Here is a 72,089-nt window from a genome sequence, read left to right on the forward strand (position 1 = left end):
CTTCGACTAAATCGAGAAATCGAATTAATTAACGTTATAAGTTTTTCTTATAAGACAAACATTCTCGCAATAGCAATCTTTGAAACTGGCATAATCACGGAAAATAAAAAATAGGTAAAATTTACCTTTTTGCGAGGTGATTTTTTACCACCCCTCTTTCGAGGTAAATTTTACCTTTTTTTCATTCACCTAGCAAAAAGGTAAATTCTACCTTTTTTAAATTCAGATAGCAAAAATGTAAATTTTACCTTTTGTAGCATTATAATTAAGTTTGTCTAGCTATTTTGTTCTGAGCGTGTAGTGATTGAGTCAAAAATAGACCAAAGATGAGTGTATAGAAATAAGAGTGTAGCCGTCAAACGCGCACGTGGAGAAAACAACATAAACAAAGAGCAACGATCAACAACAATCATCAACAAGCAACCAGAACAAGAACACGGTTAAGCGGTTAGATTCGTCATCGCGGTGAATAAAAAGTGCCTGCTATCATTGGTGTACCGGAACCGAAGCCGATCAAGGACAATATCCCGGATTTGCTCAGTGAAAAGGTGAGACAGCACGACCACTTTATTCGGATCAGATAAACCAATTTAGATTCCTCCAGCTTCCAGACAACTGATTGTGGGTAACACGTAGCAGCATCGACCGAGCCAGCACTGACAAGATTCAACCTCTGCTGAAGCAACGGTAAAGCAGTAAGGATTCATTTTGTTTCTTATCTAAAAACTCGCCTCTCATCGTAGGTTGATGCTAGCGTTGTGCTGAGAGAAGGAAGTAGAGCTCGAAAGAATATTTTAAGCTGCGCAAACCAGGTAGTAGGGTGAGTGAAGCATATTGAAAATCCCCTCCCACAAAAGGTGTTTAGACACTTTCGCCTTTACAGAACACATACGGAACTGCTGCCCTGGTATTCACCCATCCGACGTTGGGAATTGGAGGTGCAGGAAGAAAGCGACCCCTAGCGGGTGAGTAGCCAAATTACTGTGCGAAAAAGGAGTTTATGTAAAGCCAAAATTAACAATCGGCAGGTCGTTTTTGGGAGCTGAGAAAATCGCTTTTCGGGACTCGATTTTCGCCATCTCGGTTTTGCGAGTCCCGTTTTTGCGAAATCAAGCTGCGGACGTTGCGAGAGCCAGCCGGAAGTAGGCGGAAGTGCTCCGGGCAGCTGTGGCACGCCCGTCGAAGCAGTGCAGCCTGGCAGGGTTGCCAGTTCTACAGATACGACTGTGATAAGAAGAAAGGAAGCTGTGATACCCCTGTGCCGTCCAAGCAGCTGTGATATGATTGTTGTTATTGTTTTGATGTTATGGTAGGAACGGGCCCGTGAGTAATAATGTAAGCTAGCTTAAGTTTTTAAAATGTCGTGTGTAAGTAAATAATTATAATTGCTACAGATTTGGGTTTTGCGTGTTTGTGTTTTGGGTAAAAGTTAGCCGAGCAGCACACACTGAAAGTCAGTGGTGCTCACCTGTTTCATTGGCGCCCAACACAAAAACCCATTAGTTTATACTACCGTATACGTTAATATTTGTTGTTTTGGTGATTTATGCTAAGTTTTGTGATTTTGTGGATTTGGTTTTTTTTAATTTTTTTCCATCTACCACATTTTAAATTAGTTTTACTGTAGATAAGCATAATTATTTTAAGTTCAGCATGGATTTCACTCATTTGTCAGATGAGGAGATCTCATATGAGCTTGCCTTGCGTCATGTGGTCAATGTTGGACTCACTACGCATAGAGCAAAGGTGCTCAAATTAAAATCAGTAGTACAAGAAGACACTCTGAGAAACATTCGACACCTAGATTCTAAACATGTTATGACTCCTACAAATAACTTGGAGAATTGTCAGCGAAACGTTACCGGTATCCAGCAACAGATTGAATCCGCAATTCAATCTTCAAATACGGAACTACTGAAAATCTTGCACTCGCGGTTACTACACTACAAATCACGGCTGTCAATAATTAGTCCTTCGGATTTTTTAGCTGAGGCTTTATCGTCACTCGGATTACTAGTGGATGTATTATTGGCTGATATTAATCGCGCACTGAATCCAGTGTTACCAGTGCAATCAAGTTCAGTGAGATCGGAAAATTTCGAAAATCGTTTGAACCCAGCAGAAGAGGTGCGAGCTTCGTCGTTATCAACAGGTTCAGGAAAAACACCCACCCCACCGGGATTCTTCTTCGATGACTCGGAATTACAACACAAGAAACAGCAACAAACAACCGGTGAGCGTCTTCAACAACAACAGTTTCAAATGATACTAGATCAGCAACGTGAGCAAATTCAAATGGAGCTAAAAAAACATGAGGAGTTAAGGCTTCAACAACAGGAAATACATTTACACAGGCAGACTCAAGAAACCCAAGCTTCAACATCAGTAGTTCAACAACAACAACAAGATTTACTGGAGCAACAACAACAACTTATCCGACAGCTGCAAAACAGGAATCACCATTTAGAGCAGGCAAACCAACAACTTCAGAGACAAACGTTACAACAACAGCAGCAGGTGCCGCACCGAGAAGAGCCGTATCGTCGCATTCCGAAAGGAATTCATAACTGGCCGTTCAGGTTCCGGGGGCAGCATGATACAACATCATTGAACGTCTTTCTGGACAGGGTCGAAGCATTTGCTTCCTCTGAGAACTTGGACCAAGAAACGCTCCTCGCCAACATAAAGCACCTGCTTGAAAAAACTGCCCAGGATTGGTACACCCGAGCCTTCGTCGAAGGTAAACTGACGTCGTGGGAAGAATTTAAACGAGAGATACGCAAGGAGTTCCTGCCGAGTAGTTACTCGCAAATTCTTCGTCTTGAAGCTTCCTATCGTTTTCAGGGACAAAACGAATCGTTTTCGGATTTTCATCGCGATATTTCGATGCTTTTTCGTTTCATCACTCCGCCGATTTCGGAAGAGGACAAAATTTTCATCATGAAGAAAAATATGTGTGTGGATTACGCAATCATCGTTGCAGCAGCAAACCCAGCGTCGGTAGATGACTTGGTGAAGATATGTTCTAGCTATGATGACACTCGTAGACTTTTAAACTGTCAACGGAAAATCCCTTTTCCACACACCAGTTTGTTAGAACCTAACTTTGCTACGCCGTCACAACAACAACGATCCGGAATATCAACGGCCAATCAACGATTTAGTCGTGTTAACGTGATAGAGGAAGAGGATGCAAGAAGCACAGCTAATTTGGAACCGTATTCGGATCAGGAAAATCTTTATGCAAAAATCGATGAGCTGGAACAACAAGTTTGCGCATTCAGGATGCAACTGGAAAGACAGCGGAGCGAGCCAACGAAAGATAGAAAAAGTTGGGAACCAACGAGAACGGTGCAACGACAGAACGACCAACACTTATTGTCTCAGCGTAGACAACAAGCAATCCAGATGCAGCTACCATCGCAGTCAGAAAGATCTTCAGCTTATCAAGAACAATCTCATTACTCAGGCTCAAGAAATCCAGATCTACAGAAACAAGCAACTGAAAGACCACTACAGGCAACTCAACAAGAAGGACAACTCAGGGTTCCAGAATTTCAACATCAATTGTTCCCTTCAACCTCAACCAATCATGAAGGCACAAGAGAAAACGATCGTCAATTATCAAAGGTTTGCTGGAATTGTGACGAGGAAGGTCACCGTTTCCAGGACTGCCCGAGACCTCAGGCAATTTTGTTTTGCTATCGATGTGGTAGGAAAGGTTATTCACTGCGCAGCTGTTTTACTTGCCGTACGGATTCGGGAAACCTGCCAGCGGAGAATCGTCAATAGAGGGAAACCATTCTTCGTCCTTTGAGAATCCCTCAAACATGTTAGATTTTGATTACTTACACTCAATTATTATCAAAACAGGAACTGATAATCGCCCGCACGCGGAAATTAAGATTGAAAATAGACTATTTACCGCACTTTTGGATAGTGGCGCTACCTGTTCATTGTTAGGTGGAAAAATGGTAGAAATTGTACGAGAACTGAACTTAGTAGAAGAGCACATAAACGGAGGAATACGAACGGCGGACGGAACAAAGCACGCTGTAAAAGGCTTTGCACGGTTGCCAATTGAATACAACAACCGAAAAGATATTTTACCGCTTCTAATTATTCCCAGTATACCGGACTGTATAATCCTCGGAATGAACTTTTGGGATAAGTTCGGTGTCAAGGCAATTTGCTGTATGGCTGACCAAATAAACGACGAAAACGAGAAAGAACCAATGAAGCCGCTGTCAGTAGAGGAGAAAACTCAACTGGATACCGTAGTACATCGCTTTCCTACAGCAACACGAGAGAAGTTAGGAAGAACAACCTTATACAACCATCGGATAGATGTGGGAAATGCAGTTCCTAAAAAACAGAGATATTACACGATGTCACCTTACGTTCTCAGCGAAATTAACAAAGAAATAGATAGAATGCTCGAATTAGATGTGATAGAAGATGCGAAATTTTCGCCATGGAACAATCCATTGGTTGCGGTCAAGAAGAAAACTGGAAGCTATAGAGTATGTCTGGATGCTCGATATCTAAACTCAATTATGGTGAATGAGGGATATCCTATTCCGCAAATTTCGGCAATCATAAATAATCTCGGCAACTGTAGTTTCATATCGTCGATAGATTTGAAAGACGCTTTCTGGCAATTACCCTTGGAGGAATCCTCTCGTCCATTAACAGCTTTCACGGTGCCACAGCGCGGACACTTCCAGTTCAAAGTGGTCCCATTTGGATTGTGCACGGCAAGTCAGGCATTAGCAAGACTAATGACCCATTTATTCGCAGACCTTGAACCGAAAGTGTTTTGCTATTTAGACGATATTATTATTTGTTCCCAAACCTTCAACGAACATCTACGAATGCTGGAAGAAGTCGCTGATCGCTTGAGAAGAGCAAATCTGACTATTTCAGCAGAAAAGTCAAAATTTTGCAGAGCGGAACTCAAATACCTTGGTTTCATACTGAACGAAGAAGGATGGAACGTAGACGGAGACAAGATCAGCTGTATTATCAATTTTCCAGAACCAACTTCAAGAAAAGAATTACAGCGCTTTTTGGGGCTCTGTAACTGGTATCGCCGTTTCATCGCAGATTTTTCCAGAATAGCAGCAGCTCTAACAGAGCTTACCAGAACAAAAGTTCGGTTCAAATGGAACGATAAGGCGGAGCAAGCATTCAACGAACTTAAGAAGGCACTCACATCGGCACCAGTTTTGGCGATGCCAGATTACGGCAAACCTTTCGCAATAGCTTGTGATGCCAGTGACATCGCTATTGGAGCAGTTCTAACGCAGGAGATAGATGGGCAAGAACACCCAATATGCTATTTCTCGCAGAAACTCTCTTCCTCAGAACGCAAGTACTCGGTCACCGAGCGAGAATGTTTAGCAGTTATTAGAGCCATAGAAAAGTTTAGAGGCTTCATTGAAGGAGTAAAGTTCTCTGTCTACTGCGACCATGCTGCATTAAGCTATCTAAGGTCGATGAAGAATCCTACCGCATTAATGAGTCGTTGGTTATTGCGTTTGAACGCATTTGATTTCGACATCAAATACCGCAAAGGAACGGTCAATGTGGTTCCTGATGCACTCTCCAGAATTGTCCCGGAATCAGTTTGCACAGTAACTTCAGTAGAAGACCTCTGGTACACACGTCTCAGCGAGCAGATAAAACAGAACTCGAGCAAGTTTCCTGACTTTAGGCTGATCAACAGTGTTCTATACAAGAACTGCAAGTGCAAGGATGAGATAGGCAACGTCACGCACAAATGGAAGAAAGTCATACCGAAGAACGAACGACTAGAAACGATCAGACGATTTCATGACTCATCATCATCAGCGCACTTGGGTTTCATAAAGACCTTCCACAAGCTGCAGACTTTCTTTTACTGGCCGAAGATGGCGGATGACGTAGCAGCATACATTAGAACATGCGACACATGCAAGGCATGCAAAGCACCGAACACGGCTACGATGCCAACGATGGGAGCTGCAAAGCCGGCACGGATACCGTGGGAATTAATCTCAGTTGATTTTGTTGGGCCCTTAACCAGATCCAAGGCAGGAAACACGGTCATGTTGGTCGTAGTGGACTGGGTGACCAAGTACATCGTAGTGCATCCTATGCGATCAGCAGATTCAATAAAAATGGTGGAATTTTTAGAGAAGCAGGTCTTTTTGAAATTTTCGAAGCCGCGCATCATCCTATCGGATAACGGTAAGCAATTCTTGTCATCAGCGTTTAAAGCCCTTTTAGTAAAACATCAGATCACACACATGACCACAGCTTACTACTGTCCGATGGTAAACAACGCCGAGCGAGTCAACAGAGTGCTGATAACATGCATCAGGGCTTTAATCGAAGAGGATCATCGGGAGTGGGACGTCAATCTTTCAGCCATTACTGCCGCCATAAACAGTGCCAAACATGAGGTTACCGGGATTAGTCCGCACTGCGCTAACTTCGGCAGAGACTTACTGCTGCACACGGATCTTTACACGCAGCAAGACATAAACACACCAAAGGATCCCAAAGTGGCACAAGATGTGCGACTATCTACAATTCGTCGCATACAGGAGTTCATTCAACAACGCATAAAAAACAACCACGCAAAATCGAAGAAGCGATACGACGTCAATAAGAAACCAGCTACATTTCTTGTGGGAGATCTAGTATGGCGTCGCAACTTCACTCTCTCATCGAAGGCAGATCACATCAACCGAAAACTGGATCCCAAGTTTGTACCGGCAATCGTGAGGAAAATACTGGGCACTAACCTATACAAATTGGAAGACGTCCAATCAGGAAAGCGGGGTCGGTATCATGCCAAGAACATGAAAGCCGACTAGAGAAATTCAAGCTATGTAAGCAGTTGCTGACAACACACACACAAAATACGACATTGAGACGGCTGATGGACCTACATACACACATTGAAACCTCGCCTCCAATCCTATCGGACCACGACAACACGTTCCTGACGCCGAACTAGCGTTGAATTGCGCTTGGGATATTGGAATGCTGGAAATCCTGGAAAGTACAGCAGCTCCAAACACCACGTCGCTGCAGTCAAAGGGATTGTCAGGACAACATCAAGAACCCCGCGGATTACAGTTTTGCGCAGAAGTTGTGCGGAGTAGACTTCATGACGGCCGCTACTACCATATCGACTCTCTGCCGCAAACTACCAATACCGCCATGTTCCAGCTATGACGCAGACCAACCACCGTCTGTAAACCACTACGCTCAATGCGCTCAAAACACCGTTAGCCGATCGGGAGAAATCGTGCCACCATCGAGGGCAGTTAGCAAGATCATCGCTCGCTATCTCCTCGAATTATCACAGCTATGACGACAGGCTAGGCCTGTGAACGACTGCGTTATCGCCGAAAACACCGTTGCCGATCGGGACAAATCGAGCCATCGTCAAGCGCAGCGAGCAACAACACCTTTCACTACCTCCTCGCTTGACGACTATACAGCTACGTCCATCACCAAGGGTGATCAACAAAGAGATCTTCTTAGACTCAGCAAACACGCACAGCGTCAATCACCACACTACACCGAACGTGACAGTATGCCCGACTAGAGCATTGGTTAACGCCTTCGCAAGCGGATAGAGCTCATCCGCAGCGACAGTGCGGAATTCACGCTGCAAATCTGCTCCCCGAGCGACAGCAGTAATTTCCTCGACATGGACAACACATACTGAAGCAGTACGGAGTGTGCAGGTATCGTCTGGACAGGCTCCTCAGTAAATGGAGGTCAAAAACAGGACCATGCAGACCGAGAATACCCGGAAATGACTCCTCAGCGCCAAGGCGCTTCCCGTTCACGAACCGAGAAAAATCGTACTCTGTGGGCTGGACGCAGTTCACAGAGAGTTTCGAATAGAGACAGCGTTGGTTTGTCAAAGCTAGGCGAATCAATGCATCACCGATATAGACACCTTTCTACCCGCAAGGCCTCCCGCGGGCTAGCCGTTAGTCAGGGCGAGAGAAACTGACCGTGTTCATGCTAAACGCAAACACGCCGTTACTGGAACGTGACAAACCAGCAAGAAGCTCTCTTGAGCGCGATCCGTTAGTCAGGGCGAGAGAAACTGACCGTGTACATGCCTCGCGCTGTCACGCCGTTACTGGAACGTGACAAACCAGCAAATCCAGCTATGCACGCAGAAACACGACTGCCAACAACGGATGACCACTCCACGAAAATCCGGACAGACAGACCGTTTGCCGATCGGAACAAATCGAGCCGCGGAGAGCAACATCTGGACAACAGCACCATTAAACCAGCTATGAGCTACACCAGCTACGAAGATAACACCAAAATACAACCTTGGAACAAAACAACAAACCGTACTAATCTGGAATGGTGTCACTACATACGAGGTGAATCCAGTGTTCGAACCACATGCTGAACTAGTCCTAATTTTAGGGGGAGTAGCATAAACGGGGTCGTCAAGAAAACCCTCCATTCAAAAGCAACGCGATCTGGAGGCGCGGTATAACCTCCATTCGGGCTCTTGGCGATCAGGGAACTAAATTCTCCCTTTCCACGGATTTGCTGCTTTTCCCTCCTTTTATATCACAATATTTTTTAACCTCTTTTTAATTTTTATATTTGTTCAATGTTTTGTGTTTTTGAGCAAATTCGTAATGTTTAAGCTACTGTTTTGTGTTTGTAACCGTAGCGGAGGCAAGAATTTGAAAGCTGGTACAGGAACGGTCAGAGACGATTTGCCAAGACTCGTTGGCGTTCGGTCAAGTCTTCCAGAAGTCGCTGGAGTAGTATTTTCGATTTGGGCCTTTAAGTTTCGATCTGGCAAGCATTGTTGTGGCTTGCGAAGTTTCGTGGTTGCCTTAGGGTGGCCAGACCGATGTCTCTGATCGTTGCCTAGGTATAGAGGTTTTTGAATTTTTCATGAATCGTTGTCTCCGATTCATGAAAAATTCTTCCGTTGCGGTAGTGTACACTCAGAAATGAAAAAAATATAAAAATGATTTAGTTTAATTTATCCCGCAATTATTAGGCGAATAATTTTTTTAGGTCATAAAAAATAAGTATCGCGATATTATTTTTTATGCATTGGAAACATTTCTCCTTGAGAAATAATTCTCTGCTTAAAATTTAATGACGCGAAACATTTCAATCTGTCATTTTTTACGGCTCATTTTGTTTACTATTGCATTGTTGTTGTTCTCTGGAAATTTCGCTACCTCACTTCATCGAATCGTCTCCGGTTCACGTGTTCAAGGAGCTGATTAGGATCAACTAGGAAGAGAAATTCCGGAGTTTATTCCTTCCGGAATAAACCAGTGAAAATTCAGCATTGCCTTTGACGGTAGGTAGTACTAATTGCTCGTATCTCTTGAGAAATGTAAAAATTTTTTTGCAATGAAGTCAGATAGAGTAAAGATTATATTTAACCTTCTATTTTTTTTTTCGTTTACAGGTAGTTCAGCAAAAGGATAGGATCAATCAGCAAACAACAATCTACCATCCTGTAGAAACCTGCATGCCTACAAGCGTATCCACCTTTGCAACATGGGCCAGCACTGCTCCTATTGGAACAACACAGGAAAATGCCTAGGAGAACAGTGGTTTGTTTCGTTTCGAATGATCCGGAAACGATTCCCTTGTTGGAACGGTATTCGTGTCAAAGTTTATGATTATTTTAGGAAAAAAAGTTTATGAGTAAGTGAAATTCCAAATTATATTATAAAATTAAATTACATATATGTAATAAACAATAAATTTAAAAAATCTCAAATTTCTTTTTTTTTTCTCGCTTTACCTCCAATATAATTTCATTAATTCAACCGTTGCCTTAAATTTAGTTCTGTTTACGACCACCAGATGTCACTGATGTCCATTCCTCAATGCATAAATTTTAATCGCAGAAAATATTTCTCAGAGAGAAATATCCCAGTCATTACTCCATGAGAAATATCCTTGTGCGTAAAGAGGAAGAAACGTGAAAATACCTAAAAAATAATTGTTTGATATTTTATTTATTTCTGAGTGTATGTAGCATTATAATTAAGTTTGTCTAGCTATTTTGTTCTGAGCGTGTAGTGATTGAGTCAAAAATAGACCAAAGATGAGTGTATAGAAATAAGAGTGTAGCCGTCAAACGCGCACGTGGAGAAAACAACATAAACAAAGAGCAACGATCAACAACAATCATCAACAAGCAACCAGAACAAGAACACGGTTAAGCGGTTAGATTCGTCATCGCGGTGAATAAAAAGTGCCTGCTATCATTGGTGTACCGGAACCGAAGCCGATCAAGGACAATATCCCGGATTTGCTCAGTGAAAAGGTGAGACAGCACGACCACTTTATTCGGATCAGATAAACCAATTTAGATTCCTCCAGCTTCCAGACAACTGATTGTGGGTAACACGTAGCAGCATCGACCGAGCCAGCACTGACAAGATTCAACCTCTGCTGAAGCAACGGTAAAGCAGTAAGGATTCATTTTGTTTCTTATCTAAAAACTCGCCTCTCATCGTAGGTTGATGCTAGCGTTGTGCTGAGAGAAGGAAGTAGAGCTCGAAAGAATATTTTAAGCTGCGCAAACCAGGTAGTAGGGTGAGTGAAGCATATTGAAAATCCCCTCCCACAAAAGGTGTTTAGACACTTTCGCCTTTACAGAACACATACGGAACTGCTGCCCTGGTATTCACCCATCCGACGTTGGGAATTGGAGGTGCAGGAAGAAAGCGACCCCTAGCGGGTGAGTAGCCAAATTACTGTGCGAAAAAGGAGTTTATGTAAAGCCAAAATTAACAATCGGCAGGTCGTTTTTGGGAGCTGAGAAAATCGCTTTTCGGGACTCGATTTTCGCCATCTCGGTTTTGCGAGTCCCGTTTTTGCGAAATCAAGCTGCGGACGTTGCGAGAGCCAGCCGGAAGTAGGCGGAAGTGCTCCGGGCAGCTGTGGCACGCCCGTCGAAGCAGTGCAGCCTGGCAGGGTTGCCAGTTCTACAGATACGACTGTGATAAGAAGAAAGGAAGCTGTGATACCCCTGTGCCGTCCAAGCAGCTGTGATATGATTGTTGTTATTGTTTTGATGTTATGGTAGGAACGGGCCCGTGAGTAATAATGTAAGCTAGCTTAAGTTTTTAAAATGTCGTGTGTAAGTAAATAATTATAATTGCTACAGATTTGGGTTTTGCGTGTTTGTGTTTTGGGTAAAAGTTAGCCGAGCAGCACACACTGAAAGTCAGTGGTGCTCACCTGTTTCACTTTTTCGCATTCACCTAGCAAAATAGTCAACAATACCGTTTTCCCATTCACTGATTTAAAAGGTAAATGCCAGTTCGTTTGATGGGTTTCCTCAATAAAAAATAAAATAAAATTCATTCAGAATTTGATATTTATTTTAAATAAATTGGGACTTTCACCTGATATTAGAATGTATCACCGTTTTTTAAAAAATGTTGAGGCAAGTCCTTTCTTTGCCAAGCTCGTGACAATTCGGCTTTCGTGTTCTCCCGAGCCACCATGGCCGCTGAATCCTTCTGCATTGCGTTAACACATTCATGTCCTTCTTCTCTCTGTGGGCCGGTCTGAAACAAAAGCAAAGTTTTTAACGAGAACCATCACAACTAAAAGATATCTAAGAAAACACTTACCATTCTGTTCCAATTTTCACATTTGGGTACGAAGCAAAACTTCCCTCCTGAACGACAAAACAGCTTAACCTCAATAAACGCGTTTGGCAAATAGTTATTTTTTTCGAGATGAATTGTACCGTTTTGTTTAGCTCAATCCAGGTCAACTCCACCTCGCTACGAGGTAAGTTTTACCTTATTTGGTTTTACCTTTTTTTCTAGGTGAATTATACTTTTTTATTCAGCTCAATTCAGGTGAACTTCACCTCGCTACGAGGTAAGATTTACCTTTTTTGGATTCACCTTTTTCCTCGGTGAATTGTACCTTTTTTCCAACCTCGATTCAGGTAAATTTTACCGCGCTGTGAGTGGTGAGTTTCACCACAGAGAACAGACATCGGGCCCCGAACAAAAATTTGTTGAAATCGTGTGTGAGAATACCCACCAAAGTTTCAAACCAAATTCGTAAGTGGACTAACATCCATAAGATGTCGCTACCAGTACACATATTTTTCCATTTTTTCGACACGCTTAGAAATTAATATTCATAGCTTATCTCAAATGAGGCCATTGCAATGTATGAGAGTAACACAACTTTTTGTGTAATAAATTTTAAGAACATCTTGATTTTAAAAAAATGCAAATCATATTTCAATCATACTTTAATCGCTGTCATATGTCCCAGCATATGTCCCATATTGTTCAATCAATATTGGCGCTGAATTGAAAGTTGAATTCCAAGTTTTAAAGTATGTCTGTCAGTAAATAATTTTCTAGAACAGAGAATATGAACATAAATGTTATAATTGTTAATTATGGGTCGGTATTCCGGTTGATGTTATTATGTAACTCATGTTTATTAATAACTTTAATCATTTCTACTGATTACTAACCCTGAGTTAGAAGTCCTCATCTATCGATCTCAGGTAACATCAACCAGAATATCGAGCCATAGTTTACAATTATAACATTTATGTTCACATTTTCTGTTCTAGAAAACTGTTAACTGATAGTAATATCCCAAAACATACTTTAACACTTGGAATTCAACTTTCAATTCAGCGCCAAAATTGTTTGAACAATATGGGGCATATGACAGCGTTCAATTGTGATTGAAATATGATTTGCATTTTTTTTAAATCATGATGTTTTAAAATTTATTACACCAAAATTTGTGTTACTGTCATACATTGCATTGGCCTCCTTTGAGATAAGCGATGAGCAGTAATTTCTAAGCGTGTCGAAAACATGAAAACAAAAATAGGTGTACCGGTAGCGACATCTTATGTATGTTAGTCCACTTACGAATTTGGTTTGAAACTTAGGTTGGTATTCAAACACACGTGTTGAGCTCCAGCTCGAACTCTGTTCTCTGTGGTTTCACCTCGAAGAGGTAGAAGCACAGAGAACAGAGTTCGAGCTGGAGCTCAACACGTGTGTTTGAATACCAACCTAAGTTTCAAACCAAATGCGTTATTGCCTGTCTGTTATTGCCTCGGGTTGTCCCTAACAGATATAATAGGCATATTTAATAATTTGCGCAATTGTGCGCGAGGAAAATAGATTTCATCCACCCACCAGTCCCCCTTAACTAAAGCTCACCTGTGATATCGCCACCTCGGATCACCACTCTTCCTGCGGCACTGCGAGCCGTTACTCCTATTTCCTTCGGCACTGCGAGCCGGCACACAAACACTTCCTCCTTCAGCTCGTTCCGCCGAGCAACGATTTTGCAGGTAGTCGCGCAGCCGGGAATTTGTTTCCTAGGCGCGCAAAATGGTAACGACACTCCTTCGACTCCTTTCTCAATGACTCTGCAGCAACACAACAGCAGTGACAGCCGACAATGGTAATTCGGCACTCGTGGCAGGAAACGCAGATGAATCGCGCCGCCGGGAATGATCCTGGGCGCACGTTTGTTCGGCCAATGTCGGCACGGCTCTTTTGGCCGAGGAAAACACGATCAGTCGCGCCGCCGGGATGATCCTGGGCACGGGTTGGTCGAGCTCAACTTCTTCGGCTCGTCCCTTTAAAAAACTAACAGCAACACAATGACGAAATCGCCTACAGCCGCAATTCGGCTCTCGTGGCCGGAAACAGTGATAAACCGCGCCGCCGGGACTGATCCTTGGCACGCGTATGTTCCGCCACCCTTCTTCCGCTCGATAATGCCCGCACAGCGTTCGAGGCCGAAACTAAATGCACGATACGTCGCGCCGCCGGGATTTCTCCTAGGCGCGCGAAATGTTCGGCTATATTGGCTCTCTGGTAGCCCACACTGCAGAGCGGCACTGTCGGGTGGATCTTTAGGGATCTTGATAAAAATTTTCCCTCCTGCCGAATAAAGACGAAAATTGACCGCACGGCAATCGGAGGCAGAAACTAAATGCGCGATACGTCGCGCCGCCGGGATTTCTCCTAGGCGCGCGAAATGTTCGGCTATATTGGCTCTCTGATAGCCCACACTGCAGAGCGGCACTGTCGGGTGGATCTTTAGTGATCTTGATACAAGTTTTCCCTCCTGCCGAATAAAAGATGAAAATTGACCGCACGGCAATCGGAGGCAGGCTGTTTTGCCTTTGTCACAGTCTGGCCCTTGGCCGGCTGCTGGTATCCGGTAAAACGGCCCTACAAGTAACCACATCATTAGTACCTAACCTATAAATTTAAAGTGCGCTACTCACTTCTTCACGAAGGCTTTTTCCGGCACAATCTGTCGTCGGGCAGCACGGCCTGCTCCGGCACTTTTTCGTCTCACTCCTGCGAAGGAATTTACAAAATTATGTCGCTTTTCGCGATAAATTTTAAATGAAAAGAGCATACCTTATTTCGATGCTTCTTTTCCTTGCACGCCGACTGCACTTTTCACGTGCGCTTTTTTGTTTGACAGCTCTACACGAGCTCTTAGCGCCAGGGTGTGTCCACCCTCAATCAGTGGTCTGCTTTTGTGTGGGTTTTTGTAACCCAGAATTGAGTGCATGTAATACAATCCACTTTTTACATTAAAATTTTGTGAATTTTTATGACAAATTCACAAAATTTTTAGGTTGCCGGTAATATCAGGAGAAGTCTTAGTTACTTAACTAATGCACTGTCGACAAATCTTTCTGCTAACTTGCAGCCACGACGAGTGTTCAATTTTCTTTTAATTGCAAGTTGTTTGCAATGAACTTAGGCCTAATTCTTGAATCTCGAACGAAAGTTTCACTGATGTCAGTATGATCAATCAGCATTCCAGCTGTGTTCTGGAAGATTTCTTACTGCTAATTCCGTTTCTTCTCCTGATTATGGTTTGACTGTGGTGTGGTTGGATGGTTTGATATGGGCTATGGTTTTGTGGTACTTGTTTGATGGCGGTTCTTGATTGTGGGGTTCTTAGGGAGAAGTTTCAATAGTTAAAATGGTGCACTCTCGATAAATCATTCTGCAATTTTGCAGCTACGATGAGTGTTTTGTTTTGTTTCAAAACTGCATAGCGCTTGCAGCTAAAGTAGGGCTAATACTCAAACTAAAGTTTGACTGATTGTTATAAGTTTCAATCAGCTCTCCAGCTAAGTTCTGGAAGATATGCTTACTGCTAATAGTTACTTCTCCCTATTGAACTATTGACGTGAATTTGTAATATGGCATTATGGTTATTGCTTTAGGTTTGGAAAGGTGGAACTTGTTGGTGGTGGATTTGTTGGTTCTTTTCTTAGATAATGGCGACTTATACTACAAACGAGGGCTTATTATTAAGGACATTATATGAATGGTTATAGTTTGACTTGGATTTTTTGATTTGTTTGACTTTTCTTTAGCGATATTGTAAGTTGACATCTTGACAGTTGTTTCTTGATATTCCATGCTGCAGGTATGGGTTTTTCTTGACAAATTGAACTTGTTTTTGTCAATTGGTCATGTTCGGTTGCTGGGATTCTATCTTTCACGAATGGCATGTTTTTGGCTTGAGTGTTGACTTTGGGCATAGTACGTTGACTGGTGTTTTCGTGCATAGCTGTGAAGTGTGCCGATGCTTCGCGTTCAGTGAATTGTGGTTTTTCTTACCGCTGTGCGTATTTTGTGTTTTAGTGTTGCTAAATGTTGTTCGTTGATCTTGTCGTCGTTCATAGCTGTGTTGATTGTTGATTTGTCATGTTTGATGAATGTGGTGTCCGCTGGGCGTGTTTTTATTCTGCTTGTTGGTTGACATTTGTCTTCGGACATAGCCTTTTGTATTACCGATGTTTCTCGTTCGGTTGACGGGTTGTTGTTTTTCTTACCGCTGTGCGTATTTTGGTGTTCTGGTGGTGCTAACGTAGTTCGTTGATCTTGTCGTCGTTCATAGCTGTGTTGATTGTAGCTTTGTCATGATTGGTGAATGTAGTGTCCGCTGGGCGTGTTTTTATTTTGCTTGTTGGTTGACGTTGGTCTTCGGACATAGCCTTTTGTGTTGCCGATGTTTCTCGTTCGGTGGACGGTTGTTGTTTTTCTTACCGCTGTGCGTATTTTGTGTTTTAGTGTTGCTAAATGTTGTTCGTTGATCTTGTCGTCGTTCATAGCTGTGTTGATTGTAGGTTTGTCATGTTTGGTGAATGTAGGGTCCGCTTGGCGTATTTTTATTCTGCTTGTTGGTTGACGTTTGTCTTCGGACATAGCTTTTGTGTTGCCGATGTTTCTCGTTCGGTGGACGGTTGTTGTTTTTCTTACCGCTGTGCGTATTTTGGTGTTTTTTGTTGGTTGATGGTTATTTTCTTGCATAGCTCTATGTAATGACTGTTTCTAATTGGCTTTTATATCTTTTGCATGATATATGCCCTGGTGATCACTGGACACGTCTTCTAGCCGGTAGTTGTTGGCGCCTATTCGCTCTCTGACGAAGCAAGGAATGAATTTGGGTCCTAACTTTTTTGTTTCCTGTTTAAGCTTCGACGACAGATGGAATGATCTTCTCCAGACTAGTTGGCCTATCTCAAAACTCCTGGTGCGGGCTCGAAGGTCATACCTTGCTCTACTTTTTTCGTGAGCATCTTGTATTCGTTGTCTGACGAAGTCGTGCACCTTCGCTAATGCTTTGATACGATTTTCTTGCTGTTCTTGAGGATTCATGGAAGAGTTAAGACCTTGCAGCTTGTAGTTCTCGGTAAAGACGATCATTTCTCGACCATAGTTCGCGAAGTGTGGCGAGATTCCAGATACTTCGTGTTTCGCTGTGTTGATTGCGCAAACAATTTGTTGTAGATGTTCGTCCCACGCTCGATGGTCCTCGTCAATGAGTGCTCGAACACAGGTGATGAGCGTGCGGTTCACCCGCTCGGCGTTATTACACATGGGCGTATAGTAGGCAGTTTTCATGTGTTCTATCTTGTATCTACGAAGTAATGAGACGAATGCGATTGCTTTAAACTGTGATCCATTGTCAGTTAATATAATTCGGGGTGTAGAAAATTTGAGAAAAACGTATTTTTCCAAGAAATTGATCATCTCCTGGGTTTCAGCGGATCTGAATGGTTGAGCAAGTACATACTTAGTAAACCAATCGACTATTACGAGGATAACAGTGTTTCCCTTTTTCGATCTCACCAGTGGGCCAACCCAATCCATTGATATCAACTCCCATGGTTGCGACGCGGGTTTTAAACCTCCCATAGTTGGAGTTAAACATCCGTTTGGAGCTTTAACTGCCTTGCATACAGAACAGTTTCGAACATACTTTTTTACATCTATCACCATGCGCGGCCAGTAGAACGATTTCTGAATCTTCTGTAGAGTGCGATCAACGCCTAAGTGTGCTGCAGTTGGTATGTCGTGATATTTCCTTAGAATTTCCAATCTGGCTTCTTGAGGGATGACTTGCTTCCAGATGAAGGTTTTAGCGCCTACTTCGTCCGTAGTGGAGCAATGTTTGAACAACTCATTTTGGATTATACGAAAATTCGGGAATTTATCAGGATCTTCGGTAATACCATGAACTAAGTTCGAATACCATGAATCATTTGTACCTTCTACGGAATTTATTTCGATTCTGCTTAAGCAGTCCGGCACTTTGTTTAAAGCTCCTTTTCGATATTTTATGTCGAATTGAAATGCGTTGAGCCGCAGAATCCACCGAGACATCAGTGAAGATGGATTTTTCATATTTCTAAGGTATTCGAGACTGGCGTGGTCACAAAAAACAGTGAATCGTGAGCCTTCGACATAGCCTCTGAATTTCTCAATGCATCGTATTACTGCCAGACATTCACGCTCAGTTGGTGAATATTTTCGTTCGGATGACGATAGTTTTTCAGAATGATAGCATATTGGTTTTTCCGCTGTCTCTTCTCCTTGAGTCAGTACGCCTCCAATGGCTGTTTCGCTTGCGTCACATGCTATCTGGAATGGCTTTGCGTAGTCTGGTGTGGTGAGAACTGGTGCAGTTGTGAGACACTGTTTCAAACGTTGGAATGCTAGTTCAGCAGCTTCACCCCATCGAAATTTTGTCTTCGCTTTTGTCAGTTCCGTCAGCGGCACAGCAATCTTGGCAAAGTTGTTGATGAAGCGCCTATACAAGCCCGCCATTCCTAGAAAACGTTGAACATCTTTTCGGTTTTTTGGTTGTGGGAAGTTTGTGATTGCGGAAGTTTTGTCAGGGTCTACATTCCAACCGTTCTCATCTAGGATATATCCTAAATATTTCAATTTGGGCAAACAGAAGCTTGATTTCTTTTTATTGATAGTGAATCCTGCGTTTCTTAACCGATATGCTACTTCTCTTAACAGGTGTGTGAATCTTTCGAAAGAATTAGCTGCGATGATAATATCATCTAGATAAGCGAAAACCTCGGGTTCCAGATCAATGAACAGGCTCGTCATGACTCTAGCAAGTGCTTGACTTGCGGTGCAAAGGCCGAATGGAACTACGCAATACTGGAAGTGACCTCGCTGTGGAATTGTGAATGCGGTTTTTGGTTTCGAGCTGTCTTCTAACGGTATCTGCCAAAAAGCTGCTTCTAGGTCGATTGATGCCAACCATTTACATCCACTGAGATTCTGCATTATGGCTGCTATTTGCGGAATGGGAAAAGCTTCAGGAACTACAATTTTGTTCAATCCTCTCGCGTCCAAACATAAGCGTATGGAGTTATCTTTCTTGCGAACTGCTACTACTGGCGAGTTCCACGGACAGCAGAAGGCTTCTTCTATCACGCCCATTTTTAACATCCTGTCAACTTCTTTGTTTACATCTTGTAGGATAAAACGAGACATTGTGTAAAACCGTTGCTTCACTGGCTTTGCTCCATTGGTGTCAATTGCGTGAGTGTACAGATGCGTTCTTCCTAGCTTGCCTGTCGATTCAGATGAAGGGAATTCTTCGACTGCTTCTTTCAACTGCTGTTTTTGTTGCTCAGATAGACTGTTTAGGCGAGCATTGTTTTCTTCAGAGATGCTGTTCACTAGTAATTTCATTTGAAATTTGTTAAAGAAATCCATTCCCAGAATAAAACTATCAGGCAAATTTTCTAAACATATTACTGGCATTACGTGCCGCTTACCCTTGAGTTCTATCGGTAACATGACGTAGTGTGATATTTTGTGTTTTGTGTTGTCGGCCGTAAATATTGATCCTCGACCTGGAATTTTCTGAAGTTTGAGGGTTTCTGCTATTTCAGTTTTACTACCTCCTAGGAGTGAGCACATTGCTCCTGTGTCTAGCATTCCTTTCATTGGGATTCCTCTACATGTCACATCAAGATACGGTCTATTGTCAAATGTGGAGATGTTGTGTACAGCTATGTTTGAATGTCCAAAGTTTTTTACTATAGATTCTGTGGGGTCGGTTTTTGTCTTGGGCAGCAAATTTGGACCCTCTAACAGTTGCCGCCTCTGGCGTTTCCCGGATGGTTGTGCATGAGATCTCTGGCCATCTGAATACAGTCGGTACAATTCCTCACAGTGTATCCTTGTTTTCCGCATCGATAACAAAACAGGTGTGTTTTGGGGTATGGGCACGTTAGGAAGAAATGATCGTCTCTGCCACATTGCCAGCATCTCAACATTGATGTCGTGTTTGCTGTTGTTTGGCGATTCGGCATTCTTTGGTTTCGCCCTTGATTATCCACCTGAACTGCGTTGAAACTTGCTCCAATGAATTCGTTCCCGTATCTGGGTTCGGAAGTCTGCCCTTCCGTTGAAAGATCATAGTTCTGCATCACTGGATTTAAACCTGCATTTGTGTTACTATACTGCTGTGACATATCCGGTACGTTTTGCTGAACTAATGGCGAATTCCATTGTGTTGTGTTTTCGGTTTCGATTGCGTTAATCCCTTGCTGTGTTGTTGGCCTGTTGTCCCTTTGTAGCTGTGGTCTTAACTGCCTGTAAACATTTGCACGTCCGAGCTCTTGTGGGCGATGTGAATTGCCCACGAAGCTGCTTCCATTAATATTTGCTTCATCCACCTCTTCGCAAACTTTAATTAGGCTTGCTAGCGATGATACTTGCGCGGCAATCGATACTAATCTGAAGTGTTGATTTAAATTTGTTCTCATAATGTGGAACTGGTCCATCTCCGAAAATGGAGGATCAGCTGCGCCGAACATTAATGTCAGCTCCCAATGAAAAGTCTCAAATGATTCATTAGGTTTTTGTACTCTGCAGTAGACTTGTTTTCTTATCCACTGTGCAAAGTCTCTAGGAATAAATTGTTGTTTTATTCTTGTTTTAAATTCATCCCAAGAGATGTACGCATTGCATGCTAAACAGAACCAGTCTGTCGGGGCCGTACCTTCAACTCCTTCGAAGTGGTTAAACGATATTCCTAACGGCCGATGACATCGAATTTCAAATTCCACAAGAAAGAATGAATTTTGCCGAAGTTCCTCCAATGCATGCAATTGATTTCAGCTCCTTAGAATTTCCGATTCCAAATAACTTCGACACTCACGATTTCACAAAATATAAACGCACATTTATTACGGGACTACGAATTTAATAAATAACTAGTTGAACTTAACAATTTTATTCTTAAGGACTAGAACTTGTTCTTAAACTAACATTGAACGTGCTAAAACGGATTCCGATACCGAGTGTGGAGTGATGAGAAGGCTAGATTCGACTGACTACTGGTTTCGAATGTTGACTTCATCAGGATTGTTGCATGCGATGTTTTCCGAGTTCGCTCTCGCAGATCTCGAAAACCTCCAACCGGCCTCTGACGAAAGTGAAAGCGAAACAATAGCAGATGGTGATGATTCCCTCGGAACAATACCGGCTGATGATCGTCGACTGATTGCTGGTGGCCTCGATGGGGTATTGTTTGGATCGATGGCTTGGTGATTCCGGGTAGAAAAAATCTAGTTGGTGCAGGCTATTTTTAGATCTCGGTTCGTTGCTCGCTAGTCCGGTCGAGTTGAAAACACCGGCTTGAGCGAGATCAGCTGGTTTGGGATTTTGGGTTGGTTGATTGCCTGCTATCAGTGGTGTCACTAGGGGCTACTGCGGTCGTAGACATCCTCACCCACCCAGAAATTGCCAGGATTTCTGAAAGAATATAAAAAAAAACTCCTCTTCGACTAGCGTGGGAAATTGGACAATTTGGGAGGATTCAGAGCTCAACTGTAGGTGTACTTAAGGGTTCTCTGGGTTCGATGGGAAGGATGCAGATTTTCTCAACAGGGCGATCGATGCATCCTTGTGCGGTTTTCAGCTTTACGACTCGTACCACTCCGTCACTGCCAGGGTATGTCTGTTGAACACGAGCCATTTTCCAACGTAGAGGTGGGAGGTTCTCGTCCTTCAATACAACTAGGGTTCCTTCGGTGATGCTAACTGGGGACTTCCATCGCTTGGTCCTAGCTTGCAGCTGGCACAAATACTCCCTCCGCCATCGCTTCCAAAATAGCTGGAACCGTTTTTGGACCTGCTGACATTTACCAAGTCGATTGAAGGGCACATTCGAAACGTTCTCGTCTGGTATTTCTTGGAGTGAGCTACCAATGATGAAATGAGCAGGCGTTAGGGGCTCCAAGTCGTTAGGGTCGTCTGAACAGGGTGTCAACGGTCGGGAGTTTAGACACGCTTCGACCTGAACCAATAAGGTGTTGAAATCTTCGGGCGAAACTGGCTCTTCTCCGAGCACTCTAAGCAAGTGATTCTTTGCTGATCGTACTGCAGCCTCCCAGAGACCACCGAAATGAGGGGCGCTGGGCGGACTAAACCTCCACTGTATTCCGGAGTTTGCGCATTCTCTGGCCACTTGATCACGATGGGAACGATCATTCAGAAGTTTTAAAAGTTCTCTCATCTTGTTACGGGCGCCAACGAAATTGGTCCCGTTGTCGGAAAGTATTTCTGCGCATTTTCCTCTGCGACCAACGAATCTGCGCAGCGCTTGAATGAACCGGTCAGTGGTCAAATCTGAGACCAGTTCCAGGTGAACCGCCTTTGTGCATAGACAGATGAAGACACAAACGTAGGCCTTGACTGCTGGGCGTCTGGGTGAAGGTCTGACATAAACAGGACCAAAATAATCCACACCACTTCGTCGGAAGGCTGGGGCGATGGTCACTCTAGAAGCAGGTAAATCGCCCATGAACTGTTGGACTGGAGATGGCTTGGCCCTAAAACATTTCAAACAACGGTGAACTATATTCCTCACAGTTTCTCTTCCTCCGAAAATCCAGTAACGCTGTCTCAAAACACTCAACAAAAGCTGTGGCCCGGCGTGTAATAGTTTCTCATGATGATACCTGATAAGCAACGTCGAAAGTTGATGCTTAGCAGGAAGTGCAACCGGATATTTGGCGTCATTAGGCTCATCAGAATTCCTCAGTCTTCCACCAAGTCGAATAACTCCTTCCGTTGATAAAAATGGGTTATACCACCGCATCGGCGAGCTCCTAGACACCGATTTCCCTGTCGTTAACATCTTCCATTCATCCGCAAACACTATCTTCTGAACCTGAGAAATAAGGTCGAATTCAGCACGTCTTAATTCCGACACAGAGAGAAAACTTCGATTTGGATCCGCTGTAGAGTTTCTCAGTCTATTATAAAGCGACGATTTCAGGCGTAGAAAATAAGCAGTTTTCCGAACAAGGTCAATATATGAAGAAAATTTCGAAATATACATAGAAACAAAATCCTCTGTTTCAGAGGCAAAAGCGATAACAGTAGTACGACGCAGTTCCTCATCTACTTCTTCTTGAACACGAAAAGCTGGCGCTTGAGGCCAACCATCCGGTAATTCACTCAACCAGGCTGGTCCATTCCACCAAAATTGGTTCTCTACGATATTTGCTGGCGACACTCCTCTCGATATTAAGTCCGCCGGGTTCTCAATGCCTGGTACATGGTTCCACTTGCATCCCTGAGTGATAGATTGAATCTTCGACACCCTGTTTGCCACATACGTCGTCCACACAGTCGGAATCGCTTGCAACCACCGCAAAACGCAGGTCGAATCGGTCCAGAAAAACGCCTTAGCCGCAATTTTCAAGGAATCCTTCACCTTTTCATATTGTTCTGCAATCAATAACGCTCCAGAGAGTTCGAGACGTGCTATCGATTGACATTTTAATGGGGCCACTTTGGATTTCGACGAAACCAATCTAGTCCAAACCAGACCGTGAGAATCTCTGCTACGAATATAGATGCAACCTCCAAACGCCTTCTCAGAAGCGTCCGAGAAACAATGAAGTTCGAGCTCAGTCGGGTTGGGGAGAATAACACAGCGATCAATTCTGATGGTGTTCAGCCAGTGCAACTCCTCGTGAAATTTTCGCCAACGCTCACCCACCGTGGAAGGTAGTTGCTCGTCCCAATCAAGTCTATCGCCTTCCGAGTTTTGAAGAGTCCACAATTGTTGCATATAGATTTTCGCCATGGTAATAGTGGCTCCCAGCAACCCTAGGGGGTCGAATAACATGGCGATAACAGAGAGAACGTTGCGTTTCGTTAACTTCAGGTCTTCGATTTTTGGCAAATTAAACTGGAACATGAAGGTATCCGGACCAGGCAACCAAGTCAGTCCTAAAGTTTTGACAGAGGGATCTGGATCCAAATCCACGAACCCAGGAATCGCTAAATTATCTTCCGGAATACCCTGAAGAACCTCCGACCGATTACAGGCAAACTTGCGTAGTCGAAAACCTCCACTTTCCGTTATCTGCTCCAACTGCTTCCTGAGCTCAATAGCTTCTTCGAGGATGTTCACTCCGGTAATGACGTCGTCCATGTAGGTGTCATCCGCCATCGCTTGCGCCGCTAATGGAAAACGAGCTGCCTCATCTGATGTGAGCTGTTGCAGAGTCCGGGTAGCCAAAAACGGTGCCGGCTTCGTGCCGTAGGTCACCGTGTTCAGCTCGTAAACACCTACTTCCTCGTTCGGATTGTTGCGCCATAACACACACTGGAGAGGTCTGTCTTCGGGTTGAATCTCAATTTGGCGAAACATCTTCTCCACGTCTGCCACCAGCATAATAGCCTTCGTCCGACACCGCATAATGATGGACCTGAGGTCATCCTGTACAACCGGCCCGGTCATCAAGACGTCGTTGAGCGAAACTCCCGAAGATGTCTTGCAAGAGGCATCGAAGACTACGCGCACCTTGGTAGTCGTACTCGCCTCCTTTATTACCGGATGATGTGGCAGAAAACACCTTCTGAAATTGCCAATATCCTCCGCCGGAACCTTCCGCATGTGACCAAGTTGATGATACTCTTCCATAAATTCCATGTATTGGCGCTTCAGTTCTGTATCTCGAGCAAATCGACGTTCGGTACCCAAGAGCCGTCGATAAGCAATGTCTCTGGAGCCACCGAGCCTTGACACCGCAATCTTTTTCGTTGGCAGAGCAACACTGTATCGCCCACTTGAATTCCGCTGAACCGTCTGCTCAAAAATCTCCTCACATAGACTTTCCTCCGGGGAATAGTTCCTCTTTGATCCAATCTCCTCGGATTCCCAAAACCGTGACACCAGCATGTCAAGTGTCTCGTTCGCCGAGACGTTGCAGCTGACTCTTAGTGAGCTATCCGGTTGAGAAACACCTCCACATACGATCCATCCGAAGACTGATTCATTGAGTGCTGGCAAATTTGCTCCAAGCGATATTCTTCGACCAGTTTCGAAGAACTCGAAGAAGCACTCAATTCCCAAGACGAGGTCCACGCTATTGGACTGGAAAAAGGCTGGATCAGCTAGCGAAATTCCCTGAGGAATATTCCATCCACCAGTGTTGACATCTGCTGTCGGAAGAGTTGCCGTAACCTTGTGTAAAACCAAGAAACTAAGTTCACGAGCATATTCAGATGTACGAGACTTCACCACAGCGGTGACCTTCTGCTTCACCTTCGTTGCAACTTGCCCAATGCCGAGAATCGAAACATTCACCTTGTTTCGAGAAACCGTTATCCGTTGACTAAGCCGTTGAGTCATAAAATTACTCTCAGATCCGGAATCCAACAGCGCCCTTGCCGGAAGCTGATTACCCATATCGTCTTCAATAATGACCACCGCTGTCGCTAGTAAAACACGAGATCGAAATTGCGAAGCTGAATTCACTGTTGAACCAATTGGAGCTGCCATGTTCGCCACACGTGTCGATGATTCTGCTTCCTGATCGTCGGAGAGAGAATCATTCCTCGATGCGTTTGCTGAAACCTGGCCGTTACTGTTGTTTTCAGAGCGGAAGCACACCAGCGAATGATGACGACCACTACACTGCTTGCAGGAGAATTTCGATGGACAATTCCGAGCCTGATGTCCCGTTCTTAGGCAATTTCGGCACAACCCATGTGTTCGAAGTAGATTCACCCTTTCCGAAACAGTGGAGCGCTTGAATTTTGGGCATTGATGAACACCATGCTGTTCCCGTTTGCAGACGATGCATGTCCCTGGTTTCTGCTGCTGTTGGTTCTGCTGCTGCTGATACTGTTGCTGCTGATACTGCTGCTGCTGCTGCTGATACTGCTGTTGCTGCTGCTGTGAAGCGTTGTTGCTGACCCGAACGTATGGTTTCTGCTTCTGTCCCGCTGTCTGCTGATAACCACCCTTCAATTCCAATGCCTTGGATGGAAGCGCCTCTAGAACCGCAATCCGCCGCCGAATAAACTCCGTCAAATCTCCGAGAGTATCCGCCTCCTTGCTAGCTGATAATTCCTCCCACCCCCTACGTGTGACGGGATCCAAACGTGTTGAGAGAAGATGCACCAAGAGAAGCTCCTTGTAGTTCTCTGGCTGCACAACTTGATCGAGGATTTGAACGTTCTTTTCGAAACCTTCCAGCAGGAAGTGAAGATCCACTGTCGACTCCTTGTTCAGATGGGGAAGAGAAAATAAGGCTTGGATTTGTCGTTTCTTTAGCTGCTTGCTATTGTTGTAGCGTTTGAGCAATGTTTCCCACGCTACTGTGTAATTGGCCTGCGTAATTTGAAGTGAATCTATCAGGGTTTTTGGCTCCCCTTCAAGACAACCCTTCAAATAATGAAATTTTTCAACTTCGCTAAGATCTGTCTTCCAATGGATTAACGAGGTAAACAGATCTCGGAATCCAAGCCAATCTTCAATGTCACCATTAAAAGATTGTAATTTTATCTGAGGCAACCGCACATGATCCATCCCACTATGGCCTGACGATTCGTTCATTCGAACAGTGTGATTGATCGAATCCGGCACCGCAAATTCTCTAGCTCGATCAACCAAAAATGCTTTGCAAAAGTAGTACTGGTTGCTCAAATCTTGCCGTTCCTTGTCAAATAAATCATCGGTCTCCTTAAAGTCATCGTGCGCTTTGATCTGAACTAAAGTGTCGCAAAAGTTTTCCCACAGCTCATCAATTTTACCCAATCGAACCTCAATTTGACCCTGAGTTGAATCCTCTCTGTACCCGTCGACAAACATCCAAATGTCGGAAAAGCTGGTTTGGATTTCCTTCAATTTCACCCGTAAAACCTTCAGCGACGGCGGGGCCTTCTCTGCAGCAGTTGACTTCGGCATTATGATGACGTCAGAACCGGAAAGGATGAAATGTGGGTGTAGATTTCCAAAAGGTGTCCAAAATTCGGCTGAACATATACTGTCCAGCAAATTACCTTAGAAACCCTTTCGTTGCACCGATGGTAATTTGTGGACCGTCTCCCAGAAACCGAGTTTGTTCACCAGCTCAAACGCTCGAAGAATTCATCAACAGGCAAAACGAAGAGGAGAAGGATGCGGTGTAATATTCCGAAAAATTGCAACGGCTGAACATATACTGTTCACTTTACCTATGAACCCAGTAATGGCGCCAAATCCAAACCAAACGACCAGTGAATACCAAAGAAGGTGACTTGCTCTAACGAGCAGTTCCAGAATTGTTCTGATCACGAACAGTTGTTGCTCAAGGATGTGTAGCACGTTGAGTGAAGAGGATAATTTTTCATTTACAAAAGTGTATTATCTAACCTAGCTATCGTGGACATATACTGTTCATATAAATCTCACCCGACAGAACTTTTAATAGCGCAGCCTCTTCCTTCACGCTCGATGAACGTTGTTGGTTTCCGTTGTTGAACACGTGTAGCTTCACCAGGGCACCAATACCTAGTTGAAAACCGACGACCTTCACCGGTTCAAAAAGCACCAACACCGAGACCTCGATGCGGCCCAGTGCCACTTCCGGCCGAGATAGGATGAGTAGCAGCTCCCTTGCTACTATGATAAGCGATGTTGAGCAGCAGCCACACCGAAACCTTCTCGATGCAGACCAGTGCCACCTGCAGACCAAGAGGGATGGCCAGCTTTCCTACGACGATGAATTGAAGCGCAGCAGCTCCCTTCCACTACGATACCGAATCCGAGTCACAAACCACACCGAAACCTTCTCGATGCGGCCCTGAGCTTCGAACCAGAATGGTACGAGATGGTTTTTGAAGAAACGCAGCAGCTCCCTTGCCACAACGATAACCACCTACGACCAGCACCTACTCCGAGACCTCCTCGATGCGGCCCAGTGCAACTTCCGGACCAGGACCGGATGAGCAGCTCGACTGCGACGGTGAGTTGAGGCGCAGCAGCTCCCTTGCCACTACGATATTGATTCCGAGTCGCACCCACACCGAGACCTCCGAAATGCGGCCCAGTTTCACTCGCGAACCAGGTAGGGATCACCGTTTTCCCTGCGACGGTAGCTAGAGGCCACGCAGCAGCTCGCTTGCCACTACGAAACCGAATCCAAGGAGCACCCCGATGCGGCCCTGTGCTGCCTTTCACCACAATGCGATGAGCACCGTTGTCACCACCGATAGTTTCTGTCGAATTAGCCCTGGGAAAGCGATCCAATATCGCCTGAACCGACTCCAAGCGGTTACGTCACTTGCCACGTCACTCCGGATTATGATGATCGCAATAGGGATCGAAGAATGGTGTTAGAATCACGAATATCTAGACAACGGCTGAACATATACTGCACTTATAATTACCTGAGAGAACAGTTAATTCCGCACGTGCAGCAATGTGGCTCCAATCAGCCGAGGAAAATGTTGCCTGACCACCGTTGATCACCGATAAATGTTCCAGGCCCGCCCAAATGCCACCGAAAAGCATGCAATATAATGGCAGGTGTTCAGCATGCAACACCCAAGCCAAGCCGTCCCGATGCAATGGCGCGCTGATGATTGAGGTGTAGAACAATGCACCCTTTTTCGCGGGGTGTAACAATAGGGGATTGTTCACCGCTGATGATGGCGCTTCCTTTGGTTGAAATGGCGCCAACAAGCCTTATTGTGCGTAACCAATGTGCGTTTCGGATTCCTGGTTATCCTCATCCGGTTCGAAGGACCACAATGTCGGGGCCGTACCTTCAACTCCTTCGAAGTGGTTAAACGATATTCCTAACGGCCGATGACATCGAATTTCAAATTCCACAAGAAAGAATGAATTTTGCCGAAGTTCCTCCAATGCATGCAATTGATTTCAGCTCCTTAGAATTTCCGATTCCAAATAACTTCGACACTCACGATTTCACAAAATATAAACGCACATTTATTACGGGACTACGAATTTAATAAATAACTAGTTGAACTTAACAATTTTATTCTTAAGGACTAGAACTTGTTCTTAAACTAACATTGAACGTGCTAAAACGGATTCCGATACCGAGTGTGGAGTGATGAGAAGGCTAGATTCGACTGACTACTAGTTTCGAATGTTGACTTCATCAGGATTGTTGCATGCGATGTTTTCCGAGTTCGCTCTCGCAGATCTCGAAAACCTCCAACCGGCCTCTGACGAAAGTGAAAGCGAAACAATAGCAGATGGTGATGATTCCCTCGGAACAATACCGGCTGATGATCGTCGACTGATTGCTGGTGGCCTCGATGGGGTATTGTTTGGATCGATGGCTTGGTGATTCCGGGTAGAAAAAATCTAGTTGGTGCAGGCTATTTTTAGATCTCGGTTCGTTGCTCGCTAGTCCGGTCGAGTTGAAAACACCGGCTTGAGCGAGATCAGCTGGTTTGGGATTTTGGGTTGGTTGATTGCCTGCTATCAGTGGTGTCACTAGGGGCTACTGCGGTCGTAGACACAGTCTAAGGCTTTTCCAACCAGAAGAAATTTTATTTGTGACATCAATTCGTCACCATTCATGTCGTCGGTCATTGCAAATTTTTCTACTTTCTTGATGAACACGATCAGGTCTAGCGGACTTCCTTTTCCGTCGTATTTGAAAGGCCATGCGTGAATTGGTTTTCCTCTTGGTCCTCTCTGGTGCCTGTTCTGCTCTCTCAGGATCGAAAGCAATACTTCGTCGCGAAGCTCCTGCGACATTTCGTTGTTCTGGTTTTCTCGATGCACTCCTCGATCGCGCTGTGAATTTCCACGTTCAGGAAGATGATGCACTTGTTGCATTCCCGATTGCTGAAGAGCTGCATTAATGTTTTGTTGAGGTGCTTGATGAATTTGAGTTGCCTGTTGTGGTTGCGAGATAGGTAACTGCCTAAGCCTCTCCAAAATCTCTTCCAACAGTTCAAGTTGATTCCTTTTATTAGATTCGACGTCGTTCCTTGTTCCGGTGTTGTTCTGCCCCTGGTTGCCTTCCCTCGTGTTGTTGCTGGCTTTGGGAATGGCTCCAGTTCGATGCATGGTTTCTGATTGACGGCTTAAATTGACCGGATTTGTCGATGGTACAGATGCACCCCTGGTTCGTCGATCGTTCAACCTCAGTTCCTCTTCGTCGAATCCTCTAAATGGGCTGGAGGTTCTCGGCATCCTGTCCAAAACCGTTAGATTTGCTGCTGCTTCTAGCTGAATATTGTCTACTCTACCTGCATCATCATTCGATGTCAACGCTGCATTTAACTGTTTCACCTCACTCATCAGTTGCACTAACAATTCACTTCGCGGTTGATCTTTCGGAATAAGATCTAATCTGTTACGGTAATGCTCAAGACGCGAGAATAGTTGCCGTTTAGCATTCGTATCATTTTCATTGACAGCTTTACGCACGTTTGTTTTTATCGCTTCTAAATTAGTCAAACATAAATTGAGATTATCTTCAATGTTCATCACGTGTGTTGAGGATCTAGCATAAGAATTTGCTTTTTTCTCCTCCGTGATCAAATTTCGCAACGCGCTAAGTTTCGTTCTGCGATTACTAAAACCAAGATCAAACTTGTTTCTGAGCCGAAGCTCGTAATCAATTTCCTCATCATTCAAGTCAATAATGTCCATTTTTAATTTTTGTAGTATGTTAAAAGGTTCTATTAAATTCGGGCGCCAATATCGCCTGTCTGTTATTGCCTCGGGTTGTCCCTAACAGATATAATAGGCATATTTAATAATTTGCGCAATTGTGCGCGAGGAAAATAGATTTCATCCACCCACCAGTCCCCCTTAACTAAAGCTCACCTGTGATATCGCCACCTCGGATCACCACTCTTCCTGCGGCACTGCGAGCCGTTACTCCTATTTCCTTCGGCACTGCGAGCCGGCACACAAACACTTCCTCCTTCAGCTCGTTCCGCCGAGCAACGATTTTGCAGGTAGTCGCGCAGCCGGGAATTTGTTTCCTAGGCGCGCAAAATGGTAACGACACTCCTTCGACTCCTTTCTCAATGACTCTGCAGCAACACAACAGCAGTGACAGCCGACAATGGTAATTCGGCACTCGTGGCAGGAAACGCAGATGAATCGCGCCGCCGGGAATGATCCTGGGCGCACGTTTGTTCGGCCAATGTCGGCACGGCTCTTTTGGCCGAGGAAAACACGATCAGTCGCGCCGCCGGGATGATCCTGGGCACGGGTTGGTCGAGCTCAACTTCTTCGGCTCGTCCCTTTAAAAAACTAACAGCAACACAATGACGAAATCGCCTACAGCCGCAATTCGGCTCTCGTGGCCGGAAACAGTGATAAACCGCGCCGCCGGGACTGATCCTTGGCACGCGTATGTTCCGCCACCCTTCTTCCGCTCGATAATGCCCGCACAGCGTTCGAGGCCGAAACTAAATGCACGATACGTCGCGCCGCCGGGATTTCTCCTAGGCGCGCGAAATGTTCGGCTATATTGGCTCTCTGGTAGCCCACACTGCAGAGCGGCACTGTCGGGTGGATCTTTAGGGATCTTGATAAAAATTTTCCCTCCTGCCGAATAAAGACGAAAATTGACCGCACGGCAATCGGAGGCAGAAACTAAATGCGCGATACGTCGCGCCGCCGGGATTTCTCCTAGGCGCGCGAAATGTTCGGCTATATTGGCTCTCTGATAGCCCACACTGCAGAGCGGCACTGTCGGGTGGATCTTTAGTGATCTTGATACAAGTTTTCCCTCCTGCCGAATAAAAGATGAAAATTGACCGCACGGCAATCGGAGGCAGGCTGTTTTGCCTTTGTCACAGTCTGGCCCTTGGCCGGCTGCTGGTATCCGGTAAAACGGCCCTACAAGTAACCACATCATTAGTACCTAACCTATAAATTTAAAGTGCGCTACTCACTTCTTCACGAAGGCTTTTTCCGGCACAATCTGTCGTCGGGCAGCACGGCCTGCTCCGGCACTTTTTCGTCTCACTCCTGCGAAGGAATTTACAAAATTATGTCGCTTTTCGCGATAAATTTTAAATGAAAAGAGCATACCTTATTTCGATGCTTCTTTTCCTTGCACGCCGACTGCACTTTTCACGTGCGCTTTTTTGTTTGACAGCTCTACACGAGCTCTTAGCGCCAGGGTGTGTCCACCCTCAATCAGTGGTCTGCTTTTGTGTGGGTTTTTGTAACCCAGAATTGAGTGCATGTAATAGCGTAAGTGGACTAACATACATAAGATGTCGCTACCGGTACACCTATTTTTGTTTTCATGTTTTCGACACGCTTAGAAATTACTGCTCATCGCTTATCTCAAAGGAGGCCAATGCAATGTATGACAGTAACACAAATTTTGGTGTAATAAATTTTAAAACATCATGATTTAAAAAAAATGCAAATCATATTTCAATCACAATTGAACGCTGTCATATGCCCCATATTGTTCAAACAATTTTGGCGCTGAATTGAAAGTTGAATTCCAAGTGTTAAAGTATGTTTTGGGATATTACTATCAGTTAACAGTTTTCTAGAACAGAAAATGTGAACATAAATGTTATAATTGTAAACTATGGCTCGATATTCTGGTTGATGTTACCTGAGATCGATAGATGAGGACTTCTAACTCAGGGTTAGTAATCAGTAGAAATGATTAAAGTTATTAATAAACATGAGTTACATAATAACATCAACCGGAATACCGACCCATAATTAACAATTATAACATTTATGTTCACATTCTCTGTTCTAGAAAATTATTTACTGACAGACATACTTTAAAACTTGGAATTCAACTTTCAATTCAGCGCCAATATTGATTGAACAATATGGGACATATGCTGGGACATATGACAGCGATTAAAGTATGATTGAAATATTTTTTTTTTTTTTTTTTAACAAGTAGCTTTATTAAGGCATTTAACTCATAAAGTTTTTTTTTGCCGAGTATTCACTTTCACTTTTATGTGGTGTTAGTAAGAGGGGGGCCGTAATCGTCGCGGCTACTCAACTGTTAATTAATTAACTAAGAGGGAAGGAAAAAGGATTGTGTAGGGTCACTCTCGAGAACAGATTTCCGTCTTTGGTCGGTGGTGGCTTCCTGTAGCGTGGTTTCGTAAGCTACCGCAGGTATTGTGTTCCTGGCCAGCCTTCATTCCGGTGTTATCGAACCGGTCGGACGAGAGGTTGTTCTAATGAATAGACAAAAGAGCATTAGATAGAGTAAAGACAGAGAGGAAAAGGACTAAACGACCAAGTCAGACATTTTAAGATATTTGTATATAGGGTACAAATATTCAAAATCTAAGTTTGCCAAGATGTCTCGAATTGGAACCCCAGGTAGTTTACTTCGGGCCCTAAGGGTATCCAGTAGCCAAGCCCTCGATCGATCAAACCGTTCACACGTCCACACAACATGATCAATGTCGTGGTAGCCATCCCCACAAACACAAACATTGCTTGTAACTAGTTGTATACGAAACAAATGCGCGTCAAGCCGGCAGTGATTTGACATGAGCCGAGAAACCACGCGAATGAAATCGCGACTCATGTTAAAATGCTTAAACCATGCCTTCGTCGGAACCTTAGGGATAATCGTATGGAGCCAACGTCCCTTTGTGCCATTATCCCAGCTAGACTGCCAAGCGTTAATCGCTAAAGTGCGAGGTATCGAAAAATATTCATTGTAAGTTATTATCCTCTCAAAAATTTCACCTTGTAACGCGCCCACCTTAGCCAATGAGTCCGCATTCTCATTGCCTTGAATAAGACAATGAGACGGGATCCAAGCTAAGGTAATCCTGTACGAATTTTCGATCAAAGCGCCCAATATCCCTGAAATTTCCAGCAAAAAATGGGAAGAGCGCTTCATCAGTTTCATCGATCGAATCGCCTCAACGGAGCTGAGACTATCCGAATAGATGAAATAGTGGTCTACGGGCAGTGTGCGAATGTGTTCCAAGCTACAATAAATTGCGGCTAATTCAGCAACGTAAACGGAGCATGGCTCTCGAAGCTTGAACGAAGCTTCAAAGCGCTCATTGTACACTGCGAAACCAGTCGCGCCGTCGATTCTAGAACCATCAGTAAAGAACATTTTTGTAGGGTCAATTTCACGTACTTTTGATGCAAAGATTGAAGGAATGACGTTGGGTCGGACGTGATCTGGTATTCCACGGATGTCAGCGGTCATGGACAGATCGAATTTTATCAAGGAACTGCTACTCGGGTAAAAGTGACTCGTGTCCGAATTTAATAAAGAAGGATTTATTTCTAATTGACTAAAAGTTTTATAATTATTTACATATTTTAATTGCGGATTAATATTCATAAGCCTTTGAAAATTTTCTATCACCAAAGGATTCATAGTTACACTTCGAATTAGGAAACGTAGCGATAAATCGAAGAACCGATTTTTCAACGGCATGATTCCCGCCAGTACTTCGAGACCCATCGTATGTGTCGATTGCATACAACCCATGGCAATACGCAAACAACGATACTGTATTCGTTCTAGTTTGATCAAGTGAGTTTTCGCGGCGGTCTCAAAGCAAAAGTTTCCGTATTCTATGACCGACAGTATCGTTGTTTGGTACAACCTGATGAGGTCCTGTGGATGAGCACCCCACCAGGTTCCAGTAATCGTTCGAAGAAAATTGATTCTCTTTTGGCATTTTTGTGTCAAGTACCTAATATGTTTTCCCCAGAGGCATTTAGAGTCGAACCAGACACCCAAATATTTAAAACTAAGAGATTGAGTTAGAGTTCTACCCATCATAAGGAGCTCTATTTGAGGAGGGGAATGCTTCCTTGAAAAAACTACTAACTCGGTTTTACTAGGCGAAAACTCGATGCCTAGATTCCTGGCCCAATATGATAAATTATTTAGAGTTTCTTGTAACGGAGGTTGAATTTGAGTGCCTTTTTTACCTGTGATATGAACAACACAGTCATCCGCAAGCTGTCTTAGCGTGCAATTTTGTGCCATACAAGCATCGATTTCTCGGACATAAAAGTTGTATAGCAGGGGGCTTAAACATGAGCCTTGGGGTAGACCCATGTAACTTATTCGTTCAACGTCGGTTTCTCCATGACTAAAATGCATGATTTTTTCAGACAACAGGTTATAAAGAAAATTATTCAATATTGGTGAAAGTCCGCAAGAGTTAAGATTACTAGATAGCACTTCTATGGACACCGAATCAAATGCCCCTTTGATGTCCAGAAATACTGCCCCCATTTGCTCTTTTTGGGCAAACGCCAATTGAATGTCTGATGAAAGTAATGCTAGACAGTCGTTCGTACCCTTGCCTCTACGAAATCCATATTGTGTACTTGACAAGAGATTGTTTGATTCAACCCATTTATCCAGCCGAAAGAGAATCATTTTTTCGAGCAATTTCCGGAGACACGAGAGCATTGCGATCGGCCTATACGAATTGTAATCAGAAACTGGTTTTCCCGCTTTTTGGATGGCGATAACTTTCACCTGTCTCCATTCATGCGGCACAATGTTCATCTCTAAACACTTATTGAATAAATTCAACAAGCGTTTTTTAGCGGTATCTGGCAGATTCTTCAACAAGTTGAATTTGATTCTGTCCAATCCGGGAGCTGAATTGTTACATGACCAGAGCGCAAGTGAAAGTTCGACCATCGAGAATTGATCCTCCGTTTCGGAACTATTCTCTGTATCCCGATAGTTTTTCTGAGCAGGTACTGCGTCCGGACAGACCTTTTTCGCGAATTGTGTCAGCCATCGACTCGAGCTTTCCTCACTTTCGTTCGAAGGTGTGTGATTTCGCATGTTTCGAGCTGTTTTCCAAAGCGTGTGCAGAGACGTTTCTCGAGATAACCCATCCACGAATCGCCGCCAGTACCCACGTTTCTTGCCCCTGATCAAGTTCTTGAACTTGCGTTCCAAGGCCAAGTAACGTTGGAATTTTTCTGGCAATCCGGTTCTGCGAAACTCAACAAATGCCTTGCACTTTTCTCCTCGCGCACGTGAGCAGTCACCATCCCACCACGGAGTGGGAGGCTGTTTCTGTATCGTCGAATTGTCATTCCGTCTGACCTGTGCCCCGATTGCACAGTCCACAATTGTCCCGGAAATAAAACTATACTCTGCCTCCGGAGGCAGTTCGTCCGTTGACTCGATGGCATCAATGACACCCGATGCGTACTTTTTCCAATCTATATTCTTTGTGAGGTCATAAGGAATATTGATCTCTTCGGGTGGACTACGACCACTGATGATAGAAATATTGATAGGCAAATGATCGCTTCCCTGAGGGTCTTGGATTACCTTCCATGTACAATCCAAACTCAGAGAGGAAGAAGCTAAAGAAATATCTAAAATACTATGCTGTGTTTGGGATCCATTAATTCGAGTCACTTCCCCATTGTTTAAGACAGTCATGTTGAAGTCGTCGCACAGCTCATAAATAATGTTAGCACGATCATCATCACGTGAGCTACCCCAGCCCACGCCATGGGAGTTGAAGTCTCCAAGAACTAGCCGGGGTTCTGGGAGAAGTGAAATAATATTCGCCAATTGGTTCCGGCTCACGCTTGAATTTGGCGGAATATATACCGAGGCTAGGCAAAGGTCTTGACCTTTAATTCTAGCTTGGCAACTGACGACTTCAATACCTGGAGATGGTTGTAGTGGAATACGATAGAAAGAGTGGCATTTCTTGATCCCCAAAAGAACGCCACCCCCTCGTTGACCATCACGATCCAGGCGAATAATATTGTGGCTATGGAAGTTGAAATCTGTGTTAGGAGAGAGCCAAGTTTCGCATAAGGCGAACACATCACAATTCAAATTGTGTACCAATACTTTAAAGGAGTCTAATTTTGGTAAAATACTTCTGCAGTTCCATTGCAATATAGAAACAATTTCTCTTACCTCAATGGACGAGTTATTCATCAAAAGAAATTGCTTCTGCGATGAGGGTCATAGTACAAGCTTTCTTTTTCAAGACTTCTCTCAAAAGAGGTACAAACATATTAATCATAGTCCTCCAACCTGCTGGTACACTGAAAAAGTCCAAGATGAACGCAACAATTTCCGAAAATTTCATCTTACCATCAGATGAAAAGCTGGGCAAACTGCTCGACGATGGATCAGATGCAGTTTCTCTGGGAATTGTTGCATTCCTGTTTGCTACTGATGGTCCTGAATTCTGAAGGAAAGTCTGGGGTTTTGACTTACCAGAAAGTGGAGGGAAGTCCTTCGGGGACGGATTAAAACCCGGAGGTCTCTGAATAGGAGGGGTAGAATAACTATTTCCACTTTGAGGATTTTTTGTTTTATTAACTTTGCTGGCAGCTGATCGGGGTTGTGTGTTAGTTGTGCGTTTCCTTTTTGGAGCCTGTGAAACATTTTTTTTAACAAATGGCCCAGCTGATGTTCCTTCACATGGATCCTCCCCTTCGGATTCATACTCACTTAGAAGGCCAAACTGGTTCTCTGAGACGATTGGCAAAGACTTTATCAGCATGTCTCTATATGATTTTTTAGAGCGAGTTTTCAAAGAAGTCTTGATTTTTTCCCGGCGCGATATATACTTCGGACACGCCGAGAGAGCATGAGATTCCTCGCCTGTGCAATACAAACACTTGCTTACTGCTTGTATTTCACACGAAGCTTCCGCATGCTTCTCCCCGCACTTAGAGCAGCGTGCCTGATTGCAACAGTAGGCGGCCGTATGATCCAACTGCTTGCAATTCTGGCAGAACATGACCGAAGGCACATAAAGTCTCACAGGTAGACGAACCTTCCCGATCGCAACGAAATCAGGAAGTGCAGTGCCGGAAAAGGTAACACGGTAGGAGTTCGACAGGGAAAACTTTCGTTCTTCCCCCTCGCCTGATGCTGATTTCAACTGACGCGCGTCCAGCACCTTGACCGTGGGGAGACCAGGGTCTTTGAATCGGCCAACCCCGGACTCCACAAGATCATCGACGGTCAAACCCTCCTCAGTTACCACTCCGTCGATTTCCACGTCACGAGCGGGAACGTAAACACGGTATTCGATCGTAAACTTCGGGTCACAAGCAATGGCATTTGCTTCCTTCAGGCTACCAACAACAATGCGCATCTTGTGCGGTCTCATCGGCTGGTAGCTGATTACGGAAGGGTAAGATCGATCAAGGTCCCGGGCGATTGAAATCACATTGGGTGATTTCCCATTACTTTTGGACCGGATGTAAACTACCCAAGGTCCCGTCGATTCAGGTTGGTAAACCCGACGGCGAGGGGGTAGTTCAGGCAACGCGTTGTCTTTTTGAGATGAGGGGTTCATTGTAGGAGTTGATGTTGATGGAGTGTTGCCAAACACATAGGGAATTTGAGTGAAAGGGGTTTGTGGGAGGGGAGAAGGAGTATCTCCCGTTTCCGAGAGGTACACAGGGAGGGGAGACGGAGTATCTTCCGTGTCCGAGAGGTACATCGGAGGGCCAACTACTTCCTCGGAAATTATTTCCTCGGAATTATCCTGCCGAAATGGAGGATCTTCACCCGTCTCGCCGTCGTCATCCATTAGATGGGAGTTTTCCAATCTAATGGGTAGCGGAGAACAAAACCCAGACTTAGAAAATTATATGTAGAAAAAAAAAATATTATAATAAAAAAAAATATATATATATATATAATAAAAAAACTTATAAGTAAGTAAAAAATCAAAAGTAAAAATAACTGAAGTATTTAAGAAGAAAGAAGCAACAAAAGGAAAAAAAACCAAAAAGAAAACTTTTTGGAAAAAAACTCAAAAACAAAGTTTTTGAACCACCCTAGGTGGACGAACCACCCTACGCCAAATTGCTGTCGATTCAAAAACGTGGTCTTTTGTTGTTGACCGACTATATACAGCAGCCGGGCCCTACCGGGCCTATTGTCTCTGCTGTAGAACGACCGATGATGCTAACGATCGATTGTTTCGACTAGCTGAGTTTTCGAAACAGCGCGCGGCACTTAACTGCGATTAAAACACTGTCGCACAAAACCGATTGATTGGGTTGTCCCAACGGTATGAAAATCCGGATAATATACAACCTTTTATGTTTTTCCACTCACTGCTGTTAAGCGATAGCACTAGAGCAAAAAAAATACAACCGTCTCGATGGAGAGTTACGAAACGAATGATGATGATTGAAATATGATTTGCATTTTTTTAAAATCAAGATGTTCTTAAAATTTATTACACAAAAAGTTGTGTTACTCTCATACATTGCAATGGCCTCATTTGAGATAAGCTATGAATATTAATTTCTAAGCGTGTCGAAAAAATGGAAAAATATGTGTACTGGTAGCGACATCTTATGGATGTTAGTCCACTTACGAATTTGGTTTGAAACTTTGGTGGGTATTCTCACACACGATTTCAACAAATTTTTGTTCGGGGCCCGATGTCTGTTCTCTGTGGTAGAAGTTACCTTTTTGGCTTTCACGAGCGTTCACCTCGGCTATCTCGGTAAATTTTACCTTTTTATTATTTTCCGTGTGGATTTCTGATCGCGCATAAGAGCACCTGTATCCGTGGTCTAAACAGCCGGTTTAGACCCAAATTCCGACCCGAGCAACCGCACTGGTGATCCATTATATCAGTTTCAACTCAACTTTTTTTAGAGCTGGTTTAAGGATTGATCCAAAACTGATGAGATTTGGATCCAATTTGACGCAGTTCTAAACCGTTTGACAGTTAATGGAACACGAGTGCATTTGCCAGTTTTATCATTGAATCGGATCTCATTTCTTTGGTTCAATTCTTGTATAAATAAGACCCAAGAATAAACCACGAATACAGATGTCCTAAAGTGACATGAGATTCAATTTAGGTAAGTTTTTTTTTTTTAATTTCTCATGGCTTTTGACAAGTAAGGCAGGTTAATTTCAAAACATTCAAAAAATTTCCACCTTTGCAGCATTTAAAATTATTGGTAAACTTGGTGTGTTTTTAACATTGCTACAAACGAAAACATTCATTTCTTTTTCCAATAACTCTGAAATAAAAATAAATAGATTCGACCAAGGTCTTTTGATACACTAGGTTCTCCGACTTTCACAGTAAGTAGGCGAGAAGTGAGCGGGGCTCTCAATGAGTTTGTTTATTTTTTGCTCAGCTTTTCGGTGGTTTTTTGGTAAACAAACTTCATGAGCTCCGTATAGTTGCATAGCCTACATAGCCAAAATGGCTGAATCGGCAATTCGATATTCGGTAACACCTCCTGAATATATACACACCTTGGATTCGACGTTCTTTCATTCATGTGCGCTTTGAAGGAATTTTTCCCCGTTTACTGGGCCTTTTTTTGGATACATCGAATTCAACCCTGGGCCCTGGGCGCCGCGATGCGAAACTCGCGAACACAACAACCGCAGGGCGGAGTAAAAAGAAGGTGAAAACTCGCACGCCGTCTGTCAGTTGGCGAAAAAAAAAATTATCGTCCGTCGCCGCGGCAGATCCATCAAAATCTAGATTGCGTACGTACGCGGAAAGTTCGCTGCTTCGATTTGGTTTCTTCCGGTGTGAAAGGGAAATTTAATCCATCCGGTAGCGAAGATACTGGAGTTTGATTTGAGTGGTTTCGGCACCGACGGGAAAACTACCGGTCAGTGAAGGTGCTAATTCCGGTTTCCATTTTGCCCCAGTATATGCAGAGTGTATTTAGGTGCGTGAAATCTCTATCACTTTTTTTCGCTGCCAATAGCGTAAAAATAAATGGATTTGATGATAATCATTTGGAATTCGGTCTTTTTATCATTTTAACTGATTGGAAATATTATCTACAGCTAAGCGAAGACGACAAACGTCTAGTTCCAGTTCGAGCTTTTGGAAACAACCTAAAAATGGCAGAAGGATATCTAACCAAGGAACACCTGAAAGGATTCGATAATTACAAGGTTGGTGGAAGGAGTCATTATTCTCGACTATTATCGAAATATTAACATGGACAAAATAATGAATTATATAACGAACGTGGTTTCAGCCAACTAAACATTTGCCTGGTTCTCTGGAATTAGATTTGGACTCACATATAGATTAAAGTCTTATCTAGTCGGTCGGCATGATTTCGATTAAACAAACTAGGTGACGAAAAATCGCTTATGTGTTATAAACATTATTGGATGTTAAGTTTTTTGAGATACCTGGAATCAATCTGATAACACATTTTAAATTGTTTAATTTAACTCCGCAATCACACATTTTTCTTAAATTATTGTTTTAGTAAAATATCCGTGTTACAAATCTAAACAAAATTCTATCTTACAAACCTTCCTTTTTATTTTATTTTAACACGAGACCTAAAAGTATCTGTATGGCAATAAAATTAACATTCATTAAACATCTTGGCTTGTGATATAGCTCAGTTGGCAAGTCTGTTGCCTCCTGAGCCGATGTCCGCGAGTTCAAGCCCAAGAGTAAACATCGAACGCAGTTGTACCGGATAGTTTTTCAATAACGATCCGCCAACTGCAACGTTGATAAAGTCGCGAATGCCATAATGATGGTAAAACGACTATAATCGAAACAAAAAAAAATTAAACATCAAGGACCGAAAAACACCGAAATTCGGCATTCTATATCCAAAAATACGATGGACCAGGTTTAATAGTTTGATTTTCCAAATAAAGTGATTAAATCCGGCCACAATCCGGGCTTTTTCAATGAAATCCGGGCCACAGGGCCGGGCCGGACTGTTCTTTTATTTTTTAATTAAATATCCGGAATACTATGTAAATAAATAAATAATATCCGGGCAAGATGGATGGAATCATGCTAAAGTTGATGTACAAGTATTTTACAAATAACAGCGTAAACGACACGTAACATAAACTAAACGTTAAGTTGTAAACTGATCTCAACAACGTGGCGATGGCCATCAATTCAAGGGAAATATATCTTTTTTTCCTAGTCAAAACATAGCCACTAGCACTGCAGTTACTTATCAATCATTAATTTTATTCCATATCTAATCAATACATAAATATTTTCTCACTTCCAGTACAATGCTCGTGATACTTCACCGCTCAGTATTTACGTGATGCACCCGTTCTGGAATTGGTTGGTTGAGGTAAGTGGAGTGTTTCGATTTCCCGCAGCCTTTTGAGCATTTGTTTTTGAAACTTTGTTGATTGTTATTTAATAACTTTGAAATTATCGATAGGGATAGCGCTAGGCGTTAAATAACACTCAACTGCCCATGGCAAAAAAACGATCCTAAATGTTTAAATTGTTATAACTTTCCAACCACTGAGCCGATTTATCACAAATTTGGTCTGGTTGTTTTTTTGTTTTATTTATTTGGTCCTTAGAATTTTAACATTTGAATGTCATTCATTCCTCCCTGGTTGGGAATGGGTTGAATTACTTGAAGTGTCTAGTATTAGATTGTAGAGTTTTAAATCTATTGGTAGATTGACTTACTCACATAGTACGTATTATAACAATAAATTCTTGAGACTTCGTAATCGCCTTCAAATGGTTAGCAGTTAGCAGCAGATAAAATTTATATTTTATTGATATGTTGTAAATTAAGTTTTCCTTATATGGTTGTACCTCTGTCCGCGGTTTTCACATAAGCGGTATAGTGTTTGGCGGTTTTCCATTTGGCAAATTGACCTAAAACGCGGCATGACTATTGGCGGTCTGCTCCATTTGGCGGTTTACCGTTTGGCAAATGGCCATGTTTGGCGATGTTATTTTTTGCGGTATGAGCCTTTTCGCGGTTTGTCTTTTTGGCGGCGGTAAGATATTTGCTCAAAATTAAACTGATCAAATGTTGTATCCCAATTATTGCTCTTTTTTCATATAGAAACCCAAAATTCAGTTCTGTCAATTCCCGTGTGTTTCATTTCATCGTGATGAGTGGATACTTTGTTGTGCCGTAATCGTGATTTGCAGAAACGTGTCTTGAAATTGTTGTGTAATTTTTCTTGTTTGTTGCGTGCTAACAAGATTAACAATCTTCAGAAAGGTAATCATATTTCCCTTTAGATGCTATTTTACGCCTTTAACTGTTTTTCGTATTAGAATGGCAGAAGAGTTTTTCGGATTCAGCGAAGTTGCTCCTGCATCGGATTGCGAAGTCGTTGCATCCAATCGTGGGGGTCATAAATTGATTGCGAACGGATACGCCTACAATTTGGACTCCATGGTATTTACTATGCACAATTGAGAAGAAATTGTTTTTTCAAAAATAAATGGTCGCAATTCGACCAGACCGAACTGAACGCCAATTTGAAAAAAAAATTGAGTTATCTATTGCAACGGATGCGAAACATGATAAACTACCTATCCAATGAAAATCAGAACATTTTTACTATTTTTACTGATTTTATTAGAAAATTTCAATGTTGCAGACAGTGGAAATGGCAAAAATGCGTTGCGCCAAAGTGAACTGAGAGCCAGCTTTGAGGTGAAGATGAGAAGCATGCTTTGGTCATGAAACTGATTTTGTGCGAAGCTTATGTGTGTTGGTTTTTTTTCTTTTCAAAACAGTTCTTCGGTTTGTCTGGAACTAATATCTAATAAATTAAATGGTAAGAAACGTTCCCGTAGCTAAAAACTTCATGTTGCGGATTGTTAACATTTATTAAAATCTCGTTCAGCCAGACTGAACCGAATCCCTTGAATTTTGTTTTCCAATTTACTTTAAGGGAATGTTAGGATTTTTGACATTTAACGATAAAAGATGCTTTATTTTATTGCTTACTGTCGTTCAGAACGCAACCGGTAAGTTAAAATCAAAGATATTCCGCAATTCAAAAGTGCGAAATTTGTATGGCTCGGTTCACTCTGGCTCAACGAAAAAAAACATTTTTCAAGCATCAGCCATTTTGTTGGGTACTGCTTGTAAACCGCACATAAGTAGGCTCCTACGTTTAGAACAAATTGCCCAGTCAAATGATAGTGCATGACAATTTTTTAAACATTTTTGTTCGACCAGAGTGAACTGGGTGCAAACATAATGCTATTAAAGTTCAGTTTTCTGCTAGATGTGTAATCAGAAATCGACCAGTATAACCTCGATGGCTTTATAAGAGTCTAAATGTGTGGGAAAAATGATTAAATAAGATATCTGATGAAATGGTATCGATTGGTAGGGCTGTGAACTTCGAACTCGATTTTCTCGAAATCAAGTTTATGGCGTTCAGTTCGGTCTGGTCGAATCGCGACCAAATAATCTGTTATTTAAGACCGATGATTGCTGGTTCTGGGAGTGTGTAAGAAGGCGGAGAACCGATACCACCGAGAAATGTGGTGCAAGGGCGGAAACCGTTATCGAGAATGGCAAACACGTCGTGTTATCGTCGGAAGGAACCCATAACCACTTGCTAGATGCGCTTCAAATGGCAAGCCTGAAGTAACGAGATCAGCTTCAACGACGGTCTAACGAAAGATCCGAAAGGCCAGAAAAAATAATTAGAATATGCGCGACTGACGCTCCGATAGAGGTAATAATGCTTCAGCTATATTTACGTTGTTATATGAATTGAAATGAGATGACAATATGCACACGCGGATATAAAGGCACAAGTAATCGATTTCAAGCATCTAATTTTGTGCAAAAGTCGCAAAAAAGTCGTCCATATCAACAGTTCACTATTTTTGCACTATTGACGTTATTTTGCATTAAATCTAGTTGGAAATTTCTAGTACAGCCCGTGTTTCTAGGTTTACTCAAAGTTATAGGAAGGCCTCGTGTTTCTAGGTCCACCCAAAGCTGAGACGATCCCCTAGCCCGGTCCGCAACGTGAAGCGTAAGGACCATATTTCATTCTAGGTGATTAGTTCTAACGCGCAGCGTGAGGAGGCATCCTCGTAGTTCTGGCCCATGTTTCTAAGTTTACTCAAAGGCCTCTCTGTGTTTGTTCTGAAATTCTGTTTTTCAAATAAATGTAGGGGAGAGTGGGGTATCGTGGGCCATGGGGAAACGTGGGCCACTTTTAATATCTCAGATGTGTGTTGAGATAAAAATATCAAACCAACTGCCATCGTCGGCGCTTTGCGTGAGCATATATTCCTATATGTTGTTGACTGAAATACGCATCATATGCTTCTTTTATTTATATCAAGCTAAAAAAAGTTAGAAAAATTTACTGACATAATTAAAAAAATATGCGCTTATTTCATCGATGGGGAACCTAAAGTGCATTACAAAAATATGCTCATACGCTTATGATTTTAGTTTTGACATGATCTTTCACGTGGAAAAGGAATTTTTGATGAAACATCAATAAGTCACACAAACGCAACCGAACAGAACTTAAAATACGTTTTACATATCTGTAAAGTTTTCTTATGCCAAATGAAGAGTTATGAAAAATATTTTGTCCACAGTTTGGTTAGAACCTTGGTGAGATACAGTCGCGTTTCTCCCCAAGTCTAATAGCTTTTGCCTTTGTTTGACTTGGCTTTGTTCTATTAAACCACGCTTTATAATGGAAGATGATCCACCACAAACGGTTGTTGAAACCGAACGTGAACCGAACGTGAATTAGACAATATCCGTTATCATTTCCGGGCCCGTTTGTCGTGATTGCGGAATCCAAAGATGATTCCAATCTACCACCGTCGACAATTTCGAAAAAAATCATCCGTCTTTTTGATGAAGACTACGTAAAGGCAACCCCATTGTCTAAGCGTAAGCTGAAGATACTGATGAAAACAGCAGATGCCGCAAATAAACTAGTTTCAATAAAATCATCCAATGTGCGTTTTACGGTCCCTCAACGTCTTGTAGAAACCCTTGGTGTGGCTCACATTGAACTGGAAGTGGATGATCAAGATTTGGAATCGGCCGTTGCTTTCGACAAAATGAAGATGATGCAAAGTAATAACCCGGACATTATCGAAATAAGAAGAATAAAGAAGAAGATTGATGGAAACGACGTGCCGCTAACCACTGTAATTGTAACCTTTTCTGGACAAACTCTGCCCAGTCACATCGAATTGAATAAGGTACTTTACGGAATTAAAACCTACATTTACCCCGTTCGGCAGTGCAGACGTTGTTGGCGTCTAGGGCATGGAGAAAAAAACTGTCGCAGCAAGAAACGATGTAATCAGTGTACTGCAAGTGAGATTGGTGACGAAACACATGAGTGTGATAATGCTCATCCCAAATGCGTGAATTGCTATGGGGAGCACCGAGCAAACGATAATAAAGCTTGTCCCAAAATAAAGCAACGCAAGGAAGCTGAACAAAAACGCATCGATACGTTCTCTCAGGGCTCACGAGACTGGTTCACATCTCTCGTAAGCACACAGAATGATGTGAGCAACAACAGTTCACCAACTTCAAATGAAGATAATCTAAACTCAAATCAACAAACCGAAACGCAATCCACCGGTAAAATGCAAACCAACAAACGAAGATGTCCTGACGATTCCCTTCCATTGTTGGAAGTGCATATTGAGGATGAAGTAAATAGTGTTATTCAGAGCAGTGTATGCTCTGAGGCTATCTCGAAGGCGATTACGGATGTATTGGAAGCGTCGCAGGATAACATAGTCGATGCTGAGGATTTCCTGAAACAGGCCCTGTCGGAAATAGTTTCCAAAAATGTACAACACCTGATAAATTCACTGCGGTTATAATGAATCGCCCTGGTCCTTCCAGTTCCTGAAGTTCCCTTACAATTTCTACAATGGAATTGTAGGGGGGCAAGTAACAAAATGGCAAGTATCATTAAGCTCTTGAATGAAACCGAATCAACAATATTATGTCTGTCAGAAACCCACCTCGATGCTTCATCACAGTTCCGTCTTCCAGGCTATCACGTTTTTCGTAAAGACCACCAAAGCAATTCCATGGGAGTTCTGGTAGCTGCCAGGAAAGAGTGGAAACCTAGAAGAGTCGAACTTAAAATGCCTGATGGTATTTCATGCTGCTGCATGTCAACTTCGTACTAAAACTGGAGAGCTAACGATAATATCGCTGTACATACACCCACACGCCTTAGTAACACAAGGAGCACTGGAAACGTTTTTCGATAGCCTTCCACAGCCATGCATTCTAGCTGGTGATTGGAATGCGAAACATAGTTCATGGGGAAATAGCACAAATAATCGAATGGGAGATAACTTAGTTGCTGCGATGGAAGAATCGAGATTCGTTATTTTGAATGATGAGAGTTTTACAAGGTTCGACGTACATCGATCCCCAAGTGCTATTGACTTGTCAATCGTGTCTTCAGGACTAGGCTTCAACTTCCAATGGACAACATTAGAACATCCTCATGGCAGCGATCATGTTCCGATTTCTTTTGGGACAGAAGAACCAGTGGTACACAAAAAAACAACACTCAACTATAAAAAAGTCGATTGGGAAAAATTCGCTGACACTATGCATGAAAAAACAGAAACTCTAGAAGCAAGCACTGATTACGAAGAGTTTTTTCAAGCTATGTGGAATAGCTTGCAAGAATCGAGCCCCCCACCAAAGCCATTTTGGAAGGTGCCTCATATCCCACAACCCTATTGGGATTCGGAACTCACTGCAATGTGTGCAACCCGACGACACAAGTTTAGAGTCTGGAGGAGATTTCTAGACTTGGAAAGCTATAACGAATACTTGGCCGCTGAAGTAAAATTTAAACAAATGCTGAAAGAAAAGAAACGAAGTGCTTGGAGAAAAAAATGCGATGAACTGAACGCGTCGACGTCTATTACCACACTCTGGAAAATGGGACGAAGTTTCAAGGGAAGATCTTCAGGAAGTTATGGTCAATTGAGGGATGAAAAAATAATTCACGGAATATTGGATAAACTTGCCCCTCCATCAAATGCGAAACAGCATATTAGCTTCGATGATTGTAACTGTCAAAACCATGATTCCTCCAATTACTTTTTCTTACCTGATTTGGAAGAGGTTATCAAAAATGGTGCTGATACAGCTCCAGGGATTGATGGCCTCAGCTACAAGGTGTTAAAAAATCTGCCGCTCAATTCTAAAAAGAAACTTTTGGCGGTTTTCAACGATATTTTCCATCGGACCAACATTCCTGAGCCCTGGAAAAAATTCTCTATTGTTCCAATACTGAAACCGGGAAAACTTCCAACAGAAGCTGCGTCATATCGCCCTATAGCGCTAGCTTCTTGTTTAAGGAAAAGTTTCGAGAATATGGTTAAAGCGAGGATCGAATGGTTCATAGAGCACAATTCTTTAATGTCGAATGCACTAAATGGATTCCGAAAAGGAAAGGGAACTCTAGATGCTCTTCATAAGCTTACTGACGAGATTCAGTTAGCTTTCCACAAAGAAGAGTTTGTAGTAGCATGTAGCATTGATATTCAAGGAGCGTATGACAACGTTCAACCTGATGTTTTAGTTGCGCAGATGAGATCGCTGAATATCGCAGAATGTTTGGTTAAAATGGTGTACGAGTTGTTTCGAGAACGCCATCTACTTGTTTCCCTCGATGACCACAATGTAATTCAACGATTCACATGGATAGGCCTACCACAAGGCTCCCCGCTGAGCCCTCTATGTTTTAACATTTTTATCAATGGGCTGTTCAATGTACTCATTCCTGATGTTACTTTCATTGATTTTGCTGATGATATTACAATAGCCGCTCGCAAGCCAAACATAGAAAATACAATCGCGGCAGTACAATTAGGCATTAACCACGTTGTCAACGGCATTGATAACCTAGGCCTATCTGTAGCTGCTTCTAAGTGTGGAGTGACCGTTTTCTCGAAACGAAGCTATAATCGGAATCTGATAACCCAGATATCAGTCGGAGAAGTGAATCTGCATTATTCGCCGACAATGAAACTATTAGGTCTCTACTTTTCCAGCTCACTTTCATGGCACACACATGTCCAATACGTTAAACGGCGTGCAGCTGTTTATATGAATTTCATGCGGTCCGTAGCCGGACAATGTTGGGGTGCTGACCCTGGAGCGCTGATCACCATTTTCAAATCATGCATTCGGCCAGTACTTGAGTATGCTACAATATTCATGTGCGATGCAAAGGTAGAAGACACCATAGTGTTGGACCGGATTCAATGGGCTTGCATTCGAATAGCATTAGGATCTACGAAAACTACCCATACTGGTTCGCTCGAGGTGCTGAGTGGGCTGATGCCTCTGAGTACTAGGAGAGACATGGCAGCAATGAAATTCGTCGAAAGAAGGTACTCTAACGCAGAATGGAATACGCAATATGTGCAAACTACGTTAAGAGGCAATATGAATAGTTGGATTCGGAAAAAAATTCTACAGCTCACAAGATTTGCTCGATACCTTACACACTCGATACTCTACCCTGTTTTGCTTTTGAGCGAAGGGTACAACAAAAAAAACTCGATATCGATTTGACAGTACACAACAAACAATGTGGTTCGAGCGCGGCCGAAGTAGTGCAAGAACACCTGGCTAGAAAATATAGTGGATTTACACTGTATGCAACAGACGGCTCCAAAGATTGTCGTTTCGCTGGCTTTGCGGTAGTCAACAGCCAGTTTGAAGCCATATCGCAAATCAAAACACCAATTGAACTATCAATCTTTTTCATCGAGTTTTTGGCGCTCCTGCATGCGGTGAGAAGTTTAACAGAATCCTCTGTAGGCAAGTATGTTATCCTAACGGATAGCCTGAGTTGTTTAAAAAGCCTTCAGAACTGCAAAATTAACACCTATACGCCGTACTTATGGTTTGAGCTAAAGAAGACGGTTCAAATGGTAGAAGATCTTGGTTCAACCGTTACTTTCCTCTGGGTTCCGGCACATAAAAGTATTCCAATCAATGAAGCTGCAGATCAAGCAGCTAAAGCAGCTGGTCAATGTGGTTCCGTACTTAGTTACCCAATATCCAGCATCGATGTCAACTTTCCGTGCAAAGTGCGTGCTTTGGAAGCATGGCAAATCTCTTGGGACAGCGGCATTAAAGGTAGATTTTGTCACAACCTTCTACCACATGTTTCAACAATACCATGGTTCTCTGGATACAGCTTAACTCGGCGGGAGGTGGTTATTTTATCAAAACTGATATGTAATCACTCTCGTATCCCGTCACACCTTTTTCGCAATAACATCATTGAGAGAGACACATGTGAATGCGGAGAATCTCCAGCAACACCGGACCATCTTATATTCGCCTGCAGCAGGTTCGAGGGTCAACGCAGAAATATGTGGCAAACTATCATATCCGAAGGGATGATTCCCGATCTTCAGACTATCCTGAAAAACATGAACTTGAAAATTATGAAAAGCATCGCAGATTTCATCGAGTCGGCCAAGATTGATATTTAATGTTTGAATGTTTTTTTTAAGTTCTCACTAAGCTTGGTCAAACAATGGCAACAAGAGACCAGATAGATTAATTAATAAAAAAAAAAAAAAAAAAAAAATATTTTGTCCATCCTATATAAGAAATTTTGCCAAAACGTTCGCGAGCCAGGTTTTGGAATCTATGCGATCACACACAGCTCTCTTTTATATTTCATCATCTGAAATTGCTTTAAAACAACGAAATGAATTAGGAAATCACACGTTTGGGTTAACTTATAAACTTAGCATGTTATTTGGTCAATTTGGATTTGGTGGCCCACGATTCCCCACCATTTTTCAAAATCCAAAAAATATAGCTTTTTTTCAAACAGTCAGAATTTGGGGAAAATAACTTATTAAAATTTTTAAAAAAATACCTTATGATACCTTGAAAATGTAGAAAACCATACCATTTTTTATTTTCATTTTATTTTTTATAATAATGAAGTTATGGAACAACGAAAAAAAGTGGCCCATGATTCCCCACTCTCCCATATAAGTTTTTTTTTTAATTAAAGGTACAGTCTACAATGTCTAAATTGGCGCAAAGACGGACTATTCAACGAACGCGTGCCAGAGCTATCCCAAAAAATCCTACTGATTTTAGTGAACTCGATCCAGCGTTCACTAAAACATTTGACGATCGACCATTCTTGCTCAAGAATATTGAATTTGAGGAGGAAAGAATTATGTTCTTCGCAACATCCCTTCACCTCCAAAAATTGGTCGAGTCGGAGATGGCACATTTTCGAGTGCACCTTGTGGATTCAAACAAGTGTTTACAATCCACGGTTCCGTGAAATCCAATGACGATCGAGTGTTTTTTTCCGATGGCATATTTTTTACTACCGTCTAGAAATGAGCAAACATATATCAAGGCTTTAAAAACCATGAAACACGTCGCGAAGGAATACAAGATCAAAATGGATTTAATTTGATCCTGACGGATTTCGAAACGGCCATACACGCTCATTTTATAATAACCATTTATGGATGGAAAATAACCATTTTGTGGTATTTGCTGTAGAACTGCCAATATGGTTATTTTTCAACAATTTTTCTTACTTAAATTTCAACCATTTTGGTAGTTCTCGATAGCTAACCACAAAATGCTTGAAAAATTTAATGTTCGCCATTTTGAAAGTGATAGATTCTGTAGCCGGTTGCAGTTGCCAAGAGAAAACAAACTTTTACAGCGCAAATCAAAGTCACAAGGTAAACATCGTCTGGTCCAGATGTTGCTGAAGGTGAGTTCGATAATATATTATATTGGTACTAAAAATTGAAGCTATACATTATACATTTTTCTTCTACAACAGGATGCCGAAATCTGATAGGATGCCCTCGATTATCGAAAGTTTTGGAAGCCCGAAGTAAGCTGAAACAAGTCGGACTACCCAAAAAAAAACACCCAACAAACGGCCGTAGTGAAACGATGGAACCCGTATACTACTTCGCATATTCTGCAACAGGAACCTCCCAGCTCGAAATGGTTGGAAAACTGCTGAACCATCGGAAACACTCTGGAGATGGCTTCTCTCACAACTCTTCTGTCATGTACTGGCGCTGGCAAGTATGTAAACATTTTCCTTTGTTTTCAATTTTCTAAATTGTAACATTTACAGGTTTACCTGAGAACCGTTTTAGGAACAGAAAATCGATATGACGCCATATATTTCCGGATCACCCCAAGGTGGAGGCACAAAATTGAAAGTGATTCTTAAAATTTCATGAGAACAGTCTCGAATATACTGGAACGCACTCCCGAGGGTGGATGGGATATTTAAACGGAAATGCATCGTAGCAATTCTTCTGGTAGTTGATCGTAATGTAAGTACATTTTTGTAAGTAATCTTCTACATTAACGATATTTTTTTTTTACTGGATTCACACTCTCACTTCTATTCTTAATTTGAGTTGTGAATTCACATTTGGATTCAAAATATTGAATTTGATTATCGATTCTTTCATTGAATTGACTCTTAATATTACAACACTAATCCTAATCTCGTGCAAATTTTCATGTTCATTCGTTCCTAAGAATTAATTTAAGTCTACTCGTCTACAGGATCTGTGGGCAAACCTGACATGTTTGCTCATTCTACGGTACTGCCAATCCATTTTGACGAACTATCCTACTGAAATATGAAAATAGTACCCGAGTGAAATATGCGACGAATGGATACTATTAGCACAGAGAACCTATTAGCTCCGGCAATTGCACAATTATTGTAAGGAACCGAAGCAGATTTGGACAGCCACCATCGTAACGTGCACAGCAACGATGAAAACAATAAACCTGATTGTACAATCTGCTAGGAAACGGTTCCCTGGCACTGAACATGAGAAGCGGCACATAATGTCGGAATTACTATCCGTATTTATACCACAGAGCACTATCTACCGTATTTGCTTCAGCAATCTGTCCATGCGTCCATGCGAACCAACAAAAGAATGATCCAAATAAATAAGAATACTTAAAACATGACATTTTATTGCAAACATAACAGAAATCCTTCCAAATCTGCAAATAACAAAGCAACTCTTAATAGAAACGGTTAAAGAATAACCATTTTTCGACTTCGCTGCTACAAATCCATTCGGTTGAAAAAATAACCATATTTCTACTTCTCCCCGAAAAGTCATTTTATGGGTTCTCATGGAGAACTCATAAAATGGCATTTCCCGGGAAAAGGTCAAAAATGGTTATTTTTGAAACATAAATGGTTTAATAGTTTCTAGCGTGTAATAAACGCTGTCAATCGAGTGCTTCCGAATGCCACGCACAAGGGATGCTTGTTTTATTAGTCGCAAAACATTTGGAAACGGATTCAAAAGCTGCATCTGGTTCAATGCTACACGAAATCCATCAAATGCCAGCTTACTTTTCGGCAAACGCAGGCTTTAGCGTTTTTGCCTCCCGATGAAGTATGGCAGGCGTTTGAAGTGGTCAAAGCGTCCGCGCCAAATGAAATGTTCTCTTTACTACAGTATGTGGAAAAAGTTTACATAAAAGGAAAAACACGGTCAACAGGTCAGAGTAGAAAACCTCGATTTCCGCCCACGTTTTGGTGCAGTGACCAGTTATCTTTGAGAGGACTTCCACGTACTTCAAATAGCGACGAAGGATGGCACAACAAGTTCAATGCCTTGCTGAAAGGACAGTTGGAGTTCAAATTTTATGAACTCTGCAAGCATTGCTCCAGGAAGGACAGGCTATCTCTGGAGAATTGCTTCGGAACGCTCAAGGCGATCATCTGAAAAGGCAAAACAAACTAACCAAACAAAAAGAATTGCGCATAAAAAATGCTATTCAAAATAGAAACTCTGGTGGAATAACGCTCTTAGAGCATATTCAAGCCCTCGCATTAATTTTGCCAAATAAATAAATGCTTCTTTCGTTGATTTATTTTTGATTACATTTTGTTGGTTTGTTTTGTTATATTTTTTGGTATTGTTTTGATAAATATAAGTACGTGTGACGTTAATAAGGTTTTATTTTTAAATGAATGACATCCTTTTTTTGTTTTAAATAACATTTGCAACAAACCGCGAAGTGACTCATTTGCCAACTGTATAAACCGCCAAAATGACACATTCACAAATTGGAAAACCGCGTAATGTTACAAACCGCTGAATGGCAAACCGCCAAAAGTGTCAAATGCCAAATGGCAAACCGCCAAGTGTTACAAACCGCCAAATGGAAAACCGCCAAACAGGTCCATCCGCGAAATGTCATACCGCCAAAACGAATACTTCAAATGGATTACCGGCAGCTGTGTGCAATCGTTTACGACACCATACATTTTAATCATAACTACAAAACGTCAAAAATTTACCCGACATTGCTAATAGTGTAATAGAATGTGGATTAGGCTTTCAATAGTTAGCAATGTTCTCTTACTGTATTTTTTTTCCATTAAAGTCAGTCAAATTCTTACAATGAATCAAAGAACAGATAAATATTTGTTTACTCCTATACATCTTTAGATTTCTCACAAAATTGGTTTCTCATTTCTCGCCAACTGATACCGGGTCTCGAGGGTCTATTGTTTTAAAAAGTTTTAATAACAACTAATGGGATTTTCGTTCAGTATTTTCCAAAATGGGTTGCACCCAATTTGATGACATTTGCTGGTTTCCTGTTTACGGTAGCCAACTTCGTGATGCTTTCCTGGTACGATTGGGGCTTCTGGGCGAGCACCGATGTCGAGGGCTCCAAACCGATTCCGAATTGGTTTTGGATGGCGGCTGCTATCAATATCTTTCTGGCTTACACCCTGGACGGCATCGATGGCAAGCAGGCTCGTCGCATCGGTCTATCTGGGCCGCTAGGGGAACTGTTCGACCATGGGCTGGACTCGTACTCGGCATTTTTCATACCCGGTTGTCTGTATAGTATTTTTGGCCGTGGTGAATTGTCGGTACCACCGATTCGGATGTACTATATCATGTGGACGATTTTCTTCAACTTTTACCTTTCACATTGGGAAAAATACAATACGGGCGTGTTGTATTTGCCATGGGGTTATGATCTTGGCATGTGGGTAAGTTGGTTTTTGTGAATTTTAGATAGAACTATTTATTGATCAATTTTTTTTTTGTTATTTTAGGGATCGGTCCTAATGTACCTGGCAACATGGCAGTATGGCTATGAGGTGTGGAAAACCGAACTTCCCTGGGGAATTTCAACTGGACAGTTGATGGAACTCGCGCTGCACATAAGCGCAATGTCCAACCTTCCGATGGTTATGTACAATATGTATAGATCGTATAAAGATCGCACCGGAAAGATGCGCTCAACAAAAGAAGCCCTGCGGCCACTCTTTACTTATGGAACGTTCATGTTGGTGTCCCTGCTTTGGGTATTTGTCTCTCCGAACGATATTATGAATAGGGATCCTCGGGCCGTTTACATCTTAAGTGGAACCATCTTCAGTAACATAAGCGTAAGAAATTCGTTCCATTTAAGAAATTATTCTTCGTGGTAATACTTTTTCATAACAATACTATATATTTTATTTTTTCCAGTGTCGGTTAATTGTTTCCCAAATGTCCAACACCATAAGTGAAACATTTAACTGGATGACAGGGGTGTTGTGTTTGGCTGTTCTCGCAAGTATTACAATGCCCTTCCTCGAACGACCTTTGCTGTACTTATTGGTTGTCGGATCATCGTTGGCGCACTGGCATTACGGATCGGTTGTTGTATGTTTTACTAAACCTTATTTTTATTTACCTATACTACATCTATTTTTATTAAATTATAGGTGCAGCAAATGTGTGAACATTTCGGTAGAATTTGCTTCAAGGTAACAAAACCAAAGGAAATCAAACAGTAAAGTTGAAGTCAATTGTGCTGACAATCCCAGCCAAACTATTAAAACAGGCAAATTCGACCTCTCTAGTTGATTTTCAAATCTATCGTACGCATCACTTGTAAAAATATGTTTGGCCAGAATTAGTTTCCCGAATGCGACTCTAGTGTAGATAGAAAGCGAAAAAAGTTCAAGTAACTAATTTTAGTTAATTTATTCTAGTTTTAAAGTTTGACTTACCGCTACTACAGCCCAGTACTAGATTTGCTAACAACAGTTTTATTTTTGCACTTAGTACAAACCTCGAATACTATGCAGCTGCTCTCGAACTTGCTTAACATTTTTGTTCGTAACGAAAAAAAAAATCTTACACCTAAGGCATTTGACAAATTACTATTCCAAAGAATCCATAGAATAGAAAATATGAAAGTCGTATATCGCTTTAAGAGCGAAAGTAACATACATTGTGATTGATGTAAAAATATACAACAAATTAAAAAAATTAACATCACGACAATAAGGAATCCATCTTTGTCCAAGTATTTCAGTCTGCCTCGTACTGGCACAGCCTCAATCAACTTTTAATAGAAAGTTTTTAATTTCGTTTTTATTTAAGGACGTGCCATTTTGTTTTCAAGGTCTACTTAAATAGGTATTCTTCTCGTTTGCCATCTTTTCCGATAAAACTATGACAGCTACTTATAATACAGTAGTTGTAGCAACTCAATGACATTATCGATTTAACTGTGCACATAAATGTATATACTCATACTAAACAAACGCAGAACACTCTCATCTTTGCAGGAATTGAAATTCGTATTGTAAACGCATTTTTTTATTATTCTTCCAATAGAAAACCGGTATCAGATAATAAAGTGATGTATTGTATCTAACAGCTCTGTGGCATTATTATGTTATGAAATGCACCCGGCAAGTATGCCATTAAACGCTTATACTATAAACTTAGGCAACATAATTAAATCAATCTTCAAAGAGTACATGGAGACGTTTGCGTACGTATCTTAACTTCGATTTCTAACGGTGAGCACTTAACTGTATAGATGTCAACATTTTGTTGTAGAATGGTCAGTTTCTTCCAAGAAAGTTTGGATTAAAATGTAGTATTGATAACTCGCGTTGTTTCGTTCTTTTAATAGAGTTCTTCGAAATTCATCTGCAGCCGATGTCGGGTCTTACAGAATCGAAAGGGTAATTACAGTCGATGATAAAAGTCAGTCCTTATCCAAGAACCATTTTCACCATAATTTTGTCTATTTGCCTCACAAAATAGATGTCTTATTGAATAATCTACACTGGCTGTTCCTTTTAAGTCCTTTACTGCCGTTCTACGCAAGAATGTCCCATGTGACTTTTGGGTCATTTTCACTTTTTTGCTGGAAACGGTCTCTTTTAGTGTTAACTTTCGAATAAAAACACAAACAAGTATACTTTGTTCTGAACTTATACGAAATTTTCATCAAGGTGGTTGTCTCTATGTTGATAGTTCTACGCAAGAATGTCACACTAGAGAAAATTCTTTGAAAAATTCCAATTTTATCAAAAAATTGTCTTAAGATGAGTTCAAACTGTTGAATTTAATGTTATTCACTGAAAAGAACACTAAAATAGAGGGCAGAGGAGGAACGAGAAGCCTTGAGTGTTTTATTCAGAGAAATTTTCACTAAATACTTTTCGGTAGGCACTACTTACAAGATCCATAGTCAACTATACATTTTTATAAACAAAGAGGAACGTATTTCTTAAATTACGGTTTAGCATGAGTTTTTGGCAAAAAAATCAACAAGGAAAGCTTTTAAAATGATAGAAAAATTGTAGCCGTGTAACAGTTTTTCGTAGAACTAGCATCGGCATGCGTTCTGATTCTACGCAAAAGTGTCACACGGAGTATTTTTGGCTCTAATTTGCTTTTTTTTTGTAGGAAATGTAATTTTTTTGGCAGAAAACATTGTAAAATGATTAACTTGAACTGTTCACTACGAAAAAACTGTCGGTGAATTTTTAGCTTGAGAGAAAAATTGGAAATATAGCTGATATTTCAATCGCGGTTTTCTCGTTTGCACGTTTTTCCACATGGGACAATCTTGCTTAGAACGGCAGTTTAAGACTACGATGAAAATATTTTTCTGAATAACTAATTTATCACATTTATCACATCACCATACAAATGTAAGTAACCGAAAAAGATTGTTAAAAACTCAAATGGATAGCAAGCCAAAACATATTACCCATGCTAAAAACAGTTAAAAACTATCAAATCAATCATCGAGTACGATTTACGACGTACATACGAGCGTCGCGACGCCTATTAAGTTAGCGCCGCAGACACTGTAGTTGGAGTGCCAACTCAATTCTCCTTAACTGCTTTTTCCTAATTCTCTATTGATCCTGAGAACTTTTGTTTTATGGAATATTCTTGACAAAAGAATTTGAGTCTGCTACGTGATAACTGCTTCCAATACGGTATTGAACTCGAGGAAATCGCTGTACTACTGTAAAATATCCTCAACGCCTCAATATACCTTCAAATAGTCAAGTTTCAGCTCCATAGACCAAAATTCCTCCAAAACAAAAGAGAACTAATAAAGAACTGTTAAGAAGAACCGAAAGTGTGCTTCATCAACTAAAGTAGGGTGTGTCGAACTGCAACTTTCCTCGAATATCAAAAACCCTGTAGTCTTAAGTTTCTTTTTTCGTCAAAACGAAAGACAGAATCTTCGCAGATTTTTAAAATAAGGTTTAGGTACCCGGGGTTTGGATTTAAAATTTTGTATGGAAAACGCGAAAATTAGTTCGGCGAAAGTCACTTTTTTGGGTTCTTTTTTTGAATATTTTGTTCTAACGCAAAGTAGTTTCTTTTCATGAATAAAAAGGCTCTGTTATGGGCGTTATAACTATTTTCTCGCAACTTCTGCCGTCTTCGGAAAAGTTGTCGCCAGAGCCTTGCTTAAAATCGATATATCTCTCTCGTTTCTCAACCGATTTTTACAAAATTTATAGTTTTTAAAGCCTCGTATATATTTCTCAGACATTATTCAGCTAAAACACTTCTTCAGTTTTCCGTTATTCAAAGTCTAAGAATAAAAAAACGAAAAACATGCTTCGAAAAAAAAGACAGTCGATCGGTTACGAAATGCTAAAAAATCACTTAGTGTCCAACAAAGCTGAAGTTAAAAGCTATACGTTGCGCACAAGGATATATTTTAGAGAAATTTTGAACCAGAAAAATGTAAAAAAAGTGCTGTAACCACACAAGTGTAAGAAAATCTGAGAAATTACAAATTGGCAAAAACTTAAAAAAAAAACAGCTACATTTGAAAATTTGTTGAAAATTGTTTTGTATTTTTAAAATAAAAAAATGCGAAAATGCGCCAGATAACGTAAAGTTTCCAATCCTCTTTTCAAAATGTATCTGGTGTGACTTAAAAATGTTGACGCTTCATAGATTGAAAAGTACGGTTTTGACACCACTTAATTAAATTTTTGTGTGTGAAAAAAATCAAAAATAGATATCCTTGAATACTAAGAAATTTTTTTGAGCATTCCGTAGCTGATCTAAATTTAGTCTTTTTTCAAAGCATGTTTTTTCGGATTAATTTTCTTAGGCTTTGAATAACGGAAAACTGAAGTGTTGTAGCTGAATATTGTCTGAGAAACATATTGAAGTTACATTACACGGTTTTTTAACTGTAAATTTTGTACAAATCGATTGAAAATCAAGAGAGATATAGCGGCTTTAGTCAGGAGTGTCAAATTGATTCTCCAGGAACTCCTATGGGTAAACATTTCTGGGACGAATGAGGGTTAATCTGATCATCCGTCTTAAAGTGATCGTGCTACAAAGATCCCCCCCCCCCCCCCCCCCCGCCCTTCATTCTTGTATACAGTACCGTTGATGATCGGAGAAGTGCGAAAGTCGAAATTGAGCAGGCATGTACCGGGTCAGCCAAAGCAGCCGCCCGCTTACGATATGCGGAGCTGGAAAAGACAGTTAAACGAGCTTGTAGACGAGACAAGAGAGCCTGGACAAACTCCCTAGCCGAATAGGGATGAAGAGCCGCCGCCAAATGAGATATCCGATTACTTTATGACATTTCTCGCCGCCTTAGTGGTGCAAGGACTAATGAAAGAATGCCGCTTAAAGACCGAGCAGGTCAGTTATTGACCGATCGAACAGATCAGCTCAAACGATGGAACACTTCGAACAACTCTTCCGAGTCACGAATAGCGATGGCCAACAGAACCAGCATCTCGAAACGCCAACAGTAAGCCGCATAAATGGCGTTAACTCGGAAGCGCCCGTGCTGGATGAAATAGAAACGGCAATCAAAAACATGAAATCCAACAAAGCACCTGGGATCAGGGGTGCCAGGTAGTTTCGTCAAAAATCAGGACAACGCGAAGTTAAAAATCAGGATTTTTCAGGACACCTCTTGATTCATGGAAATAAAAAGGATTTCTGTTAAGATTGCGTATATAAAGGCGCAATACAGCTGCTGTAAACGTCTTGATCTATGCAACATCAGTACGCAGTTTGTTGGCTAGCCGGTAGTTCATATCGAAAAACAGCATTTGATTATCATCTGAATCGAAGATTACCATCTGTTAAATGGGTTTAACTATTGTATAACCTATTTAATCGATTTTCTCGTAGTTTAACTACAAATTCGATCAAATTTAAGAAGTTTTTATGAAAATCAGGACAAATCAGGACATTTTAGGGACCAATTTTCAAAAATCAGGACAACTCGAGAGTTTTTGAAAAATCAGGACGGTCTCTCGAAAATCAGGACAAATCCTGATAAATCAGGACACCTGGCACCTCTGCCTGGGATCGATTGCATCCCTGCTGAAATGCTGAAAGCCGACCCTGCCCTGTCAGCACAAATGTTGCACCGTCTTTTCGCTGTCATCTGGGATACTGCAACATTCCCGGCCGACTGGATGCAGAGTGCAGTAACTGGCGTGGCATAACGTTGATCTGTACAACCCTCAAAGTACTCTGCAAGGTGATCCTGAACAGGATCCAGGAGAAAATCGACGCCACACTCCGACGGCAACAAGCTGGATTCCGATCCCATCTGTACCGTTGAGCCGTCAACACGTACGCCGGAGCATCGTATCGTTGCTGTGTACCTGCAGGAACATTTTACATTATTTATTTTTTCCTTACCTGTATTTCAATCAGCACTTTTCAGTGCTAAAATAATTTTCATTTTCTTTTATTCATATTTTCTCTTTTCTTTCCAGCATGGGGAAGTCATCGGCCGGGTCAAGGGCCGGAAGAAAACGGATTGCCGAACCTAATTCAGGTCCATCACCCAAAAAAGTTGAAATTTCCAATTCATTCGATGTCCTTCATAACATCGGTGATGAGGAAATATTCATATTTAATTCTGATAAGAGTACTAAGAAACCTTCTTCTTCTTATACTCTTAAAAACGAAAAGATTCCACCAATAACGGTCACGATTCCTGACTTCAATGCCTTTCGAAAAGAAATCGTCACTTCCGTCAAGGATGTGAAGATTTCTTTTCAGATCGGTCGAAGGGGAACTGCTCGTATATTGGCGGAATCTTTTAATGATTTTCAAAAGGTTTTAAATTATTTGAATAATAAAAAACACCAATTTTTTACGTACGACACTAGAAGTGATCGTCCATTTAAAGTTGTACTTCGTGGTCTCACTGGCGATCAGACACCGGATGAGATCACAGCTGAATTAAATTCTTTGTTAGGTTTTTCTCCAATTCAAGTAATTCAAATGAGGAAAAGAACCAACACGAATAATACCAGTAGTGTTGGTTTTGCTCCTGAACTTTATTTGATCCATTTTAAAAAGGATCAGGTTAATAATTTAAAAATTCTGGAAAAGGCTCGTCTTATGTTTCATTGTCGAGTAAAATTTGAACCTTTTCGTAAATCTACTACCAATTTTTTACAAAATATTACGCAATGTCGACGTTGTCAAGCTTTTTGTCACGGCACTAAAAATTGTAGAATGAATGCCAGATGCATGTTTTGCGGCTCATTCGATCATGAAAAATCTAAATGCCTTTTTGGTGGTGATAAGCCAAAAACAGATTTTTTTAAGTGTGCAAATTGCGCAGGAAATCATTCCTCGAATTCGCTAGACTGTCCCATCAGGGCAAAAATTATTGCTTCTAGGAAAAATCCCAAAGTTTCCAGAAAAGTTTCTTCTCCTCCTTCCTCTTTTTCGTCTTCACACGTCGGGCCGGCAAACAACCTGCCTGTTCGCAGTCAGCCTCGGCCTACATTGGAATCACGGCTGGGTAATACCCGAAGTGATTTTAATGTTACCTGTGCTGAATCTGCGCCCCAGACTCGTTGTTTATCGTTCTCAGAGGTGGTTGAAAATGGGTTTCCCTCTTCAGGTTCAACTAATAAAAATGGGAAAAAACCAAGTCTCAACGTTCATGCGAAGGCTTGGGAAAATCCCCGAAATTCAAATACTTGTTCTTCTCCTTCATTTTCTGATCCTAACAATTTTGTTGATTTGGGTGAGATTACTGAGGAAAAATTAAAATTTTTGCATCAAAATTTAATGGAAATGATGCAACTTATGTTGAAAGCAAATTCAATGTTTGAAGCTTTCCAAACTTCTTTTAATTATGCTAACAAAATTATTATGACTTTACGATTCCCTCATGGATCCAAATAGATGTTTAAATATTATGAATTGGAACGCTAGATCTTTGCTGGCTAACCAAGATGAATTCTTTTTATTTTTGAAAACTCAAAACATACATATTGCTGCCATCACTGAAACTTTTTTAAAGCCAGACAATAACTTGAAAAGCAATGCTTTCTTTAAAATTTTACGGAATGATCGACTTGATCGACAAGGTGGGGGTGTAGCTATTGTCATCAATAGTCGTCTCAAATTTAGACTTCTTCCTTCTTTCAATACAAAAGTCTTAGAAACAATTGGAATTGAATTAGAAACTTCTATGGGGAAAATTATAATTGTTGCCGCATATTTGCCTTTTCAATGTAGCGGTGAACAGAAAAATTTTTTGAAGGGAGATTTACAAAAACTCACCAGAAATAAATCTAAATTTTTTATTATTGGTGACTTTAATGCAAAACACCGATCTTGGAATAATATTTCATCAAATTCTAATGGGAATATTTTGTTTAATGATTGCTCTGCAGGTTATTATACTGTTGAATATCCTAATGGGCATACTTGTTTTTCTTCAATTAGAAATCCCTCCACAATTGATTTGGTTCTAACGGATTTAGGCGAGCATTGTAGTCAATTAGTTACTCATGCGGACCTCGATTCAGACCACCTTCCAGTAACATTTTCTTTATCCCAAAGTCCCATTGAAAACCCTTTAAAATCAACTTTTAATTTTCAAAAGGCTAACTGGGAGCGATATATGAATTTTATTGAACGTAATTTAGATGTAAACGTTCCACTGAATTCAATAGAAGATATTGATTTGGCTATAGAAAATTTGACAACTTCAATAGTCAATGCTAAAGCCGCTACAATACCTAAAGTTAAACATAAGTTTAATCAACCTTTAATTGATGATGATCTTCAGTTTTTGATACGACTGAAAAACATTCGTCGACGCCAATATCAACGTACTAGGGATCCTTATTTAAAATTTATTTATTGCGACCTTCAAAAAGAGATCAAACGTCGTTTAAATTTCATTCGTAATGAAAATTTTGCTAAAGCAGTAGAAGACATAAAACCCTACTCAAAGCCATTTTGGAAATTAACTAAAATTCTGAAAAAGCCCCAGAAGCCAATTCCTACTTTGAAAGATGGGGATAAACTTCTTTTAACTAATTCAGAAAAAGCTCAAAAATTAGCCCAACAATTTGAGTCTGCTCATGATTTTAATTTAAACGTTGTTAGTCCTATTGACGCTCAAATTTCCCTAGAATTTGATGATATTCTTTCAAAGCAAAATGTGTTTGAAAGTTCTTGTGAGACAAATATTGATGAACTTAAATTGATTTTCAAAAAATTTAAAAATATGAAAGCTCCGGGGGAAGATGGGATTTTCTATATTCTTATTAAAAAGTTGCCTGAAAGCACTTTAAATTTTTTAGTTAAAATCTTCAATAAATGTTTTCACTTGGCTTATTTTTCCAATAAATGGAAAAATGCCAAAGTAACTCCAATTTTGAAACCTGGAAAAAGTGCTTCAGAGCCTTCAAGTTATCGACCAATTAGTTTGCTTCCTTCTTTAAGTAAACTATTTGAGAGAGTTATTTTGAATAGAATGATGATTCACATTAATCAGAATTCTATTTTCCCTGATGAACAATTTGGTTTTCGTCATGGACATTCTACTACACATCAACTTTTGAGTGTAACTAATATGATTAACGCTAGCAAATCTTAGGGTTATTCAACTGGTGTTGCTCTTCTTGATATTGAAAAAGCTTTTGACAGTGTTTGGCACAAAGGTTTAGTAGCTAAATTAGCTCGATTTGATTTTCCTGTATATCTCACCCAAATTATTCAAAATTATTTGACGAGCCGAACCTTACAAGTAAGCTATCAAAATTCATGCTCTGAAAGGACTCCCATTAGAGCTGGGGTCCCTCAGGGCAGTATACTTGGGCCAATTTTATACAATATTTTTACTTCTGATCTTCCTGATGTACCAGAAGGAAAAGGTAGAAGATTATTTGCTGATGATACTTTGCTTTCAGCCAAAGGTAGAAATTTACGGGTGGTACGCAGTAGATTGCAACAAAATTTAAATTCCTTTTTGAATTACTTGAAAATGTGGAAAATTTCTCCTAACGCTTCCAAAACTCAACTTATTTTATTTCCCCATAAGCCAAGAGCAAATTTTTTAAAACCTAATGAAAATCATTCCATAACTTTTAATGGGGTTTCATTAGAATGGTCTGATCACGTGAAGTACTTGGGACTCACACTTGATCGGAATCTTACTTTTAAAAATCACATTGAAGATATTCAATCTAAATGCAATAAATACACTAAATCTCTTTATTCTCTCATCAACAGGAAATCCAGGTTGTGTCTGCGAAACAAGATGTTAATCTACAAACAGGTCTTTCGACCAGCGATAATGTATGCAGTTCCGATTTGGTCTAGCTGCTGCGCGACGAGGAAGAAAGCCATCCAGAGGATTCAGAACAAGGTTCTGAAAATGATTTTGCGGCTTCCACCTTGGCACAGCACCGAAGATCTTCATCGGATTGCAGGCATAGAATCGATCGAAGAGATGGCCAACAAAATCATCTCCAACTTCAGAGGCAAATCGATGCAGTCTTCCATCGCAGAGATTCGTTCTCTTTACAATTAAGTTAGTTTATAGGATTTAGGATTAAGTTTATACATCTTTTTTTTTTTTTTTTGCTTAACAGGATATTCTCCTTTAAATCAAATTATTTATTGCTAAAGCAAATTTAAATCAAATAAACAATGTTTAAAATTAACTGTATCAAAGAGTTGAACTGATCATAATTGATCTGAACACTTTAATTTAACTTTAATAATGTAACTTAAATGTAATGATTAAAAGACTAATAAAGACATATTAAAAAAAAAAAAAAAAGCTGGATTCCGATCCGGACGATCATGTGTGGACCACATCACAACGCTACGAATCATACTGGAACAATTCAACGAATTCCAGGACTCTCTTCTGCTGGTTTTCGTTGATTTCGAAAAAGCATTCGACCGACTTAACCATCAAAACATCTGGGCGGCTCTAAGGCGACGAAGGGTCCCAGAGAAACTAGTCCATCTCATCGAAGCACAATACGAGGCATTTTCGTGCAAGGTCTTGCACGATGGTGTCTTGTCCGAACCAATCCCGATAACTGCTGGAGTGAGACAGAGATGTATCTTATCACCGCTACTTTTTCTAATAGTAATGGATGAGATTCTGACTGGATCGATCGATTGTGCACCGAACCGAGGATTGCCGTGGAATCCTTCAACAATGGAGCAACTGAACGACCTTGACCTGGCTGACGATATTGTTTTGTTCGCCCAAACATAACCGGATATGCAGAGCAAACTCGACGACCTCACCGAAAGTTCCAAGGCAGCAGGTCTCAAAGTCAATGCCGGAAAGACCAAGTCGATGGACATCAACACAGGAAATCCCTCCAGTTTCATGGTAGCTGGGCAACAAGTTGAGAAAGTGGAGTGCTTCCAGTATCTTGGTAGCCAGATAACGCCTGATGGAGGTACCAGGAAAGACATCGAAACCCGGATCAGAAAGGCCCGATTTGCGTTTGCGAGTCTCCGAAACATCTTCAACTCCGAATCTTCAACTCAAACGTCAAATCCGTATTGCTGTACGGGTGCAAAACTTGGTGCACATATGCGGTGACGACGCGAAAACTGCAAGTATTTGTAAACGGCTGCCTTTGGAAATTGCCACACTATGAAATTGCTTTAACTTTTTAACCGTTGGGTAGAATTTAATGAAAAATTGGGTGGATTTAGTTTATAGAGTATTGTTTACATCCTGCAAGATTTAAAGTCCTGTGATCAAAACTCGCGGAAATGGAGTCGAAAGAACAGCTCGTGCGTGATAAAATCTTGCGCATTCATCACGAGAACAAGGATCTCTCGCATCGTTCCATCGTTAAAACATTGGGAATCGCGAATTCCACGGTGTCGCGAGTGATTAAGCGGTTCGAGGAACGATTAACCACCGATCGGAAGCCCAGAAGTGAAAGAAAAAGTATTCCGTACAACACCGAAAATCCCAACCGCGTAGTTGAGGCCTTCAACCGAAATCCGAACGCCTCCTTCGGGATGTGGTAAAGAAGCTGCAACTAAGCCGAAGTTTTGTCCAGAAGGCCAAAACTAAGATTGGGCTTCGAACGTTCAAGGAACAAAAGGCCCCTAATCGCGACGAGAAGCAGCACAAGTCCGCCAAACCTCGTGTCAGGAAGTTGTGCTGACGAATGTTGAATGCTGCATCATGGACGACGAAACATATATGAAGGCCGACTTCAAACAGATCCCCGGCAACCTGTTTTTCACGGCCAAGGATAACTTCAGCGTTCCGGAGCATATCCGCACTTAGAAGATGTCCCAATTTGCGAATAAATTTCTGGTTTGGCAAGCCATATGCGTGCTGAAAATGTGCAACCCTCCCAACACTCCGGAGCTCCGCCCAATCGATGAGTACTGCAGCAAGTATGAAGCAGTACCTCATGAAACGACCCAAGGTATCGAAGACAGTCGGGAAACTGAAAAATATGGGTTTACATGCAAAAAAACGGTTGATTCACAGGTTGTGCAGAATTTTATGTCCAGGATTAAGGCCAAGGTTCGGGGATTTGCGCATGAACTGTAAATAAAATACGAGTGAAATGGTAAAATGAAGTTTAATAGTTATTTTTCCATCCCTGAAAATTTAATGGCAAAGGGATGAAAACTCTAATTTTGCGAATCAATTTCGTGTGTGGCAATTTCATCGTGGACACCCGTCAAATGTGTTCGTTAGTTGAAAAAAGTAGGGGAGAGTGGGGTATCGTGGGCCATGGGGAAACGTGGGCCACTTTTAATATCTCAGATGTGTGTTGAGATAAAAATTTCAAACCAACTGTCATCGTCGTCGCTTTGCGCGAGCATATATTCCTATATGTTGTTGACTGAAATACGCATCATATGCTTCTTTTATTTATCAAGCTAAAAAAAGTTAGAAAAATTTACTTACATAATTAAAAAAACACCCGCTAATTTCATCGATGCGGAACCTGAAGTGCATAACAAAAATATGCTCATACGCTTATGATCTTAGTTTTGTCATGATCTTTCACGTGGAAAAGGAATTTTTGATGAAACATCAATAAGTCACACAAACGCAACCAATTTGCAAATCATAGCTTGCGGGGAATCGTGGGCCACACATCTTGAATCACCTATATTTTTATGTTTTTATACACATTCAGAACTTAAAATACGTTTTTCCTATCTGCAAAGTTTTCTTATGCCAAATGAAGATTTATGAAAAATATTTGGTCCATCATATATAAGAAGTTTTGCCAAAACGTTCGCGAGCCAGGTTTTGGAATCTATTCGATCATACACAGCTCTCTTTTTTATTTCGTCATCTGAAATTGCTTTAAAATAACGAAATGAATTATGAAATTACAGTTTTGGGTCAACTCATAAACTTCGCATGTTATTTGGTCAATTTGTATTTGGTGGCCCACGATTCCCCACCATTTTTCAAAATCCAAAAAATATAGCTTTTTTTCAAACAGTCAGAATTTGGGGAAAATAACTTATTAAAAATTTAAAAAAATACCTCATGATACCTTGAAAATGTAGAAAACCATACCATTTTTTATTTTTATATTATCTTTTATAATAAAGAAGTTATGTAACAACGAAAAAAAGTGGCCCATGATTCCCCACTCTCCCATACTATATGATTTCAAGGTACGGATTCACACAAAAACTTAAAGGTCGAAATTTGATCAAGATTGTTTATTCTTTCACTCGTTCTCGTTCTTCACTTCACTCGTTTCTTCATGATTTTTTTTTACTATAGGCGATGGAAGCGCTGACGAATTTGGGTGATGGTTTTGCATTAGTGCAAGTGGGATGCAGCTATAATTTCACCCAACTTTTGACAGTTCTAAATGGGTTTTTCTTAAAGAGAGAAAGAATAACTTTTCGATTCCATCGCCCATTGAACGATATCCGTGCGTGAGCTTACAAAAAGTGCTCGAAAATTTTTCTACTCCGTTTTATTATTATTTTTAACTGTTTCAGTTTAGAGCACTGAAATGTATACGGTGAGCTAAAAAATCCCGATTTTTTGAAGAATTTTCCGATATACCCCTTATGTTAATTATGCAATTAAAATCCCGACTATTCTCGCTTTTCCGGAATTGTTTGCCATGGAATAAACGACAGTGGATTGTTAAAATTCCGAAATAGTTTCGTCATGATGAAATGATTGAATGTTAGGATTCAATAGGTTTATGTATGGTAAAAACGAACCATATAGAATTTTACCGGTTTTGATTAGAAAGAAGGTTTTTCCCAGTTTTTTCGGTTCCATTTTAAATTCCTGGTTTTCCCGGTTCGCTTGCCACCCTGTAATATGTTTTGTATAACTTTCAGTTAGAATAAGTTCAACTATAGTACTTGAGTATCTGGGACTTGGGCTACATTGGTCCATGAAAATTTAACTTTTTGGACTTCTTCAAACTGGTATATTCCACTTACATACATTCAAGGAAAAATTCATGAATTATAAAGCAATCATATATTAAGTTTCATGAAAAATTCTATGAGCTTGATCAAAAGAACTTTTTTGCCTTGTGCCGAAAACCAGCTAGAAAACCTACGCAAAGTAATTTTCTAAATTATCTTGGTGTGGCGCTTTTCAACGTCTACTACACTAGGTAAGACTGTTTTTCAAAAAAAATCTCTTTCTTCCTCTCTTTTTTAGTGACGAATAACATATCTGAAGTCATCACTGAATCAAAATAACAACGGTTTTATGACTAGACCATCCGATCCGTAAAGAGTATCACACACAAGTAGTCAAAGTTCTAAAAGAGTATTAAAAGTCCGGTCTGGATCTGGATAGGCTAACTAAAACGTGAGAAGGTAAGTAGGTCAAGAAGGTCTACCATATTTGCATCGCCAGGTAATTTACTAAAAGAGTCTCATATGTACATGGACAAACATCTGCACAAATTGAACCAAATCGTCATTTTTGTAAGGTTTGTTCAAAATTTGTTCAAATCCAACAGTTCTAGATAACTTCTCCATAAATTCCAATCTCGAACTATTGCTATTGTACTTAAAAAAAGCATGAACTATTTTGTATTCTATTCTGCTGGTCACGTTCTTTAATTTTCTTGAATTCTGTTTTTTTTTTAATTCTCGGTAGTTTAGGTTAAACTTTGTTTCAGCACGCCATACGAAAATGTAAACAAGCCGGTTTTGAAACACAAGTTAAACAAATTCTTGTTGCAAATTTAGCTTTGCAACTTGCACGACTTTACTTGATTAGCAAACAAACGGTAGGTAGCGCAAACTTCCGCAAAAATCCTGCTAATAGATTGTATCAATTCTTACACGCCCGTAAGCATATATTTTAGCGAGCGTCCTCCTGACAAAGATCGTTTTGATACATACCCATAGTTAGAATTGTCTGTCTTCATTGGAAACGTGCGTCTCGCCGTGCCACTTAGATAATCATAAGGTTATAGTAATACTTGTTATAATAAAATGTTATATGTGTTATAATATATTTAAACGGTTGAAATTCTTGGTTCTGAAAATGCGGTTACCGCAAGTGTAGAACTGCAACCAATTTTCTAAAAATTATTTCTTGGTTGATTTAGGTCCAGAATATATTTACAACAATTCAAAACTGAAATAATATTTTTTCGTTATGCATTTTCAATTCAGCTGAGCTAATGTGAATTTTATTTCCAGGAAAATTCTGTTTCTTATTATCTATTTAGGTTTAGATTATTAATCAGAAAGCTAAATCAGATTTAAATTGTAAAGTTATGAGTTTTGAATCTGCCTAAAATCTAATCTTAGCCCAGCTCTTGCGAATTCTCAATCTGCGTTTCTATGTAAACTTGTGATTTAAAAATTTACATTTTAATCCATAAATCCATATTGTTCTTCTTAGTAATGGCGATATGAAGAATATAGATACCCTCCAAGTTTCATGCCTAACAAATGTGCAAGTTTGAAAGAATGCCAAACTTTTTAAAGTATCAAACTTGGCGCAAAAGACCGATAACACTAGTTTTTAGCATTTTTGGAAAGACTTACCTCTATTTTTTTTAAGCAAAATGATAACTTTTAAAAATGAGTTTGAGTCTTCCTGTTTGTGAACAAATTATTGTAAGGGGCCATTCAAATATTACGTAATGGGTTTATGGTGAGAGGGGGTAATACAGCTTGTTACGCTTTGTAAATTTTGTATAGAAAATCTCATACTAATGTGTTACGTAGGGGGCTAGGGTGGTTGAAAATGGATGAAAATTGTGTATCGTAATATTTGAACGGGAACTGACTGATCGAGTTCCTTTCTTTTAAATTTCTGATTTCAAATAAAAACAGGGAATGTATTCTATGTTGTTTTATGCTCGTTATGATACTTCAACTTTCTATTTTCACGTCGATGTTATGTGTTCTTATCTTTTGCGGAATAATTTACTTGTTTAGCAATTCAAGATTCTTTCCATTTTCCACTTCTTTCACTTTTGAAATTTTATTTTCAGTTTTTATGAAATTGTGTTCAAAACACAAATGTTTTTTCAAAAAAGTGAAGGTAACCTACATGTCATATTTTGGAATATGCGAATCTCATTGTAGGCGGAGGGCAGAGGGTGCTGGAAATTCCAAATTCGTGTTGAGGTAATCAGTGATACACACTTTAAGTTGATGAATCATTTTACCTTTAAAATGCATTATTTCTAATGACAGGAAATGCATAATAACATATGTTCATAATTACCCCATTGGACGGAAGCTTTGGGGTAAATATGAACACTTTACTGTGGATCAGGGCGGATAAAATTTTGTAAATTTTTTTCAAAATCCAGACAAAGCATCGTAAACTGGATGTAAAACAGTTGATAACAATATTTCAGCTAGATTTCCTATGATCAGATATTCAAAATATTGAACACTGTCTAGAACGATTTTTGTTTCACAGGATAATGATCTAAAAAAAACTGAAATAACATTTTTAAACAGCTTAGAACTATTAATTGGATGTCAAACTACCACTTTTGGAACTTAACGTGTTCATCCCTCCCCCATAGTAGCTCGTACGGCATCTGTTCGGAATTACCCCAAGTTCATAATTACCCCACTTAGCCTTACTCACAAGATGGAAAGTGGTATCTCAAATAAGAATAGAAATGTTTCTCGTATTCAAATACCAAATTTGGTTTCATTTGCGTGATTAGATCTCCGGCTGTGCTTAAAATGTACGGAAAATCCCCTTTCCCCTTGCAATCTTCCCATTGGAAGGAAAGAGGAATAACAAATTATTTCTAGTACTCAAAAATCCTTTCTTGCCAATTTTGGTTTCATTTGCTCTAATTATTCTCTAGTTATGCAATAAAAATTGTATAGCAGCCCCTCTCCCACTTTCTTTACTCCTCCTTGTAGAAGTAAAGGGTCTAAAATAATCATATAATCATCATATTTCCGGTATTTAAATAAACTCCCATGCCGAATTTGGTTCCATTTGCTTTATTAGTTTTTAAGTTATGTAATAACTTGTAAGGGAGCTCCCCTACTCCAATCTATCTTCCTTATGGAAGAAGGAAGGGTATCAAATAATCATAGTAGCATTACTTGTACCCAAACATCCTACCATGCCAAATTTGGTACCATTTGCGTGATCGGTTCTCGAATTATGCAAGCATTTGTCTTTTGTTTGGGAGACGCCATCCCTCTTCCAGTGAAAGAGAGGGTTCTCGAACCACAAAAGAAACTATCTACTATCTGCTTCAAATGCACCCATTTGCCAAGTTTCAAGCAAATCGGTTCAGTGATTCCCAAGCCTAAGTGATTTAACCCTTCATTTCATAAAGTAACAAATTTGCAACAATTAATGTATGGAAAAAGAGAAAAATCGTATTATATTTTAATTTTTTTTTCTTAATGTACTCATCATTTCCAACTGATATGATTTTTGAGATTCTATGCAATTAATCGTTCTACTCGAATGAGTTTTCAAGCAATTTTATAAAAGAAACATATCTCACGTTTTCTTTTTAAAGTTTATACCTTATAAGAATTAAGAATTGCAATATTTTGATTCAA

The 72,089-nt window shown here is 41.0% G+C and overlaps 1 protein-coding gene and 4 long non-coding RNA genes across 5 annotated transcripts; 3 read left to right on the top strand and 2 right to left on the bottom strand.

Moving 5' to 3' along the window:
• The first annotated feature begins 341 nt into the window (after positions 1-341).
• On the top strand, positions 342-1,441 carry LOC129749332 (uncharacterized). Its single transcript, XR_008738018.1, has 4 exons — positions 342-548; positions 605-687; positions 744-820; positions 884-1,441. It is a non-coding gene; the product is annotated as an uncharacterized LOC129749332 (long non-coding RNA).
• An 8,694-nt stretch (positions 1,442-10,135) lies between these two features.
• On the top strand, positions 10,136-11,212 carry LOC129749357 (uncharacterized). Its single transcript, XR_008738028.1, has 4 exons — positions 10,136-10,342; positions 10,399-10,481; positions 10,538-10,614; positions 10,678-11,212. It is a non-coding gene; the product is annotated as an uncharacterized LOC129749357 (long non-coding RNA).
• A 1,954-nt stretch (positions 11,213-13,166) lies between these two features.
• LOC129748026 (uncharacterized) lies at positions 13,167-15,427 on the bottom strand. The gene is made up of 3 exons (XR_008737628.1): positions 14,463-15,427; positions 14,324-14,399; positions 13,167-14,267 (listed from the first exon to the last, which is right to left on the bottom strand). It is a non-coding gene; the product is annotated as an uncharacterized LOC129748026 (long non-coding RNA).
• A 14,980-nt stretch (positions 15,428-30,407) lies between these two features.
• Positions 30,408-31,842, bottom strand: LOC129748867 (uncharacterized). The gene is made up of 3 exons (XR_008737855.1): positions 31,708-31,842; positions 31,569-31,644; positions 30,408-31,512 (listed from the first exon to the last, which is right to left on the bottom strand). It is a non-coding gene; the product is annotated as an uncharacterized LOC129748867 (long non-coding RNA).
• An 8,211-nt stretch (positions 31,843-40,053) lies between these two features.
• On the top strand, positions 40,054-56,378 carry LOC129744115 (ethanolaminephosphotransferase 1). Its single transcript, XM_055736500.1, has 7 exons — positions 40,054-40,326; positions 40,448-40,558; positions 41,662-41,730; positions 54,035-54,487; positions 54,554-54,889; positions 54,972-55,148; positions 55,211-56,378. Exons 2-7 carry the CDS (start codon positions 40,505-40,507, stop codon positions 55,280-55,282), a joined length of 1,161 nt encoding a protein of 386 aa, XP_055592475.1. The 5' UTR covers positions 40,054-40,326; positions 40,448-40,504; the 3' UTR covers positions 55,283-56,378.
• Positions 56,379-72,089: the final 15,711 nt, after the last annotated feature.

Source organism: Uranotaenia lowii, chromosome 2 (genome assembly GCF_029784155.1).
Source record: "Uranotaenia lowii strain MFRU-FL chromosome 2, ASM2978415v1, whole genome shotgun sequence".
NCBI classification, from domain to species: Eukaryota; Metazoa; Arthropoda; class Insecta; order Diptera; family Culicidae; genus Uranotaenia; species Uranotaenia lowii.

What these genes read in the sequence shown, in the direction of transcription:
- LOC129744115 (XM_055736500.1), top strand. Translation starts at nt 40,505, where the DNA reads ATGGCAGAAGGATATCTAACCAAGGAACACCTGAAAGGATTCGATAAT. An exon ending in AAGGATTCGATAATTACAAG is followed by an intron (nt 40,559 to 41,661) that starts GTTGGTGGAAGG and finishes TCTCACTTCCAG; the next exon opens with TACAATGCTCGTGATACTTC. An exon ending in GGCATTACGGATCGGTTGTT is followed by an intron (nt 55,149 to 55,210) that starts GTATGTTTTACT and finishes ATTAAATTATAG; the next exon opens with GTGCAGCAAATGTGTGAACA.